At 41.6% G+C, this 72,089-nt stretch overlaps 2 protein-coding genes across 3 annotated transcripts in view; both read right to left on the bottom strand.

The window, feature by feature from the left end:
• The window catches only part of LOC147890231 (uncharacterized), a 2,956-nt gene extending 2,315 nt beyond the window's left edge, over nt 1-641 (bottom strand). The window contains exon 1 of the mRNA XM_087390514.1: nt 1-641. This exon is cut by the window's left edge and continues 114 nt beyond it. Coding sequence (XP_087246640.1) covers nt 1-508 — 508 coding nt within the window. The 5' untranslated portion in view covers nt 509-641.
• A 20,205-nt stretch (nt 642-20,846) lies between these two features.
• Nucleotides 20,847-45,944, bottom strand: LOC147890230 (protein TAB2 homolog, chloroplastic-like). 2 transcript variants are annotated; one of them, XM_087390909.1, is made up of 6 exons: nt 45,557-45,944; nt 44,811-45,413; nt 44,603-44,672; nt 44,266-44,437; nt 21,504-21,647; nt 20,847-21,251 (listed from the first exon to the last, which is right to left on the bottom strand). In XM_087390909.1, exons 2-6 carry the CDS (start codon nt 45,389-45,391, stop codon nt 20,992-20,994), a joined length of 1,227 nt encoding a protein of 408 aa, XP_087247035.1. In that variant the 5' UTR covers nt 45,392-45,413; nt 45,557-45,944; the 3' UTR covers nt 20,847-20,991. The 2 variants fall into 2 exon arrangements, with proteins under 2 accessions (XP_087247035.1, XP_087247034.1); XM_087390908.1 differs by having other exon boundaries at nt 44,811-45,944.
• Nucleotides 45,945-72,089: the final 26,145 nt, after the last annotated feature.

Here is a 72,089-nt window from a genome sequence, read left to right as displayed (position 1 = left end):
TTCCATGTGTCCTTTCCCCTTCATCATGTGTATGTCCTTCTTGCAAGTGTTCTCCTTGCAGCTTTGTATGCCCCTCCCCTTCTCTCTCCTTCTCCTTCTTATTTCGTTTCTCCTTCTTCTTCTGATTCTTTGTTTTAGTTGTTATTGCTTCCCTTGTCAACTCTTCTTGTAGTTTGGTTCTCCTCTCATTCTCTTCGTTGGCCCGCAATGCAAGTGTGCTCACCAAATCCTTGTATTCGTCGGAGGAGGAGCTGTCGATGTACACCACATCGTCCATAACAAACTTTGGACACGGCTCAGGATAAACTGAGGGACACCACAAGTTTCCTTCTTCCCCTTCTACAACACATACCCCTGTCATTGCACCGTAAGCAGTGAAATCAAGACAAATAAGTCCGTCTTCCTTCACCTTTGCCTCGAATCCCTCTTTCGATAAGGTTCCGGTTGCTATATCGGGTCCAGAGTCACCCTTCCTCATGTCAACGAACTGAACTCGCTTCTTCTTCATCCTGAGGAATCCAGATTGATCTAGTAAGGACAGATGCAAGGGTTCTCTCAGCAAGGAAAACTTTATTCTTCGAGACCCTACTTGAAAGATGAACTCGCGAACGACAGGGTTAAATCTATTGCGAAGACTTGGCTTAAAAATGCAGAATAGTGCCTCGAAGGCTTTCGGTTGGATGAGCGTGTGACCACAGCTCTAACATGTGGTTGGGTGAGGGTGTGACCACCACAACTCTGGACCCTGCGCCCACCAATCCAAGGTGGGTCCCCTCGATACGATCACGAGTTGGTGAGTGTGGGGTGGATGTGTTTTTTTTTTTTTAAAGCATGCAGATAGTTTCTACGGCCAATGGCAGGAGTTATTATTGGGACTGAATGTTGCACATGATTTGGCTCGCCCTAGGAAAGTCAAGGGATTTTTGAATTTTCAAATTTCAATTTATTATATTGGTGGACGACGGCGACCGCAGTCTTGTTTTGGGATCCTCCATCTGCAATTGTTGCATGTTTATGCATTGTAGCTGGAATCTGCCTTGCTCTGTGCGGAAATAAAGAATGAGGTGAGAGTGGATGCTACTCGGGGAGGTGAGACTATCGTGTTTTGAAGAGGCAGGCTCCTACAGTTGTGCATGCGACGCATTCTCTCGTTGTGCATGTGTGTTTCTATTTCTTGGTTCTTCTAGCTTGGCGTTCAACAAATATCTTGACTCTTTATGTGGGGTTTGCATGTTTAGCATATTCTCTACAGCAGTGGCTTCTATCGTTATTGGCTATATTTGCATAGATTTCATCTCTTTACGAATGATTAATCTCATGATGATCACATGGGCGTTGATGAGCTAACCTCATTTCAACAAATTTATGCAATTGAGATTTAGTGCGTGCCGAATTGTCACCTCATAAAGCTTACCTTCATGCAATACTTGCATCTTAGCTTTGCATTCTGCAAGTGTCTCTAACCATATCATTGGAGAGATGGCAGAGGAAGAGGTTTAGGTGTCAAATGAGAGTATCGGTACAAACTCCGGGAATTTCCACAGAGCTTTTGCTTGTTTTTCGTCTTCATTTTAATTCGCTCTTCTATTCAAACTTCCAATTGAAACTTCGCTTACTTTTGCTTCTGGATTCTCATACAGCTTGTGAAGATTAGAGAGAGGGGTCCAAAAATCAAGAGCAAAGCGGCGACCTCTCAAATGCGTGATGTTGGTAATGTTTTCGCTTTATAGTTTTGATTGAAATACTGTTATTTCGTATTTGGAAGGGTGAATGTTGATGTATTGCCTTTGTCACTTTGATAATTAGCTCAAAATTTGGATGCTCGTAACACGACTATCTCTACTTCATCTTCTATTCCTTTCTCTCGTAGAGAAACTCTTACTCCAGCCTTTTCATTTATACTTCTCTCACACTTGAAAGACAATCGAAGGCTGGCCCTGCCTGCATCCCAAGGTTTCCCCTACCTGGACAATGAAATAATGTAGCTATGTATTAAGTCCACCGCAATTTCTCAAGGTTTGATATTGTCCTTAAATAAGGACAATTTACGAAAGATGAATTCATGACCCACCTTGCATCTTCTAACAACGAGACACCTTACTTTGTCATAAGTGATTGCATGTTGCGATCAAGTTTTTGGGCAAGAAAATATTTACTGGACAGTTAAGGTCATAGGCATTCTGATCCAAAGAGGTCAGCCCACTTGAGTTTGCAAAAGGTAGAGATAAAGTTTCATTGACCTGATTATAGAAACATTGCAGGGCAGGTTTGGGTTGTCATTGTGCCTGTTCGTCTTTGTACATTTGGCATTCTCTTGCCGTTGCCTCTTGATCCCTGGCAATCTAGGAGACAATCGAATCATTACTCAGTTGAATGTGCGGTCAATGGCTGTGATCCATCTTTGCAATGTCATGACGGTGCTACAAAGTGTGAATTAGATTTGAAGTAGTTGTTTGCATCCATTTTCATAGCTAATTGCACTTTGAGACCTCGAACATCCTAACGCTTTGAATGGGTGATTTAAGTTTGTGACATGTAGATCCTAGATGATGCAGGTGAACATCTTGGCACTTTGAGTTGCTCTATGTTGAAATCCTCGTACAATTACATTTGTGGTTCTGCCCTCTGTAGTAGTAGGCTTTGAATTCGCAGACTTCCACCCTTTGTTGTTATGATTGGCTGACCTAGTTATTGTTTAGTTGTATAATACTAACTAATGAAAGGAGTATTTGTAGAGGAAGTTCATGAGGAGATTAGAAAAGCTACAAGCACTTCAAGTGGACAAAGGATCCCTAGCCCACCTCGTGCATCATCGACTCCCCTTTTGATCACAAGTGCAAGTAGGCCTATGAAGGAGAATTTGCTCCAGAACTCCCCTATCAAGAACACCTCAAAAAGGTCCTTGCGAAAGGTGCTCAAGGGCGTTGTTGCACCTGTGTATGATGAAGTTAATGTTTAACCCTTCCTTTGCTTCCTTCAATTGTTATGTAAGACAAGTTGTTTGAAATTCAGATAAGAAACGTATTTGAAAGTGCAGTTCATTGTATTGTCAATATTTGCATCATTGTTGTGATAAGTAGACTATGCATTCATAGGTGAACATTTGTTCATGGTTTTAGAGTTGAAGGCATTGCACAATAAGCTCGAGCATGTTAGGTTTCAAGCCAACATAGATATATTTGTTGAGCGTTCGAAACAAAACATAAACCATAGCACCAATGAAGCCAAAGCCGCTTATCCGCTTGAAAGCAGCTCAACCACTATTATTAGTTCCTAAATCTTGCAAGCTTTATAACTTTTGGACTTCATTTTGGTGATAGGTTTTACTTCTATAAACTAATGGTTTCTTCATGGAAAACTACTATGAAAATTTTTGGTTGATAGGTTTTGCTGGACTACTTCTAAGGTACTTGTGAGTTTATTTTGTTTTTGTGCTTTTGCATGAAGGTTCTTTCCAATGCATTGAAAATTGTTTTATAGACTTCTTGGGAGATTTTAACATGGTGTGAGAAGCTTTATGTTACCATTGGTGTATTTGGCTATTAAGTTAACTTGTGATCTCTTTATTCAAAACTCAAAACCACAGAGAATCATTTCTCTTTGTATGAATTGTGGGATTTGTCAATGCTGTTTTTCAAATGAGTAAATGCAAACCTTTCATTCAAATTTGCTAGTAATTGATTTAACACAAATGACTATCGAGAAACAATTGCAATAATATGAGTTTTGCAACAAAAGAAAATGAAATTGTAACTAAAGCATACATAAATTTGGCACTAAGCTATCATTTCATGTGATTTACTTGTGTGCAACAAGCGAAAATTCAAGTTGCAAAAAAGGAATTGGGGAAGAAGTGAATTCGTTTGGGAAAGGAAATGAGCCAAACACATTAGTTCCACCTCTCTCAAATTTTCACTACAACATGAAAGCCAGAGTGCCTGCAAACAACTTCATGCCTAGCGGCAACTCTTTGCCTTGTCTGCTCATCACTCAACTTTCTGAGTGCATGCAACATCGTTTCATGTAGAGGGAAAATTGCTTGCAATATATGGCACATTCAAAGCCCAGGGAGTACGCTACCCTAGCTACATGCATGCTTATGTCATGGATCATTGTTGCACTAACCAAGATCAAACCATGCAGGGACTTTCCACCCCAAAAAATGTGTTGCGTATTCACAACAAACAAGCACACTACATTCCATCAACATGAACTTGTACAACTCCTACATCGATGACATATTAAATGCTTTGAGAGTTTTGGCTACAACTATGCTCTTCTTGTAAGAAACACACATGGCCCATCAAACCAATTATTCCTCCTAGCAGTTTGGTGCTCAAACGGCATGCAATGCCTTGGCATTGCAATTTTTTGGAAGCACAACGTGCAGGCGGATAGAGAATGTTACATGCACAACAAAGGGTCCAAATGTTTGTTGACCATGTTCAACTACCCAAATAACTATTGATTGCGGCAATTATTAATGTCTATAAGTCCCCCAAAAGCCCAGCAAGAGTGGGAGGAACATCTTTCCAATCCTTTCTTGTGTCTTCAAAACCTTCATGCCCTTTCATGCCTAACCTTCATGAATAGAATTTTAAGAGATGGCCTCCACTAGTGATGGTGGAGGAGAGGGTTTCTGTTAGTTCAGCTGCTGTTAAAGGCAATTGAACTAGTCATGGAGATCGACTCATGAACGATCATGTGGTGGACACTAATAGTCATGTTGATGTTGACATGTAGGGAACTAAAGAAGGAAGGACTGATAGACCAAATCTCACCCCTCCCCTCCCTGGGTTCACCTTACACTTGGAGGAAAGTGACATTTAGGAACTATAGAGAAGTAATGTTGAGGCTGACACTCTCAAAAACTTTTGATAGAGTTCATGGCAGCACCAAAAAATGTTATCGGTTTTGGTCAAGGTGAGGCCTGGAATACAAAGTGCAATGAAGGTCCAATATTTTTCATTACCGAACCAAAGTGGCCTACCCAATGGAGCCCCCTCCATCATGCACCAAAATGTGTAGAAAGGAAAACCGATGCTGGAAGTGCCAGCAAAGGGGTCCTATGCTGGTGCTGTCCAAGGAGGAGCCCAGACCAAGAAGATGCGGGATGCCCCTAAAGGAACCATAATTCAAGTTTTCATTCGATCAAATTTTGAATATCGTCTCACTTTTATATCTTGATAATGTCCAGCAGTATGAATATGATCTAAACTCTACGAATGGGTTCCTGCTACATATACAACATCATCTGGACACACTAACTCGTCATAGCTTTTATGAAGCTACACATGGAAATTCTGTTTTATTATCCTATCTTTTTATAAGGATATACTCGTATGCCCTTACGCATTACAAAGATCTGAAATGGCTGGGAATGTCTCAACTTGAATCTAATATATACCCAAATCTAGGACTTCTCCTTTTTTTAGCGTCAATGCTGTTTTGATAGCCATGTTCAACTCATATGTAGCACTTCCAATCACTGGTTGCTAGGCCAAACCTTTAAGCTCTATATTCATACCTTATTTATGCTCTTGTACCTACCTCACTCAGGTATTGTAATTCACCAGGCTGCTATTCATATATATTTTGTATGTAGTCCAATGATAAGTTCCCTCATGCTGGATAAACTCTCAATTCTGGATGGGTGATGCTATATATAAGAACCACATCAACAAGATGTAGACTATTTGCTCTACAAAACCACTTATGCTGGTTGTTATAGTTCCTTACATATCTTCTTATTGGTTTTACTACATCTTGCTTTTCCCCTTTAATATAAATGCATGCTAGTTGTATGTATGAAGACATCTTGCTCTCATTCAGAGTTGATCACTATTTTGATAGTTTAGTGAACGTAAATCATAGTAAAATCGTCAATTTCTTTTGAAAAAGTTTGACATGATAAAATGAGGTTCTAGTTCTAGTTTTTTATCTAGTATAGGATGCTAACAACATAAATAATGAGTCTAGAAATCTTGAGGACTTTCAACAAGTGAACTATAAGCATTAAAGAATATAACATTTGAAGCATATGAACAAAATGTTCATTCTAGGTGTCAAATACTGATCAAAAAGCAACATCGTGTAAATCCAAGAAATCATATATTCAAATTTAAGAAGTAAACTGAACATTTACAAATCATTTTGAGAATTTCGGCACAATTTTCGCTACTTGGACAATACCTTGATCATCATGGATTTGAATTAGACGTCAAGTGGATATTTTTGGGATGAAAAATCTCAATTGGAACCTAATTATATTACCTTCTACATGTCAAGAACACCATGATCCCCATCATCAAGGAACAATCAATGCATGGAAAGCATTAGAAAAGAGTTTCAAAGCAAAGAAATCATAATGCTTGAGAATCAACTCAATAATGCAAGAAGTCATGTTTGACATTATGCAAGAGCACATGACAAGAAAATCTACACCAAAGAATCATGAACAAGCATTCTCTGATAGAAACAAAGGCTTCCAAAGAAAAAGAGGTAGAGGCCAAATTAGTGCGGGAAGACACAGTGCTAGAGGAAACTATTCACAGAACTCTAGAAGGCACTTCAACAATTACAAGGGTTGGCATCGTCATTAAATTAACACAATGGTCCTCCAATCAAAGGGAGCATGAAATCAGGCTAGAGGTAGAGGTAAATCTAGTAGAGGAGGTTGTCAATCTAACATTCCAAATTATGAACAATAAGTAATTGCAATTACTATGGCATTTGGGCCATTAGGTACCCAAATGTAAGAACAAACAAAGGGGTATTCCTAATGGACACTATAATGCAAACAAAATCCACAATACAATAAATCAATTAAGGTCAGTAACAGTCTGCCAATTTCTCAATGAGTAAAATCAACCCTAGAACAATAAATTTCGACTTGCAGTTCTTATCTCTCAATATTCAAATGCAGAAATTCAAAAGCACTTGGACAATAATGAATGTACTTGATGGTTTAACTTAGGTGCAAGCAATCATATGCCTCATGAAGAAGAATGTTTTTTTTAAATGGGTTGACCTTGTGTCAGCACAACTACCAGCCCAGTACCAGATGACCAAGCACTAGGGTTCTTCCTTCCAAGTATGCAAATGGGGAGTGCTCAAACGGCGAGTGCCCAAATGGCTTGGGCAACAAGAAATCCATGCAGGTGGTCCAACCAGTGCCAATGGCTCATATAGGATCTTCAGAAGGAATTAGGAAGTCAGTTTATGGAACCGCCACAAGTCCAAAGAGTGATAGATTTTATTTAAATGTGGAACCCAATGTTGAATGGGTTGGCTCAAGTTGTCTAGTCGTGAGCGTTTGTGAAGAGTCCTAGAACTTGACGAGCCGTGTTGCTATCGGGTGATAGTTGTAATATAAATCTTTAAGTAGCCTATATAAGTGAATGTGATGATATTTCTTTTTATGCAATTTTTGAGACTACTCCATGTCAATCATCCTGACATGGAATGGCAACTCAAAATTTGCATAAAAAGAAATATCATGAACAAGTTCAAGGCTCAAGAAAGCAATAAAAGTTCCATGGAAGATGTCACATTGGCCAAAAGAGACTCTGAAATACTAGTCATAAAAGAAGAAAAAAACGATAAAAGAGTGAGCGAACATTAAATACACATGTCTATTGCCAGATTTTCGATGTGCTCCAATTGTCTTGGTGGACAATATAGTTTTGAGAGATAGAAAACATCTATTTTAGAGTCCCTATTTTCATCCCCCTTCTAATGGCCATGAGTTGGAAAATAGGGACTCTCTGGTGCCTCGTTTTGATCTACACTAAAACAAGCTTCCAATAGCCCCTTTTTTCCAAACATTTCTTAATTGAACTTCTATTAGGAAGGGTGATGGGGAAGGCTAGTTATGTTGTCTTTTTTTCCCCCTAGAAATTAGGGTTTGTATTAATAGTTCAAAATTTGTAAAAGTTTGCCCCAGAACAACAAAATGGGGAGATAGAACTGAGGACTGAATGCATAATGTAGCTAGACCTCTTCTTTTGGTATCACCAAATTTGATCGAAGGACCATAGAAACTAGGAGGGTGACAAGAGGGGAAGGAGACATGAATTTGGAAAGTTCTTTCGTGGGGGTAATATCCCAAGTTTGGCCTATAGATGCTATTGCCATGCTTCCATGCTTCCATTCTTCCATATGTGAACTTTATAAGAGGCATTGTTTGGGTTTGTGGGCAACACCGATCTCTTGTAACAAACCTATGGAATACTCCCATCAAGGGTGATGGGGGAGGTAGAATGAAGGCTTGCCAGTTCTCACTATAGTACCACATGGCATGTGAAAGGGCCCAACTGCTTTATCATCCGTATTCGCTTTCCTTGGGGCCACAAGAAGATTCTAAGGCATACAATGGGCCTAAGGGATGCTTTCGTCAAGAGAACTAAGAGGATCAAGGGGTAGAGTTGCCACAACGTATCTATTTGGTGTGCCTCTTGGAATAGCAGAGGGACTTGCTACTTTTTTGGCCATCTTCTCCTTCTCCTATGCTAGTGCTTGCTCCCTTTCTTCAATATCTTCGAAGCAATCTACCAGAATTTTCCACATGATCATTGTGTATCCCGCATGTTGTTTCACCAATGCCATGCCTTCCTCAAAGCCAACTTGGATTTGTTTAACTAGCCTGTCGGATCTTCTCCCAATTTTTAATTTGAGCTTGAGTTCATCCACCATGTTCTTAAAAAAACAAACATCAACAAATTCGTCTCAAAAAAGAATAGAGCATCATTGAATCCATATGTGCCACAAGACTTGAGCTCGCACAACAGTCCAGTTCCCCAATTCAATGAAGATAGATTGGCTAGCTCTCATATAGCTGACATTATTCAAAGAAGAAGAGCAGCCTAGATCAATAGAAATACTAAATTCAAGCTTTTCAAAAAAGGAGACTTAGTGTTGATGTTCAACACTAAACTGCGCAAAATGCGAGGTAAATTCAAATTAAGGTATGATGGTCCATTCAGAGTGACTGATACCTATGAGTGAGGAACATTTTCGTTGGTAGACCTACATGGAAACTCCTTTGAAAAACCAGTCAATGGTTTTCGACCTACGAATTTGGAGGAAGCACTTGCAGACCGAGATTGGAAAAATGCTATGCAAGTAGAATATGACAGCATCATGAAGAATGAAACTTGGGAGCTAGTACCACCTAACAAAAAGGTTGTTGGCACCAAGTCGGTTTGGAAGGTAAAGTACAAGGCCGATGGGACTTTGAAAGTCCAGCCACCTCAGCCTAATTTGCCACCTCATCAGTGACAGTTTACCACTCTTAAGACATTTCCCCCAAATCCTAAGCATGTTTCTCATTAAATACAAGTGTTTGGCTTTCACACTTGGTTTTTGACTCTATAGTTCCACATGTTTCTGCCCAAAATGCATATTATATTTGCCTTTCATCCCTCATGCATCTAACAAATTCTTGTTATGAATCTATTCTTTCTTTCATTTTGCTACTCAAAATATTTGTATAAGTAAATTGTCTTTAGATGCCATAATGTCTACAAAGCTGATTGAACTCATTTGATTTATAACATTCTCCATTGTCCCAAACGAGGATCTTGATATGCTTTATGCTTTTCTTTTCCACCATAGCTTTAAAAGCACTAAAATATCTATAAGAACTACTGTGGTGGTTGTAAAAGAAAATACATCTTCCTTGGTTTAGGATCAACTATTGACCACTTGTGTTAAACTATTAATTACACTCTCATTACACTATAACAACATGCTATTAGGACCACTTGGCTGGTTTTAAACCTGCCCGACGGCGACAGTCTAAGAATATAAATAAAATAATTTAAAGTGCAATTCTTGATGCATTTCGTCAGGAACATCCCCAAAAGATTGTAAGCATAATGCAAAGGTACACACAAGATTTGACTATGAACCACATTCCACATTGAGTGACCAGCCGGCTGCAGTTCATGAACATATGAGGAATGTCCTCAATCCCCCTTTTGCATCTTGGACATTTGCCGTCCCCCTGGCCTTTTCTCCTCTGGAACCTTTTGGTTGTCCACACACCTTTATAAAATGATGAGCCACAACAAGTAAGATTGTTTTTCAAGAATCTTTTTGTCCCACATTTTTTCAAACCTAGCTTCCCATTTCTTTGTTAAGTCTCTTTTGAACCACTTTCACTTAAGGTGGTAATCAGTTCCTCTTGGCTTTCATCTATGATAGGTATAGGTAAGGGTTGGTTTCTATCCACCCATCTAAATTCTCTTATATTAGGACTTATCCTACCTCCCATCCAAGCCAAGGTTTCATTGTCCCATAAATTTTGACATTCTCTGATCAAGGTAAGGTCAAAGCGGTTGAGTTTGAACATTCTTCTCAACACCTCTTCGATCTTCGGCATCCTTTCTATTTTGTCCCATAGGTCCTACAAACATCTCAATCCTTGTTTGTTCAATCTAAGTGCACTCTTGATTACATCATTGTTGAGTGGGTATTGCCCCCAAGTAATTGAAAACCAAATTGAATCCTGGCTACAAAAAGTACCAGTGTTTCTAGTGAACCCCCTCCAAACTAGATAAGGTATGAGAGCTTCCCACGCTTTCCACATACTTTCTATAGCTCTAAGATTTTTACAGCATAGGGCTCCCTGCTAAAAATAGATGTCCCTTAATCAGTAGTGTCTTGGACAATGCTTGTGTCGTTTGGGCTTCACTCTACTAATGAAATATATGAACAAAGAGGCCCACATCCTGTTTGGTGATTGGCATGCTTTCAAGATCCATTGGCCTATGAATCTCATCGAAGACTTCTCAATATTCACTATTCCTAGCCCACCCTTTCCTTTATAGAACTTCCATTGGACCTTAGCCATTTTTCTCTCTATCCCACATCACGTCCCTTGCAGAAAGTCCTGAATAGAGTGTTAATTTGCAATAGTGCCTTTCTTGATGGAAGCCAGCAGGATATGAAATGAATGACAGAAGGGGTAGATGTAGTGTTTCAAGAAAAACTTTTGCCTAACAAAAGTGGGTTGTAATCCTATCCATCTAGTGATTTTCTCTTTGATCTTCTACATCACTTAGTCCCACGTGCTTTTACTAGAGCACCTGAAGCCCAGAGGGATTCCAAAAAGCCAGAACACCTCACCCTCCTTCAAAACTCTACATCCCTTTTCCATCACCACATTGGGGGTAGATTTTTTGTGCCAAAATTTCATGTCTTACTATGATTTATTCTAGAACCTGAAGCTTTGCATAATGTTTCCAAACAATGCATCACCGCTTCAACCAATTTTGGATTGTTAACTAGCATGAGAATCATGTCATCTGCAAACTATTTGTATGTTTTCTTGTATTTGAATGCCTCTTAAATTCCCATTGTCCACTTATTTTTGGATAAGCCACCCAAGGGCATGTATAGCAATGGAAAAAAGCAATGGTGAGAGTTTTAGCCTTGCTTGATAGATCTCCTCAGTGGAAAAGATCTAGATGTTTTGTCGTTGACTTCAATTTTGGCTCTTTCTTGCTTACAAAGTACGTCCACATATCTCCTAAAGTTAGGACCAATGCCCGTATCTTGCATTGATTGTTGAATAAACCCCATCTTGTCATACGCTTTTGTGAAGTCAACTTTGATGAAGTAGTCCTAACCATGTTTGGGGGTTCCATTTTGGACAACAAAAGTAGACATCTCTAGATTTTTAAGCAAAAAGATTATGAAACCGTTTCTAAGAAAATGGATGTTCATTACATTCATTCCTTTGCACGTCCATGCATTACACACCCACCTTCTAGGAAGGTAGTTGGTGGACGAGGACCATGGATGTAGCCAACGATCGACTACACAGTGCCAGTGTTCACATAGAACGTTTTTCTCCGCAAGTCATAAAACCTGCAACTGCATACTTTTATAGGTTTTTTTTAAAACTTTATAGATTTTTATAGGTTTTCATAACTAAAACTCCTTAATTTTTACAATTTTTAAAAATTGAAAAAATAAAATTTACAAGTAAAAATGAAAATCTTATAGGTCCATTGTATATAGTGAGAGTGCTCTCAACGGAAGCAAGAACGAAAGAAGGAGAGAGAGAGACAGAGAGCCACACAAGTTTTGGTGGGTGCAGAACCACCCTAATCTTCTTTTTCATTCATTTATATATGTGTTTGAGTATTGTACATAACTGGGGTAAAGGCACAATGACCTTTAACCCCCACAACCTCCCACTTAAAGGACAATGTGCCTTTAAGGGAGAAGAACCAGTGAGCATACTATCCAATGCCCATCAATACACGACAATACTCAAACCGCTGACTAGGTAGACTCTTCGTCAGCATATCTGTAGGGTTATCATCTGTATGAACCTTGACAAGCTCTATGCGCTTGTCCTCAAGTACCTCCCTGATGAAATGGTACCTGACCTCAATGTGTTTGGTCTTTGCATGAAAGACCGGATTCCGTGCTAGCTGAATCGCACTCATGGAATCACTATGCAATGTCGGTACACCTGTATGAATCCCCAAATCTCCCACTAGCCGATCAAGCCATATAGCCTCCTTGCAACCCTCTGTGGCTGCAACATACTCAGCCTCTGTGGTAGACAAAGCCACGCACTTCTGTGCACGAGACATCCACGACACTGCACCACCTGCAAAGGTGAACACATAACCAGAAGTGGATCTCCTACTATCCACATGCCCTGCATAGTCTGAATCTATGTACCCAAGTACACGCATGTCTCCTTTACCAAAGCAGATGCACATCTCCTTGGTACCCTTCATGTACCTCATAATGCACTTAACTGCCTCCCAATGCCTCTTTCCTGGATTAGCCATATATCGGCTAACAACTCCCACTGCAAATGCAATGTCTGGTCTAGTAGCTATCATAGCATACATAAGACTCCCAACTGCTGATGCATAAGGAACCTTGGCCATCATGGCCTTTTCCTCATCTGATTTGGGACTATCTGTATGACTCAGTTTCACATATGGAGGCAATGGAGTACTCACTGCCTTCCCCCCCTCCATATTGAAACGTTGCAATACTTTTGTAACATACTCTTTTTGTGAAAGCCAAAGGAGTTTCCTACTCCGATCACGCGTGATGCGCATACCAAGAATATGACCTGCAAATCCCAAATCCTTCATATCAAAGGCCTCATGCAACTTGGCCTTTAATGCATCTAGCTCATAAGTATTCTTGCTAGCCAATAGCATATCATCCACATATAGTGCCAGGATTATCAGGCTACTATCCTTAGCCCTTTTAGTGTAGAGGCAGTGATCAATTTCACTCCTTCTAAAACCCTGGGACCGAATGAAAGCATCAAACTTCTGATACCATTCTCTAGGTGCTTGCTTAAGACCATAGAGACTCTTCTTTAGCTTGCAAAATAAATGCTCTTTGCCCTTTTCTTCAAAGCCTTTCGGCTGCACCATGTAAATTTCCTCATGCAAATCCCCATGCAAGAAAGTTGTCTTGACATCCATTTGCATAAGCTCCATATCCTCTACTGCACTAGTCCAAGCATGCATCTAAGTGTGGTCATCTTCACAACCGGAGAGAATATCTCATCAAAGTCCACACCCTTCTCTTGCTTGAACCCTTTAGCAACCAAACGGGCCTTGTACCTAGGCACATCATCACCTGTGACCTTCATTTTGTAGACCCATTTACATGGCAATGCTTTCTTTCCATGTGGCAAAGAAACCAAGTCCCAAGTCTTATTCTTCATAAGTGAACTCATCTCTGATTGCATAGCATACTCCCATTTGCGTTGATCCTCACGCATCATAGCCTCTCTGTAGCAAGAAGGCTCCCCGCAATCAGTAAGCATCACATAGTCTACCCCTGGAACAAACCTATCAGGCGGTCTAGACACTCTAGATGATCTTCTCAAGGGCATTTCAGCTTGCTGTCCCACCTACATATCAGCCACATTTGGCTCATCATTTCCACCAATAGATGATCCATCATCTACCCTTGATTGTATACCTGTGGGAGTACTTGGTGGTACCATTTCTTGCACATTTGGTGCATGGACAGCTTGTTGTCTATCAACATATGCAGGTGGATTCACATCCTGGAAAGTGATTCTCCTCATTTCCACATCCCTCATGGGTGCCTTATGCATCTTCTTCTCATTGAAGACTACATCATGGCTGCGTATGATCTTCTTTGCTTCTGGATCCCAGAAACGATAGCCCCTCTCTCCACTTTCACCATAACCCAGAAAGATGCATTTCCTAGACTTAGGATCTAGCTTCTTTCGAAGCTCTTTTGGCACATGTGCATATGCCTCACACCCAAATATACGCAAATAAGAGTAAGAGGGCTTCTTGCCACTCCATGCCTCTTCAGGAATACCACCATCCAAACTCTTACTAGGTGATCTATTGATCACATGCACTGCAGTCTTCATTGCCTCAGCCCAAAAACCACCAGAAAGACTTGCATTGGAAAGCATGCATTGCAACCTTTCTTGAATGGTACGGTTCATCTTTTCTGCAACTGGATTTTGCTCTGAAGTACGAGGGGATATAAGCTCCCTCTTAATCCCACGAGTATCACAGAAATGCTGAAAGTCATGAGAGAGATACTCTCCACCATTGTCAGTCCGTGGGCATTTAAGCATTCTACCTGACTGATTCTCAACCAAGGCCAGCCATTTCTGAAATACCTGGAACACATCACTCTTCCGAGCTATAGCATAAGCCCACACTTTCCTAGTTGCATCATCAATGAATGTCACATAGTATTCAGCCCCGCCTAATGACCGTGTAGGCATGGGACCACATATGTCTGAATGCACCAAATCAAGCATTTCAAACTCTTTCTTTCCTCTTCTTTTATGGGCTGATTTAGTCTGCTTCCCATAGAGACAGTGCTCACAAAATTCAAAATCAGAGAAACTCAAATGCGGTACATAACCCAAACGGCATAAGAGTTTCATTCCATTCTGGCTCATGTGCCCCAACCTGCAATGCCACAAAGAAGTGCTTGGCTGCTCGGTTATTGCAACAACATGATCAAATACCCTTGATACATGTAAGGGATACAAAGTCCCACACTTGGCACCCCTGGCCAAAAGCATAGAGCCCTTCTGAATTTTCCAACTTTGAAAGCCAAAAGTGGTGTGAAAACCAACATCATCTAGCTGACCCACTGAAATAAGACTCTTGGTCAGCTTAGGCACATGTCTCACATGTTTCAAAACAAATGCAGACCTATTTGCAAAAGAAAACTTTATGTCACCTACTCCCACTATGTCACATGCATAGTCATTTCCAAGATGCACACAACCTGTCTTTCCACTATCATAAGTGGAGAACCATTCCCTATGGGGAGTAACATGGAATGAAGCACCAGAATCCAAAATCCAATCCTGGGAATATGCATCATCTGAAGTGGTAAGCAACTCTGCAGATAAACTAGACATGAAGAGAATGTCATTGTCACTATCATGTGTGACTGCATTAATCTCCTCGATCTTCACTTTTCCTTTGTCCTCCCTTGGACTCTCTTCCTTTTGATTTGCACCCCAATTTGCATTCTTTTTCTTATCCCTTTGCTCTCTTTTTAGCTTGTAGCAATCCTTTTTCATATGGCCCTTCTTGCCACAGTGGTAACACTCAATGTTCCGTGCCCTGGATTTGCTACGTGACTTCCCTCTTTCTTGGGACTTCCCCCTGGACTGTGATCTGCCCCTTTGCACATTTAAGGCTGCATCCTGCTTGTTGCCATCCATAGACTTCCGTCTAATCTCCTCGGCCAACAAGCTACCCACAACATCATCAAATTTCAGTACTCCACCAGGTGCAGAGTTACTGATAGTTGTACGGAAGGTATCCCATGAGGATGGCAATGAACATAAGAGAAATATTGCCTTAGTCTCCGCATCAAAATTCATTTTCTGAGCCTGACGCTGGCTGAAAATAATATTGAATTCATTCAAGTGAGAAGCAATGGAGACCCCTTCCTTCATCTGCAGCTCAAACAACCTCTTCATGAGGTAAACTTTATTAGAGGCAGTTTCCTTCTCATAAGTGGCACATAGTTTCTTCCACAAATCTTCAGTAGTCTGCTCATTTACTACTGTAAAATAAACTGACTCTGCAAGATGAAGTCTAATAGTAGACTTTGCTAATGCATCCAACTCATTCCAATCATCCTCAGACATATTTGCAGGCTTAGCTTCAATCCCTGCAAAGGGTTTAATCTGCTTCTTTTGAATAAGCACATCCCTTATCTGTTCTTTCCACAAAGAAAAGTTTGTCCCATCAAACTTTTTAATGCTAAAAAACTCCTCCTCAGACATGGAAGAGGATGCCATGATGCAAATGAAACAAAATCCCAAATGCTAGTGCCTGCAAGAGAGAATCACACCAAATACCAGGTGCACCCAAATGTGTATGCCACAATAAAGTGAGATATCACCAAAATTCAAAGCTCAAAGCATCAAAAGATGCATCTGACTCATGTGCATATACTATGCATCCATATGAGCAAATCTGGCCCAAAAGAAAATGCCAATAAGTGCCAAATGACTCAAGCATAAACACCGTCCACTGGCATATGCATCAATAATATATGCATCAATAATATCTCATCCAAGAGAGCATAGCACTATCAGTACATCACCAACAATGTGTCAAAGCTGTCCCTCAGCATAAAATAGCATCCATGTGCAAAGCGTCCATAAAAAATAGCATCCCACAAGGCAATTTGGGCCTATCAGCGCATCCAACAAGGACCGCAATGCATTGATAAGATGACCTTTTGGAAAAAATATTTTTGATGATTGCTATCATCCCACATGAATTAATAGGCTTTCAAGTTAAAATGTCACTCTTTTCATATTTGCTTATAGCCTAAATCAGTCTTATCATTAGTAGTATTGATATTTTAAAAGTGGGTACTTGTTTCCAACAAATTTCCATGAAAATCTTTGGAAAAGGCTTCAATAATGTTTTTTTTCAAGCAAATCTACAAATTATGCCTATACTAGTTAAAATTTTGATGCCTTCATAGAAAACATGAGGTTTATTGCAAAGGTTTCCATAACGGCTTTGATTTTGGAAGCATAGTAGGAAGATTTTAGTAGAAAAATTAGTTAAATCCTCGGAGTGCAATTTCCTAGGAGCCCAACTTGAGCTAATCATTAGTGATGTAAGGTACTCTATCCTCATAGATCAACAATATATTATCCAATCATGAAATTTTGGTATAGGTGCCCTCCTTCAATTTTGGTGTGATGTTTGGACCCATTGTGGGTGATATTGTGTACCAAAATAACTTTGCAACATAACTATAATATTTAGAGTCCCTATCACAAGTATTGCATTTAAATTACAAGGTTAAATGATTAACCATAATCACCCCTAGGATTGGCCCTGTGATACTTGCATAAGGTTTTCACTCTATTCTTCCATCTTTTATCCATGAGGCATTTTCACGTGGACCTTATTAGTTTGATTGCCTTCTAATGTGATTCCCTTCTAATGGGTTATTTATGGCTTATGTACTCTTGAAATTTATTATATCTATAAGGAGTATATTTTGTTTAAATTTGACTTGCAAATTGCTATTCATCAAGGCTACCTTGTACTAAAAAGTTCTTCATACGACATTGACACTTGATAATCTTTATATTGACAACCATTTGTCAATGTGGTGTTGGAATTGTAAATTATCTAGACATGTAAATTCCCCTTGTCGTTCATAAATGGGATACTCTCTCATCTAGAGCACTATAGCCCAACTAATGTGTCAATAAAAGTCACCCTTATTTTTGTTTCATGTATATTCTCTCTGTCTCTCATATCAAATTACCTCTGCATCATGTTGTTTTGTACACTATTCTTCTTGTTTTGTTAGCATTTGGTTGATGCTACTTCTTCTTTGAATCTCTTTATGCACTAATCCTTGTGATTTGCTGATCAGCATGGAATGTCTCTATGGATTTGTGATGATATATGTGATTGATTCTTTGCAATTGATTACAAAGAGTAGGTCTAGGTGTGTTTCTTAGTGCTTACCCTCGACAATCTAGAGGGCAAGTCGATGCTCAAAGATTTAAAAGTAGCTTAATATGAGAAGGCTTACAAAGAGCAAGTAGCTAGAGTATAATTACTCAAGGAGGAGCTACTTTATAGTGATGAATGCACTAATGCGTGCAAAAAATTTCAGAAGAGATACCAGGACGGGGATGGAGAGAGGTTGCATGGACAATCGATGAGCTAAATGCATGCATGGCATTACTGGTGGATTCAAAGCATCATAATTTGAGCACAAAGGAGTAGTTTGTCAACCTCCAAAGATCCCAAAGAGAGATGGAATCTATCTCAGCTATGCTTATCATTGAATGGAAGTAGATAGCAAGCAATCAACTCTAATGAAGAAGAATAAGCAATGTCACAAGGCCGACTTAACAAGACAAGGTTCTCACAGAGTGCAACCCACTATGACATCAAATTAAACTGCTAAAGATCTCTTAACTAGGTTATGAGTTCTCAATCAACTCAAGGTTGATACTCTAAGGAGACCAAATTTGGGTTAAATATTACATCATTTGCTATCTTTTAGAAATGAAGCTACATAAGTTGTAATACACCTCTTACGGCATTTGAGGAAAACCGCCTATGTGTCGAATTTTTTTTTTTCCGAAAAAAACAGTGCTGATTATATTACTTCGAAAAAACAAGATACATGAGGTCAGTTTTGCAGCTGACGGGGCTGCATTCACAAATCGGACACAGCCCTAAATGGAAAAAAAGCTCTCTCTCACGGAGGAATCAGGCGAGTGTGAATATAACAGCTAGAGAGGTGGTGAATAGCGCCACTGAAGGCCCTGAGAACGCCTATGTGTCGATGAGTTAAGGTAAGAATAGTCTATCCTTAGATAAGACACATTGTATAGGAGAGAAAGCAAATAATGAGGTCTTCAAATTCATGGAGGGATCATTTCGCATCTATTGTGTTTTGTAAGTGTCTAATTGATGTTTTATTTTTTACTATTGTTTAATTGATACTCTTTGCAAACCCAAAACTTAATGCTTTTATAAAAAATGTATACTTTGTTTTGTTATAGTTTATATGATGTTCTTTGTGTGCCCAAGACTTTATTTTCCATCAAAGTAATGTGATTATCCTAAACTAGGCCGATGATTTCCTATGTACTATGTTTTGTTATAGTTTAATGAATATTCTGAACTTGCTAAAATTGCTTTTCTAACTAGCTCAATGGTTGAAAAATAGACTTTCTAATAATTCATTTTATATTCTTAGCATGCCACTAGTCGAACGGGTAGACTAGCTTGTTAGCGGATTGTTTAATGCATAGTCAAATTTATGTTTGAAGGAGTGGTTGAAATACATGCGTTTCTTATTATTTTAATTTATGTTCTTAGCATGCGCCCATAGTTAACCAACCTGATCGTTGAAATAATGTGTTGTTATAGTTGTTCATGCCGATAGTTCTATTTCTTGCATGTTAGATGAGTAGATGGAATTGTACCTCAAATTTATACTTCAAAGTCCTTACCTTTCAATTGAGCAAAGGAGCTTTGGGCATTATAAGCCACGGTCCATCAAGAAACTCAATAGCCATGAATGTGTGTTATTGCAAAACATATATAGTCTTTGACTTGGTTCGACAGCCTTTGGAGGACTTGAGTTGCATTCAGTTGGAGCTTTGCTTCATGGAGATAAGATGCCCATACCGCACAAGTGAATGCTCTTTATAGACACCAATGAATATGCCCTTAAGAAAAGTTGCAAAATGCACATGATGCTATAACATGGCTTGTGGTTAACCTCTCCACGACGGCACAATTAGTAAACAAAGCCCCTGCAATAGTTTAGTACATAGAGTGTTCCATGAAGTTCAAGTGGATGTAATGCAAAAGAGACATAAACAATATTGTCAAACCATTTAAGGAACACACACTTTGTGCAGCATATGCGGCTTTTCAAACAACCACCTTTCACTCAAAACAAGAAAGCTTTCCTGTTTTTGCAACACGTGCACCACAGGGGATCATGACTATTATGAGAACATTGCAATTATGAAGCAATGGCAGCTATGCCATGTTTTCTCTCCATGTGGAGATGGCTACAAAGATACACATGATGATAAACCAGATTTTTTTGTTCTAAGGTGCATGCACACAAGAAGCAAATTATCAATTTAGATGAGTTTTTCCAAGGTTAAGAACTTCTCCATATTGCTCTTCTTGGTAGTGTGATGGCAATAAATCTCTTATTGGTATTGTAAAAGCAAGTAAATGGCATCCTCCATCACTTTCATAAGCTTTAAGCATCCATTTAGGTACATTCTCATAACATCTCTCAACGTCAGTAGTAAAGAAGGCATTTATCTTTTGGAGGTAGATTTAGGGCCACAACACAAATGAGTTGGTGGCAAGGACACACTCACAATTTGAATGACGCCTGCTTTCACAAGACCCCAACGACTGTGTTTGAACTTCTGTACTTGGACAAAGGGGCATAGGCTGGTTGTGGCAAATCACATACATGCTATGAACGTAGTTCAAGGCTATCGGCGTGTCCCTTGCTCACCTATTCCACAAAGCCTTGGTTATCAAATGAAACCCCAATACTTTGCAAGGCGCCTCTCACCCCCTTAAAGATGACATTTGGGTGACCATAGCCAACAACACTACCTAGCATATTAGGGTTGTCCACTGTAGACTAGGTGGTCAGTAGAGTTGGCATGCCGCCACCCTAGAAGCCATTTGGCTAGACATTATCTACATATTGCACCTATCTAGGAGAACGCTCGGGAGGATTCACGCATGGCATCACCACATGTTTGGATAGAAATGCAAGTAAAGAACATACCGTAAAGCAAAACTGGTGGCATATCCTTCCCAAGAGAGTAAAGAGAGAAGGAACCCTGCACCTTGTAGAAAAGACAAAGAGGGTCAGATGCTGCTTAGACATGTCACATGTATATTACGAGTACATGGGACTCAATACATGGACAAGTCACACACGAGACTGAGGCCCATCAAATAGAAGCCAAAATCCAGTACAAACATCCGAGTCTAAAGATTGCTGAACTGCAAGGAAATGGAGACCCCCACAGGCTCTCTTAGTGGCCTCCCAGGCCTCAGCTTCTTGGTCTGCCTCACGAGTTTTTCGGTAGTATGCATAAAGCCAACGATCAGTAACCCCGGTTGAGAGAACTATGCACGCCTTCTGCCTGTCCACCTCAAGTGATGCCAATTCCAAAGCATTTGTCCAAGCTGCTCCACAGTTTAGTTCAACTTTTAGAACACAGAAAACGCAACAAAATCTGTTGACATGTATAATATATTTGTCCAAAAGTATACTTAGACTTTTAGAAGACAAAACATAACAAAATCTTTTGGCATGTATCACATGAAAGCCGCAAACCAGAGAATGACAAAGGGTGTGGTATAACAATTACAGGCCACACTGTTGTTTAACATTTTCTGAAAGAAGCAAATGGAGTAAGACATTCACGGTAGGTTCACCTGCAAGGGGAGTCGCTCGAGCTGAAGCCACAGCAACTCCTGGAATGACCGCATTGGATGGCAAATCTAGACCCAATGTGTCCAGGGAAAATAGAGCCCCAAATGTGGAGCCTTTTTTAACAGCTGCAATCTCCTCAAAGACACCTGCAATATCCAGGATTATATCAGAACTGGCCAAATCATTACGACCTGTTATGACTATGATGGCAACAATCAAGGTGGAAAATGAGTCAGTTTTTTGCATTGACAATAATTATGATCATTCAAGAAGATGAACAGCATGATTAAAGGATTAGTGCCAAAGAGGCTTTTCAACCTTTTAGAGCAGCCTGGCTTGCCAGCACGTGAGGCCAAATCCTAAATTGCACAAAAAAGTTCTTGGAAAATTAACATAGTACTGAAATAGTTTGGCATCTGCTCTCCAGCACTCCAGCTCTCTCTCTCTCCCTAGCACGCGCACACGCCATTCAGTCGTCGCCATTGACATCTTAGCCCTCATTGAGCCCCTACCCTCTCCACACCCTTTCTCACATCTTCCCTCTTATCAGCCTTCTCTCACTCTGTTTGTCACCATTCAGTCATCGCCATTCCAATATCACCATTCCCCTACTGGCCGTTCTGTGTCTCTATTCCCAGCCTCCCCTCCGGCCATTTCGCCCCAAGAAATGGCCCGCTTTAGACATTTCAGTCCCAGAACTCCCCCATGCTGTAGCCGCTGCAGAAATGAAGGCCAATGAGCCCCTCCCCCCCCCCATCGTAGCTCAAGGGAAAAATAAAGAAATCCGCAAAAAACAGTAAAAGCGGCATGGCAAAAGGAGAGAATGGAGAAAAGAAGGAAGAGGAGCCAAAAGACCAGCAGCTCAACCACCACCAAAAGGAGAAATTGATGACATCAACAACCGCCACAATTGCAATGGTCTACAGACGGACCGTACGTCTATGCAGAAGCTTGCACCTGCAACAGCCTCAGCATCAGCACTAGCTTCAGCATCAACATCATTCTTGACATCAATATCCTCATCGGCACCAGCTTTGGCTTTGGCATCAGCATTAGTGCCGACGTCGAGAGGTCTAGTCCGACCTCCACCGTACCCTTACGGTACTGTCACCCCTCCCCTTAGCCAGCCACTACAGTCAGCCCGGCAAAGGAAGTACAGATAGTCACCATGCAATCGGCCATCAAGGAGACCTCTATATGGGTGCGAAATAGAAGTATGCGAAGGCCACCATTCGCAGAGAGCCAATAAGACTCTCAACATTTGTAACATGTGATTAATGATCATGTTAATTGCAGCAAGACCTTTAAACCTTTAGCGATAATCTTCAATATACACCATGAAGAGGGGAGTAGGGGAAGAGAGGGAAGAGTAGAGAGATCAAGGAGCCTACGACTGATTGAGTCCCTACACCCACTGAGGGCCCCCTCCTACAATGTGTAGGAGAATTACTTTAACTTGGAGGGCTGAAAATACAATGCTGGAAAAACACTCTTCAAGGGAGCAAGGAATAGCAAACCCGGAAGAGAGACCTACAATGTGTAGGAGAATTTGCTTGAACTTGGAGAACTGAAAATACAATGCTGAAAAACACTCTCCAAGGAATTGCAACCCGAAAGAGGGACCTTGGATTGCTAGACAATGCCCAAAAACTTGAGAAACCGCTTTAGCCAGAGATCAAGGCCTCAATGCTGTCCACACCATCGCTGTAGAACCATTTTGCGAGACTGAGAATAAGATGGGCTGGGAAGGGAGAAAAAGGGTAGAGTGGATGGAGATGGGAGAAAGGCTTGGGCAGGAGTGGATCGAATGGGGTAACAAGTGTGCACAAGCAAGCACCAAATCAGCCTGATTTAGAGTGGAGACTAGATTAGGTATGTCTTATACATGTATATATCTAAAGAGAGTTGATACATCCGGCACATTAAAAAATGAAACCAAAAGAAACCCATTGAAAAAGTCAGCAGAAGAGGGGGGGGGGGACCTTTCAGATAAGCCCACCATATGATATAGTGGACGAGGGCAAGGGACGATATACTAGTGACTATAGTCCATAGAATGCAATGATCAATCATGATTAACAATGCAGTAGATTCTACCATTGTAGACTATTGATGTACATACATCATACATGGAACTACACAATGCACACAAACATTAAACTTGCAAACTGAAAGCTGAAAGTTGAAACAAATTACTAGATCCAAATCATCGAACAATACTAGAGTAATGACTCTCTAGTCCACATTCTGTAGTCTATGGGATTTTGTATGAGAAACTACAACCTGGAAAATGAGAAGGAGAAACTAAGGGGCAATGGGCAGTAAGCAGGCATATCAAGAAAGTTAAAGAAGGGCACAAAAGTGAGAAGGGATATCATGGACTGCAACAGCCACAAAAAGGGGCTACAACTAGCTTTAAGATGGGCTGGGAAGGGAGGCCAAGGGCAGAGTGGATGCAGGTGGGAGAGAGGCTTGAGCAGGTGTGGATAGAACGAGGTAACAAGTGTGCGCAAACAAGCACCAAATCAGCCTGAATCAGGTACGTTTTATAGAAGTATATATTTAAAGAGAGAGGGACACATCCGGCCAACAATAAAAGGAAACCAAAAGAAACCCATTACCGTACTATTCCATACAATTCCGTACGGAAGGTAGTGTGAGAGCTCATAAGCAAAGCACAAAAGAGTCTAAAGAAATCAACACTCAGCTAATGAACAGATGTGTCAATATGAGTCTAATTTATGGGTCTCCTCTTTTAGCTCCTCGTCACTATAAGACTAGGGAATCAATGTTTCCAAAGCTGTAGCCATGATATTAGCTTCAGGACCGTCTTCAGGATTGGACACTTTCTTCTCCAGGGTCATCTTGTCGCCCTTAGAGGCTCTCACATATTACTGTCTTTTCTTTATATAAAGTGCTTTTGCCTCCACCATGGGTTTCTCACAAAGCAAATCAACTTTGGCGAATGAATCGCCCTGCCAAGTGGTGGCGGAAGAGATTGAGATAGATTTGGAATTCTAAAATTCCACTCCGACTACAGGTCTTCTTTATATAAAGTACTTTTGCCTCCACCATGGGTTTCTCACAAGGCGAATCAACTTTGGCGAATGAATCGCCCTACCAAGTGGTGGCGGAAGAGATTGAGATAGATTTGGAATTCTAAAATTCCAACAAGTCTTTTTGTGGAGAGTTTTGTTGGGAGTTCTTCCATTTGGGCAGCTTCTAGCACGCAGGAATATTGCTCTGGCTGTTTGTCGCATATGTTTCGCTCCACGGGAGTCTATGCCTTATCTCCTTTGGCATTGCTCTCATACTCGTAATTTTTTTAAAGTCTCCTTGGGCAGAGTTTTTCGAGCTCGCTTTCCAAATGCTACTTTTGGAATTCTCTCTTATGCTGAGATCTTCTCGTGATGTAATATTTTTCACATCTCGTTTTGGGATAGTGATTTTGTAATATAAAGCAACAAAATTTTCACTAAAAAAATGTGTGTGCGCGCGCGTGTGTGTGTGTGTTTTCCTAATTCCTTCGAAGGTACTAGATGACCATCAAGCAAGAAGCACGACAATGTGTTCATTGTAGAATTTTGGACTTTAGAACAACAAAAATCTAAATTTGCACGATTGGACATATTTTAGTCTTATAAAGGCAATTTTTCTATCATCTTAGTGAACATGCAAATTCTGTGAAATTTTGTCCAAGTGGTGATCAGCTCTTCAACTATATCGAAATACCTTATGCGGGTGTATGCCTTTTGTAGAAATTGGACTTTAGAACAACAAAAATCTGAATTTGTATGATTGGATATATTCTAGTCTTACACAGGTATATTTTTCTATCACCTTAGTAGACATGCAAATTCTTTGGATGTTTGTCCAAGTGGTGATCAACTATTCAACTACATCGAATTATCTTACGTGGGTGCACAAGCCCCAACAGCTAAAAATTCCTTTACATCAACAAAAAATTGAATTTGTACGATTGGATATATTCTAATCTTACAAATGTATATTTTTCTATAACCTTAGTAGACATGCAAATTCTTTTGATTTTCGTCCAAGTGGTGATCATCTGTTCAACTACATCGAATTATCCTACGCGGGTGCAGAAGCCCCAATAGGTCAAAATTCTTACATTGTAGAATTTTGGATTTTAGAGCAAAAATGTGAAATTATATGGTTGGATATATTCCAGTCTTACAAAGGTATATAATTTACCTTATGCAATGAGATGGGACCCTAAGAAGCATGCTACAAAGCAAATGGTCTCCTTTTTCCAAAGAGAAAATAATTTTCGTATAATGCTTTGAAACAAACCAACCATACAAGCTAGGAATCTTTGAAACGGGGGCCAACAACCGGGGTGGAGGACCATAAATCAGCAAATGCCTCACTCTGTGAATGCATAGAAGACACTTGCAAGCCTAGCCTGGCAAAAACACGCCCACTTGCTAGTGGTCGTCCAAAATTCTGACTTTGTGCACTCACATATGACGCACATGGTGTAGATAATGTTCTATGAAATGGCAACAAGGGTGGTTGCAAGCCTCCAATCATGAGGCTGCATCGGGTGACCCAAATGTTCCAAGCAGTGATGTTGGACACCACCTTCCTGAGGAAGAAACATACACTTCCAGGAAGGGGTAGTCTCATCCTATGCCTCGATCTGGAATATCCTTATTCCATGGATCATGTAAGCTGGTGTAATTGTGTAATGGAGAAGGCGTGACCACCCTCTGTTGGCCAACCAACCATCTTCCTGGCCACCATGATTCGGAGGGCCCCCTGCCAAATCCTATGTGCTATGGGCAGGTCTATCCATAGACAATATGTGATTGTCTCGAGGTCATAATCCCTATTGGCGCACCTTGTGGCTACTCCACAAGCATGACCGAAATCTAGGGATGACCTGCCCAGGCACTTGTTGCCCAATGCAATGCCGTCCTCTCGAAGGATGTTAGGCTGTTACAATTGAAAGTGATAACCAATGCATGTTGTGTACGAGAAGAAAGGCACCTTGACCACCCTCTCTAAGGACCTACTTTGGAAGGCCACACCATGCTCCAAGAGATGTGGTCGGTCCACTCCCATTTCGCCCAACCAATGTGTGTCCGCTACCCCATGCATGAAGCCTCCCTGATCCTAGACCTTGCGATGCTAGAGAATGGGTTGGCAAACTCCTCACTGCAGCGACCAGCTCGAGATAGAAGATATGATAGTCCTTCGAGAGGCTGGGAGAAATAAACATTATTGAAAAAATTGGGGCTTCTACACCGCATAAGATATTTCGATATAAGGTAAATTATATATACCTTTGTAAGACTAGAGTATATCAATCGTACAAATTAAATTTTTTATTGCTCTAAAGGAAATTTTAGCAGTGGAGGCCTCTGCACCTGCGTAAGGTAATTCGATGTAGTTGAACAGATGATCGCCACTTGGATGAAAATCCAAAGAATTTGCATGTCTGCTAAGGTGATAGAAAGATATGCCTTTGTAAGACTAGAATATATCCAATCGTACAAATTTAGATTTTTTGTTTTTCTAAAGGAATTATTAGCTGTTGGGGCTTTTGCACCCACATAAGATAATTCGGTGTAGGCCACTATACAATGGATTCTCAGTGAAATGTAAAATGGCTATAGGCCAAGCTCCAAGAAGAGTTGATGACGCTAAATGGTCGTTCTTGAGCCCTTGGTATGTTGCTCCCATATCTAGCGCAAGGTATAAATGATGTGCAATCATATATTGACAAGGGAGGCAATAGGTCGAATTGCATACTTACCATCACAAGGCTGCCATGTGCTATTTAGATGTGCCAAGCTGTGATGTTTGCTACTATCCTCCAAACTTTCCTTTGGGAAGTTGTAACCAGCATCAGGCTTACATCATTCTCTTGCTAGTTTTGCAAGTACTAACTACTGGGTGCAGAAGCATGAAAACTAACTGAGAAGACAGATATATACAGTTGGCATGCATCAAACTCATCATATCATAAATTTTAACACAATGGAAAAGTAAGAAAATAATCTTTAGATGATATTTGAAGCCATAGGACTATTTTTTAAATTATTTCTTCTAGTATAGGAGAGAGAGAGAGAGAGAGAGAGACTCTTAGGGTTTTTATTTGTTTTAAATACATTTTTTAAAATAAAATTATTTTAGGGCAAGTATGCTCATTCTCACTATGCACTGTTCACAACCTTCTCTCTCTTTGCACACCACTTTCCACAACCTTACTTTCCACAACGTTATCTCTTCTTTTCCCTAGCATCTTCCCACAATCAGGGATTTCCCTAGAGAAGCCTTTGACCAGAGGATTTCATCCAGTGAACCCTGTGCCTTAGCAGATGGCATTTACCCTACCTTCTTCAAGCTAATCCATCTCAAGTTGAGCTTGTCAATGAGATCTTTCCTTCCTACTAATGATCCCTCTCTTTAGTTTTTTGATAGACATATCCATGACCAGTCTGTCAATTTCTAGGTTTATCTTGTTTGCTCCATGACTTGTGAATGCAAACGAATCTGCTCCACCCCTTGAGCTACTATTCAGCAATTGGTACACTGTGAGTCTGGACAGAGGCACACTAACATATTATACATACAGACAAGGACTAGTAGGAACTTAGGATAGGTACTAAATCAAAACATCAAACAAAAGGCTAAGATATATCATATAAGAAAGGCTGCCAGCCTGCCACAGACCGGAAGTCAAAATGCATCACAATTAATGAGGCTCAAGCCTCAAGCTGCATCCCCATCCTCATCCTCATCCTCCTAACCATTGGATGGACAAAAGCAGTAGAGCCCAAACCGCCTTCACAGCCACCCTCATCCACATTTAAAGCAAGTGAACAACACTATCAGAAGGTAAAAGGCATACATTCAACATCCTTGTCTCTAGGCCACATTTCCTCCCAAGCCAAACAACCTAAAAAAACCCAGTGGATTACACAGCTCAACACAAGCTCTCCTACTGACTGATCTGAAGCTCAGGAACATACAAAAGAACCACAATTTATGATGCACAGAAGATGGATGATTTTCAGATCTGTTCAACTATCATTTGAAGTCCTCTATTCACTGACCAGCAATCATCCAGACAACCATGTATTGTCACAAAACATACAACCCACAGTGATAGCTTCATATTGTGCCTGCTCAGAACAGTCAGTCACAGCAGCTTCAGAACTGTCTTCTCATCAGGAAACATGCTGCTCAAGACAAGACATCTCCATCCATGTAGAATTGAAATCAGCAAATCAGTTCCAGCACTAAATCAGCAACAAAACATCATCTTGATAATTGCATATTCATACAGAGATAGCCCCGTCAACTTCATGCAATTCACATTGCAGCTCAGCAAACAAGCAACCTCAATCTCCCTTTGTGTCAGGCCCAGAAAACCAACATCATGAACACCTCTGATTTGCTAGCCACGTTCATCAGCATGTCAATAAGTAATATTCTTCCCCCACGTGCATTTCATGGCCTTTTGAGAATGCTTTGGCCCTTTGATAATCTCGACCCTTGGAGATCTTCTACAAAAGGTACTCCTTGTAGTAGTGCATGGGTTTTCAAGCGCATCAGATCTCACGACTCATTTGGATTGATGGCACCTATATATTCTTCACATGCTGGTCATAGCGTAGTGGCTACTCCCATCCGCACGGAGCACACATTTCCTTGGTCTCAGGAACTTTGGACCTGCATAGTAGAGACCCGCAGCCATTAAAGATGCCACAGCCAAGACCCACAGCTCCCATCGACAGCAACAGTTGATGCCTCCATGCAAAGCTCACGTACTTCCTCCCCTGAAGGACCCCCAACCGTTCAATGGACACGCCTAGCCGAAACTCCTTGCAACTACATTAACCGAACCTTTGAGCAAGACCCCCGACAGAACTCTTCCAACGCTCCCTGCCCAAACATTATCGACGCCACAGCCATGCTTCTCTGTCGCCAAGCCTCAGTACTCCATAGCCCGCTTCAAAACCACAGCCTACGCTTCAAAACCACAGCCTTCAAAACCATATTACCTACGCTGCCCCCGTGGCCCGTCTCTGCCTCCGCGCAATGATTCCCAGCACCGCAGCCTCTCCCTTGCTCACAGAGCACTCACAGACCTCTAGCCTTCATGTGATCTGCGCACTGCAGCTTCTCCAGGCTTGCTCTCGGAACACACACCGATTCTTCCAAGGCTCTCCAGCTTCCTTGTAGCGACGCTCCCCGCCAGCCAAGAATCCCTCCACAAGCTCCCCATCCTCTCCAAGCAGCTCACGGCCTCCTCTCATCCAAGGTCCTCCAAACACCCATATTAGTGATGCCCTAGCCCACAGAACAAACGACCCCCCCCTACTTCTGAGCTCGCGTGCTCTTTCTCAAATCCTCCTCAAAAACAGCAGCGTACCACGTAGCTTTGCCACCTTGCCCTCCAGACCCGCTTCCAGCCGTCACCTTCACGTAGCTCCAGCTCGCAGTCCAGAAGCTCCTCTCCATCCTCACATAGCCACAATTGCATGCATGCTTTTCTTAATTACAACAATGTCATCCTTCATTAGCCACCTCACCTTTGCCTTTTTGCCACTCCCAAAACTTCCCCACAAACTAGACCAAGGCAATTAATGCACCACACTTAGATTTTGTGCACACTAATGCATATCACAAGCGCTTAGTACCTAGTTGCCTACCAACTTATCCACATATAAGCCAATCCCGACACATTGGAAACAAGGCATCCTCAACGAAAGGAAAACTATTTCCCTCATACATATATGACTCGGGACATTCTAAAAGAGCACATGTCATCCCACAACAAAACACTATCACATTGGATACTACCATGCTGTACTCGAAAGCTGCTTACACAAGATTTGATTGAACGCCATCAAACACACACACAAGTTGAACATCACACATGTACATATGTACAAGACGAGTTTGGGGTTTTCAAAAATCTGCACACACCTTTAGCAACCCCACGCTTCTGCTGTGACATTCATGTCTAGCAGCTAAAAGGAAAAAACCAGCAAACCACCTGGATCAAAACAAAGCAAGCTTGTACTCTATGCCTCTGCTTTCCTTTTCCCGAATTAAAAGGATAACTTTGAACCCTCCACTGCCAGATATGCATAATCCACCATCCCCTTGGATCAAAAGGAATCAGCAACACACCAGATCGATGTAGCCACCAGCTCCTTCCATATACCCACATCCTCACTAAGCCTCCAGGATCCCATAGCTTATCCTGCCAAGACATCACACAAGTCCACTGACTATTAGCTATCACACTTGTACCATGAGTCTTGCTCATCTTCACATGAGCCACATCTTTTGAGGTCACTACCTCACACGTATATCTCTTCAGCACAACCAGCCCATAGTTTGTGATTAGGGACTTCTCAACAGACCCTATTGCCTGAACCTTATAAGCTGCAAAACTTAACCCATCACATGAATTATCAAGATCACCCAGGAGCAAACAAATATCCTTCCTACCTGAAGAATGCTCAAACATATCAGCACACTCTTTGCTATGCATTAGGTCTTCACTGACATCTTCATTCTCTGAACAATCATGAGAAGTACATTTTTTCTTGTCATTACCAACCACGCATGCAAAATCCATGAGGGTGTCAGCAAGTAAAGCCTCTACCTCGTCATCAGCCACACTATCACTACCATCCTGCTCAATGTGCATATTGGTGTTTACATTCTTTTTCGAAGAGATCAATGCTAACATATCATCCAGTGCATCATCAAGAATGCAATCCAGCTCATCATCTGAATCACCATCATCCTGTAAACACTGAATCTTAACCTCATCATACACATCAAAGTCCGCATGCACACAATCAACTCTTGCTGGTCCCTCCCAAACTAAGAGTTTTAACTGTAGGTCTTTTACTTTATTAGTAATAGCCACATCAGCCTCATCACTGTCTGACATGATTGAGCTCTCATCTTCACTACTAGTTTCATCTCTCTTCCTCACTTGTTGAATCTGAAATCTCAGCCCCTTCAGTATGCACAATCACAGTGTCAACCACGAACTGATTGCATTTAGCCATGTACTCCTTCCAAGTCTTGTCTTCAAGTGGTTGCATATCTGCTGCAACATAACCAGCCAGCATATGCACATCATCACATGGAACTGGAGCATGACCACCATATACTACTACACACACAGACTTATCCTTAGCTGCCTTTAATGGGCTCTCAATCTTTTTGCTAGCTATGGCAGCAACCCCTTCACTTGGGCTCTTCACTGTCCCCTCACACAAATCTGGTTTAGCAATACCCTCCTCCATAGCAACTGACAAGCCTTCATTCATAATAAGTGCAATGATTTCCAGCTCCCCTACATCATCAACACTATATGCATCCGGTTCCTTTAGCAGTGAAGACAACTGACTCTCTTCCTCTGATGAGATGCTCTCTTCCTCTATCTCACTCTCTGTCTCTTTGTCTGTGATTGTCTCCTCAGGTTCTTTTTCCAATTCCAGCCTACAGCGCATATTACACTGCATGGGTACAAACATAATCTCTGGTATGGTCTCCATTCTGATTAGGCTAATTGCCTTTCCTTTCCCCTTATCCTTCCATTTCACACCACTGGTAGAGGGCTGATTCAGATCTTTCACCTCCATACTGTAGTCACTTAATCTATCATTTGTTCTCCGGTGCACAAGATAGGCATCTCCCCCTACCCTTTCTAGCTTATCACAGTGAGGGCTGATATGTCCCCACTCCCCACAATTCCAACAGTGGACATTGCTCATGTAACCTCGTCCTCTCCCTGCACCAGCTGAACTTCCTTTTCCTCCATCCATAGCTTCTCTCATGTTATTCTGACCTCTGTCTCTTCCTACAGTCTCCATCCAATTTAGGCTGAGTGTTTTCATCAGCTCCACAACTTCGCCCAAATCCTTTTTCAGGTAATCATCTTGCACACAAACAAACACAAGAACAGACACCGGCTCTCTCTCTGCATAAGCCTTTATTGCTTCTGGACTTCTAATCAGATTCTTAGGCTCTTCTTGCATGCCAAGCTGCCTCTGTCTCTTGACTTTCCACTCCTCCCTGGCCACTCTGACTGCATCCTCGAAGCTATCAATATTCCTCAGCACCACCTTCAACCGGAGTGAAGGCTTCAGGCCTGAAATGAAGCGGTCTCTCTTAATCATCTAAGAAGGCACCTCCGGCACAAGAGCTTCACACCAGAGACTCCATAATCTCCCACACTGAATTGGGTACTGGTCAACCTCCTGCTCCTCCTCCTGTCTCACTTTACATAGCTCTTTTCAAACTTCATTAGGGCTCCTAGATTGTGCAAACCGTGCAAGAAAGGCTGCTCTTACCGCTGTATACTCCGGATTTTGCTGCTGAGAATGAGCAGTCCTGAAGGTAGCCACTTGAGTCTGTAGCCATGCTTTTGCATCTCCCTGCAAGCAATAATTCATGATCTGAAACAAAATCTCAGGGCTTGCCCTACTTTTCATAAGTGCTGTAAATTCCATCTTTTCCAAGAACCTCACTGCATTTTCATATGGCAGTCCCCAAAACTCTAGAAAGTCATGTGCCACCTCTCTAAGCTCTTCAACACTACAACTGACTGCACAACTTCACACTTGTAAACTGAAGTGCAGTCCTCCGTGGAGGCACCAAAACGTGGATGGACAAAAGCAGTAGAGCCCACACCGCCTTCGCAGCCACCCTCATCCACATTTAAAGCAAGTGAACAACACTATCAAAAGATAAAAGGCATTCATTCAACATCCTTGTCTCTACACCCCTTTACATTTCAATTCATACACTGGCCACATTTCCTCCCAATCCAAACAACCTAAAAAAACCCAGTGGATCACACAGCTCAACACAAGCTCTCCTACTGACTGATCTAAAGCTCAACGACATACAAAAGAACCACAATTAAGGATGCACAGAAGATAGATGATTTTCAGATCTGTTCAACTATCATTTGAAGTCCTCTATTCACTGACCAGCAATCATCCAGACAACCATGTATTGTCACAAAACATACAACCCACAGTGATAGCTTCATATTGTGCCTCAGTCACAGCAGCTTCAGAACTGTCTTCTCATCAGGAAACATGCTGCTCAAGACAAGACATCTCCATCCATGTAGAATTGAAATCAGCAAATCAGTTCCAGCACTAAATCAGCAACAAAACATCATCTTGATAATTGCATATTCACAGAGAGATAGCCCCGTCAACTCCATTCAATTCACATTGCAGCTCAGCAAACAAGCAACCTCAATCTCCCTTTGTGTCAGGCCAAGAAAACCACCATCATGATCACCTCTGATTTGCTAGCCACGTTCATCAGCATGTCAATAAGTAATATTCTTCTCCTACGTGCATTTCATGGCCTTTTGAGAATGCTTTGGCCCTTTGATAATCTTGACCCTTGGAGATCTTCTACAAAAGGTACTCCTTGTAGTAGTGCATGGGTTCTCAAGTGCATCAGATTTCACGACTCATTTGGATTGATGGCACCTATCTATTCTTCACATGCTGGTCATAGCGTAGTGGCTACTCCCATGCTCACGGAGCACACATTTCCTTCGTCTCAGGAATTTTGGACCTGCATAGTAGAGACCCGCAGCCATTAAAGATGCCACAACCAAGACCCACAGCTCCCATCAACAGGAACAGTTGATGCCTCCATGCAAAGCTCATGTACTTCCTCCCCTGAAGGACCCCCAACCGCTCAATGGACACACCTAGCCCAAACTCCTTGCAACTACATTCACCGAACGCTTGAGCAGGACCCCCGACAGAACTCTTCCAAGGCTCCCTGCCCACACATTATCGACGCCACAGCCATGCTTCTCCGTTACCAAGCCTCAATACTCCATAGCCCTCTTCAAAACCACAGCCTACGCTCATATATTACTTGCGCTGCCCCCGTGGCCCGTCTCTGCCTCTGCCCAGTGACTCCAAGCACTGCAGCTTCTCCAGGCTTGCTCTCGGAACACACACCGATTCTTCCAAGGCTCTCCAACTTCCTTGTAGCAACGCTCCCCGCCAGCCAAGAATCCCTCCACGAGCTCCCCATCCTCTCCAAGCAACTCACGGCCTCCTATCATCCAAGGTCCTCCAAACACCCGTATTAGCGATGCCCTAGCCCACGGAGCAAACGACCCCTCCCCCTACTTCTCAGCTCGCGTGCTCTTTCTCAAATCCTCCTCAAAAACAGCAGCGTACCACGTAGCTTCGCCACCTTGCCCTCCAGACCCGCTTCCAGCCGTCACCTTCGCATAGCTCCAACTCGCAGTCCAGAAGCTCCTCTCCATCCTCACGTAGCCACAATTGCAAGCATGCTTTTCTTAATTCCAACCATGTCATCCTTCATTAGCCACCTCACCTTTGCCTTTTTACCACTCCCAAAACTTCCCCACAAACTAGACCAAGGCAATTAATGCACCACACTTAGACTTTGTGCACACTAATGCATATCACAAGCGCTTAGTACCTAGTTGCCTACCGACTTATCCACATATAAGCCAATCCCGACACACTGGAAACAAGGCATCCTCAATGGAAGGAAAACTATTGCCCTCAACATATATGACTCGGGACATTCTCAAAGAGCACATGTCATCCCACAACAAAACATCGTCACACTGGATACTACCATGCTGTACTCGAAAGCTACTTACACAAGATCTGATTGAACGCCATCAAGCACACACACAAGTTGAACATCACAAATGTACATATGTACAAGACGAGTTTGGGGTTTTCAAAAATCTTCACACAGCGTCAGTACCATCCTCCTCATCATCATCCTCATCCTCATCATGATCATCCTCATCTGCCTCGCCATGGGACTCCAAAAGACTAGAGCTGCTTGAAGCTCCAGTAGCAGCACCCGCCCTTCCTGTAACAAGAGGGCCTGAAATTTCCTATTCTCCCTCTTGTAATCTCTTGCAAAGCAAACCGCCTATCTTCATTCTTCTCCTTGTTAATCATACGCTACTTCCAAGTTCTCAAATCCTCTTTCAGATGAGACACAAATTAGTATGGATGTAATGTTAGAATTATTATCATATTCTAGGCAGTGGCCAATGTAATGTAATAAGTGGGTTAGGGGCACTTTTTCCTCTTTGAGGTTTTACCCCTAACCACAGTCTAATCCCTAGCTACTACGGTTAGTGGATAAGATAGGGTTTTGTCATTTGGACAAAACCCCTCACTTCTCTTTTGTACTCACTTCATTTCAGCCCACTATTCAAAAGACTTACGTTCAGCTCACTCTCTTGCTCACTCTTGCTCTCATTTTGTTCACATTTGGTATCAGAGCAGGACAAGCTCTTGGACCTGCTCCTCCTTCCCAAGCTCCTACGCCTCACCTAGCTCTTTGCTCCCGGACCTGCTCCTTAACCGCAAGCTCAAGGTCCAGGCCACATTTTAGCATGACCATACAGTCCGTACAACTGAACGGCTTTTCGTACTCTGTCCTTACATCGCCCAAGAGCTGCATCTTCCGTACTTCGGACCTACGCTCCTACAATCTGTCAACCACCTCTCTCTTTTCACGAGTTGGTAGGACTTTTGTTGCAAGAAGAGCAGACACGAAGAATATGGCAACACCGGCTGGCGAGCATGCCAGGCTTTCTAAGTTTAAGCCCAAAGGAAAAGGGCAGCAAAAGCAACATGCCAATCACCCCGCACATCAACATAAAGCTGATTCACGACAGCCCTCTTATAAGGCTAAGGGTGATGCAGATAAGCCTAAAAAGAAGGGCATTTGTCACTACTACAAGAAGCCAGGTCATTATATGGTGAATGCAAGAAGCGCATGGCTAATACAGCCAACTTTATGGAAGAGCACTATGCCTTTTTGTCTTGCATTTCAGATTTTTCACTGGATAATTCAGATACTACAGCCACTATTGAGGATGATCCTTATGCTTTCTTGACTTGCAGTTATGATTCTTCAAAGGATGCATGCTCTCTCAATGTCAATGAGACACTGAATACTTGGTATTTAGATACTGGTGCTTCTAAGCACATCACTTCTAAGAAGAGCCTTTTTGCATCCTTGCATCCTCCACCTACTAAAAAGAAGGTGACTTGTGCAAATAATTCTTCTTATTCAGTGTGTGGAGTGGGGGACATTATCCTCACATCCACTCAAGGCACAAATTTCAGAATTTCAGATATTCTCTATGTGCCAGGTATAAAGAAGAATTTGCTTTCAGTGTCCTCTCTCAATAGAGGAGGATTTTAGGTTGTATTCAATGATGCTAAGTGTGCAGTCAGAGACAAAGAGAATGACTATGCTTTGATGTTGTCTGGCACTTTGTATCAGGGTCTTTTTCAGCTTGGTATATATGAGAAAAGATCCGATCTTGCACTTTCAGTGAGCACTCCCACTGCTGCGATGCAAAATGCAGAGTTATGGCGTGCCAGGTATGGGCACATGAGCTATGGCAGCTTAATGACACTTCAAAAGCATGCTATGGTTGCTGCATTGCCTCCTTTAGAGTCACCTCCTCCTCATGCATGTGAGGGTTGCATCCTTGGCAAGATGCATAGATTTCCTTTTGAGAAGGATGGTGCAGTGAGAGCTACACGTATGCATAGATCTCCAAAGCGCTCGCCTAGCTCCATATTGCTTGATTCTTCATCTCTCTTAGTACCTTCAACCATTAACTAAAGCGCAAAACCATGGCACCCATTAATGGTCAACGCTTTGCATGCAAATAATGATCCGTAGACTAATCCTAGTCACTGTGGGCATCCCCACTAAGCAAACATGTAAACATAACTCTTAGTCGACCGAGGTCAACCCTCTTGGTCGTAATTAAGGAGCTTGACCGTCAGTCAAAGCGCCTTAATTATGGCCAAGTCTCTCTAACCAAAATTGAGTTTGGTTAACAAAGTTAACCCTCTTTACGTAAGCCAAGTCTCGTTGACCGAAGTCAACACTCACTGACCGGAGTCAGAATCATCATGTATGGATTAGTGTATCGAATCATCATTATTCGAAGCCTATGTATGTTTGAATTGTGATAAGTTGCTCCAAAAGATGTTGCCTGCACCAAATACCATGCCCGCATCAAGAGATGAAGCGAAAAAGATGCTAACAATGGTGGGTATGGATTATGATACCATTCATGCTTGCTGTAATGATTGTATTATCTTTTGTTGTGAGCATGGAGATTTGGCTAGTTGTCCGAAGTGTAGGGAACAATGATATAGAGATGACTTGCAGGGTGAGCAGATACCGGTAAAGGTCTTGAGACACTTTCCCATCATGCAAGAATACAGCACATGTTCCGATGCAAATCCATAGCGGAGTTGATGACATGGCATGCATCTCATCGGTCCACTGATGACACATTGAGGATTCCCGCAGATTGTGCAGCTTGGAAGCACATAGACAATCAATGGCCGGACTTTGGGAGAGAGCCACACAACTTACATCTTGGGCTCACCATGGACGGCGTGAATCCTTTCGGATTACACTCGACATCTTGGTCGAAATGGCCCAGAGTCATGGTGAATTACAATATCCCACCATGGCTAACAATAAAAAAGGGACACCTCATGCTTGCACTACTTGTGCCAGGGAAGTGCAAGGCAAAAAATATGGACATGTACATGGCACCTTTGATAGAGGAGTTACAGATTTTATGGAGAGGAGTGCGGGTCTTTGATATTTCCAGAGCTCCTAAACATACCAATGATATTTTGGTCAGGGGTATCTTCTTTGGCTAACCATGGTTAACCATCTTGACCAAAGTCAAGTCTCCCTAAGCAAGGTTAGGCTTACTTAACCGAGGTTAAGTATCTTTGATCGTAGTCAGGACTTTGACCAAATGACACAATGGGTTTTCAAGACAGCCACGACAAAAAAATGCTCATGTCCTCATACAAAAAGGACAACCATGAAGAGTACATGTCATCCCACAACAAAACTCCATCACACTTTGGATGCCATGCTCTAGATTAGCCTGCTGCAACCACACTGCTTTCCATCAAAGCCTAAAGCTTGATTGCCACATATATCCACACATCCATGACGCCCACACTGAGTCAATGAGTGCTCCCATGACTTTACCACAATACGGAACATCACTCATGTACACATGTGGTTTTCAAAAATCTCCACACAATGTGTCTACGTCCTAGAGGCAATAGGAAGGAAAGGGTGCATTAAGGTGCATTGAATGGTAGATGCATGGGTCATAGATAAGGCTAGGTGTAAATGGGAAGATGGAACTTGATTGATCTCAAGGGATCATTGTGAATCCCACGTAGCATTCTCTATTCACCTTGCATTCATCGGCATCTCTCTCAAACCTTGCATATAGTTCAAAAAAGAGAAAGAAGTACTCTCACGAGGGTGCTCTTTTCCCATTGGAGGGCTAATTGGCATCCAAATTCTGCATGCATTGCTCACATTTGCACTCTCCAGGAATCCAGTTCTTCACAAGACTGACATGGGAGATCAGTATGGGGTGGGGCTTGAGGGTGATTCAAAGCTTGAGGGAATCATCTTCTACGTCCGTCAAATTAGTGCCTTTGGAGGATGACTCCACTTCAACAGGTGTATGACTCTCTCTCTCTCTCTCTCTCTCTCTCTCTCTCTCTCTCTCTCTTAATTCATTTTGAAGACGAAGGTCCAAAGCCATTTTTGGTGGTGAGACCGATATGGGAGATCAGTACGATGGAGCTAATGCCTCAGCCCACGCTGACTCCAACTACAGTAATGGTGTCACCAAGCTGTAAATATTCCAAGGCGCATATTCTTGAGCTAAATCAATATGAAGATGGTGTTTCCATCTCTTATTGGCTTGTTGTGTAGAGTTGGAGATGTGCATCAACATCTAAGATTTGGGAGATGAGCATTTAAGCTTGGTGTATGGATTTACAGGAAAATCTTTGAGAGTGGTAAAAAGGCAGCATGAGGTGGCTAATTAAGAATGATGTGGCTGGAATCAAGAAAGGCATGCATGCAAATGTGGCTACGTGAGGATGAAGGGAAGCTTCTAGTTGACGAGCTGGACGTAGATGGAGATGACAGCTTGCAGGAAGATTCAGGAAGGAGATCGTGGGCACCTGGAGGATAATCGCGCAAAAAGGAGCTTATGGAGGGGCTCTTCTGGGACCAGGGGGAGAGCTCGGTGGTTCGGTGAGCTCGCAAAGGAGCTACAGGAAGGGGGGTAGGAGGCTCCTGGGCAAGAGAAGGGTCGCCACTATACGAGCTGAAGGACCACAGGAAGGCGGAAGAGAGGAGCTCAGAAGCACGAGGGTGTAGAAAGAGCTTTGGGAGTTGGGCACCGCTACTACACAGGTCAGGGAGTGCCTTGGATAGAGGAGGCATGAGTCTATAAGTAGGGGAGAAGCTACGAGGTAGCTATCGACGTGTGAAGGCATAGACACACCACAGGGAGGCTGCTATGATCACGTGAAGGAGAGGCGACGGACTGTGGCAGGCAGGTAATCACGTAGACTAAAGGAAGTTGGAGCAGCTGGAAGCTCTTGGACAGCAGTAGAAGGGTCGTCACCACACGAGCGCTAAAGCTAGAGTGTGGAAGGACCTTCGCGATGACGAGGTAGGAGTGGCTGGAGGCTTGGAGAGCCTGGGATGTTGTGAGGCAGGATCTCGAGGACGCTGGACAGCAGTAGAAGGGTCGTCACCACACGAGCGCTAAAGCTAGAGTGTGGAAGGACCTTCGCGATGACGAGGTAGGAGTGGCTGGAGGCTTGGAGAGCCTGGGATGTTGTGAGGCAGGATCTCGAGGACGCACGTAACTACGGAAGGGGATCTCTACAAAGGATAGCAGACTGTTGCTCTGGAGAGTCTCTCAGGATCTGAGGTCGCTGCTGCACTGGGAGGGCTCCTGGAGGAGGCCGAAGGGCCTCTTGATTGAAGAGGAGAACCATGAGCTAGGGAGGTCAATTGTTGCTCGGTGGGGAAGCTTTTGTGGATGGACGACTTTGGTGGGGTGTGAATATTGATTGCACGTGGAGCACCTTGGAAGATAGAGGGCATATACGGAGAGAAAAGAGAAGCAAGGCGCTAGCTATGATCATACGAAGAATGACGAGGCTATTGCTTTTGGAGGAAGATTCTTGCTAAGGACGACGAGTTTCTGAAGAGGGTGGGCATTACTTATGCTATGGGAGTATGGGCAGCAGATGGTTTTAGACAATGGGTTTCATGCAGTCCAAAGGTGCAAATCCAAAGTGAAGATGACATACTCTTGGTCAAAAAAAGAGCTCTGTGATTGTCGCCATACATGATCGTGGATCTCACAAGAAGAAGACTAGCCGATTGTAGTCAGAATCATAGGAAGGACTTGTGAAATTCTTGGCTGCTTATGTTTCTCTCAGTGTGGGTTCTCTCACAGAGTTGTGGCAGGTTTTGATATAGCATGTTGTTCATGGCAGTTATGCAATTCTAAAGTTGTCATTCTCTGGAGTGTTATGTTTCATGGGTCATCTATGTGTTTCCTAATCAGTCAGTAGGAGCTTGTGCTGGGCTGTGTAGTCCATTGGGTTTCTTTTTGAGGTTGTTAGGCTTCCGGAGAAAATGTGGCCAGAGTATGAGTTTGTATATAGAGGTGTGTAGAGACACAGATGTTGAATGAATACCTTTTGCCTTCTGATGGTGTTGTTCTGTTGTCTTAAACGTGGATGAGGGTGGCTGTGAAGGTGGATTAGGCTCTACTGCTTTTGTCCATCCAACGTGCGCACATTTTTATTAATAGAATAAGTGTCACATGTCCAAATTTGATGCCGTCTGAAGCAGACGGCTCCAACTTGACTAGTTCTATCTACTGAGATGATCCAACGCCATAACAAATCGGTCGATGTCCATCATAAATACAAATACATGTTACACCATGGGTGTATAATATAAAATAATGTTCTAATGTCTACTAGTCACAGATTAGTGATTTCTCTTGTCATGACAAGTCTCACCACCAAATAATTCAGGACCTTCATCTTCCATAGAGGGTAATTCGTCCCATCCAATCTGACCGTTTTCCCAAAATTCAGAATTAAATATCTTGCGGCCATGGCAATGAACTAAAAGAGAGAGAATAGAAAGTCGTACACCTACCTGTACTTGAATCACCCTCCTCACAAGGGCTAAACATGGGAGATGATCCTTTAGACATAGAAGATGATTCCCTCAAGCTTTCAAATCAAGGTCGACCTTCCCAAAGTCCTTGCGTACAAGCTCCACAACTCTTGAACTAGCTCTGATACCATGGTAGAGCAAAACAATGCAACGGAAGCCTAACCCCAGAGTTAAGTTATGTAGCCCAAGACCTCACATAATGGTATACTTGGAATCCAAAACTTCTTTTACTTAAAGAGTGTGCTTAGATATATGTATAGCAAGTAAGAGGACAATGCACGAGAAAGATATAAAACCAACAATATATTTCTGTCCAAGATGGACACTAAAACAAAATGAATGTCCAGTGTCTCATCCTTTAGATGTGAACCCCCTATACATAAACAAAAGCTGTTCTCCAACCTGCGTGGCGCTCCCAAAACACTTGGCCTACATGTTCTACATGGTCCTTATGAGGTTATGTGGACCTCGTCATCGTGCCCTACAAACACACCCTCATGCTGCTCCTCCCAAACAGCCACATACAAGGCAGTGTTTGCCCCGAAACCTTGATTTCCTTGTTGCTCTGAACCACAGCCAATGGTGAGGCACAATCTTCCCTTTCATCTGTCTTTCTTGCTGCCCAAGTACAGCCTATGTATGAAGACCCTTGAGCTTTGTATGCTGCACTTAGCCTGTTGCTTTGCTGCTCCTAGTACTCCTGGATGAAGGCCAAATCCTAGCTGAGTTGCTGCTCCAAACTGCTCATAAACTGGATGATGAATGAGCCCAAAGGGCTCTCCTTTTATAGAGCCCAATGGCCCAGAAACTGACCGACCCAGACAGGCCAACTCACCCAGTCTGTGAGCCAACCTGCTGTTCTGCGGGTTCAGTCCCACATGCAGCCTTTTGGCTGCCTTGATGGTCCCGGCTGGCCGCATGGCAGTCTGCCAGTGGCCCAGGCTCCTTTGCCCTGTCCTAGGGCCATTCTCAAACCTAAATTGCTGTCCAGAATGTGTTTGCCAGTCTGCCCCATGCCCACCATGGCATTTTCTTTGTAAGTTTGCTGCCCACACGACAGCCAATGTGCTCTCCATGTGGCAGCCCCATCCTACCCTGGTCCACCTTTCCTACGCACAATGCAGTCCTCAAATGGGGGCTTACAAATGGGGAGGTGCCATCTAATCTCCAACAGTAGTGCTTATAGAGAGTTGGTTAAACCACCAAAGTTTAATGAACAACAGAAGAATAGAAATCAAGATACTCCTTATACCTCCTCTAAAGAAATTAAAGACTTTCATAAGCCTACTCCACCTGAGTTGCAAGTTACCAAAGCTAGTGCAACAACGCTTACAAAAGGTGGATGAACTTGGATGATAGAGGTCAATTCACTGCACCCGGTTGAACTTTGAGAAGATACAAGAAAAGTCCATGGACATGTAGACAAATTTCCATTCATTAATCAGTAAATTGCCAAGCATCATGAGGCTATTTTGAAGTTGGAATCCCTCACAACGTTTCATAATATTATGGATTCATGCTCAGTATAAAAGATGATTTACAGAGAAATTCTTCTGAGTCTTCCAAATAGCCTTTTAGGTTTACCCGAATCTATGATGGCTATACAGTAAAATCTAAAGCCTTTTTTGGAAACTTTTTAGCTTAAACCCTGGTAGGTTTTAAATGGGTTCTTCTAAAAGAAAGGGTAATTCTACCCCACAGGTCCTTAAAATATAGGAGGACATTGCGGATAAGAGGTTATTTTGCCTCATGACGAGGACAAAAATGCCATGAAAGAGCAATTATGTTTTACCTCTAGTTAGGACCAGGTTGCCCTACTCCACCTGAGAGTAGTAAAGCTCCTTGGGTAAAAAGGTAAGCTCCTTGTGTAAGTTCATACAATGCAAATATTGCCCATTTCATAGAATTCCAAGTATAACGACGTGGAAGTGTTCCACAAGGACGAGACACATACTCATCTAATAGATGATCTATGGTACTTAATGGGTAAAGGATCAAAATTATGCTATGTGATAGTGCTATCCATAACTTCCGGAATTAGGATGTGTAAATTACCAGAAATGCCTGGTACGCATCAGTGTGTAGTCTCTTTGGTTAAAGTCCAAGACAAAGAACTCTCAAATACTATGGCGAACGGTATGGATTTAGGCTTTTCATGGGTATAGAGACACAGATTGACTTACGGGAATGGAAAGTACCTTTACCTAGACTAAGCAAACTGTCTTCAGGTTATCAAACAGTTATAGCAAGTGCCCCGTGATCCTAAGTTTTATACTTAATTAAACATGATACAAAGTAATAGAGCTATGGCAGGCATATGTCAAGGGAGATGTGGATCTCTCCTCTAGCTCATGCTGGAGCAGAAGATAAGCATGATTACTCTCCCCATTTCCAAATCCTTAAATCTGCCCGTTCATGCAGTGAATACACGTAATCATGCTAGGAAGAGCTAACACGCTAGAGCAGATAATGTGTCGAAGTTTTAGCATCAAGAACTCTGACACTATTCAGCTGCAGCACAGTAAGGTGCCAAAGCATGAACAAAGCTTCTCACAAAAGTGTGCGCATAACAAGAACCAAAACTGATTCAGATTTCATGTGAAAACGATCAGAAGCTACACGGCAGGCGTTGCAAACCTGCAAGAGGAAGTTGAACGAATGCCCATTGCTCTCCTCTCAAATTGTCAGGAAGTTCAAGAGGAAAGGATTGCTCAAGCTGTAAAAGAGGTGCTGCACTTGCTTTAAAGCCAGGATGTTGCTGGTAAACAGTGTCATACCGTTCATCCAGCCATCGGATTAAAGCTACACACTGCAGAAGCCAGATTGTATCGCACACATGACTTGTCAGATATGGCAAATGATCAGCCTCCACTCGCTTGAATAAAACACAACTACCGTTTATATGAATTTTCACAATGGAAATCTAATTCAAGTACACAAAAACTGCCTGAAGAAGGATGGATCATGAACTTACCCTGCGACTGGGAACAGGCTGGATATCAAGTTCAGCACAAGCTTTTGAGACAATAGTCAGCATTTGAGACCTGGCAGAAGGAAGCGACAATGATTTCTCTCTCTCTCTCTCTCTCTCTCTCTCTCTCTCTCTCTCCCCCCGCCCCCCACACAAAAACACATTAAAGTGGAAAAACCAAGGGAGAAGATATCACAACGGACGGCATCACCTGAAAAAGCGAATCTTTTCGGGTTTAGGAAGCCCCAGCGTCTGCATAATGGAAACCATTGCTTCCTTGAGAGTGACGCTGTTAATCACGTTGTTGGGGTAAAACCTTGCAAACTGCAAGCTGCGTTTGCTGTCACAGACTACCAGCTCCCAAAGTCTCTTGCCTCGAGCATCTAAAATGGGGCGAGAGCAAAAATCTAGCTCCCATTCCCTTATAGAATTTGGATCTGTGCCCGGTGCAATTATGGGCCCAAAGACATCTTCTTGTAAGCCAGAGAAGGGCTGAGCCACACTAGCCGCAGAGACTCGCAGCTTCCTTCCTTCCCTTGCAGAGGTTCCAAAGTTTTGCTCTAAGCTATCTCTGGAAGGTTCCCCAGCTGCATCCACTGCACATGAAGGCCAACGGGACAGTTGGGTGGATCGATTAGAGGTTGCAAAGTGAGCAATACCGACACAGGAGGCACGTTGAAGCAAAGGGGTCGCGGGGGAGGAAGTAGTGGGAAGAGAAGCGCTTGCAGGACAGGCAGCAGCAGTGTTCCAAAGGGGACCCAATGCTCCTCTTGCACCAATGACGGTACTCATGGTGGTTCCTGAGACTCTCTCCCTCTCTCTCTCTCTCTCTCTCTCTCTCTCTCTCACACGCACACACACAGGGAGCTCAATCAGCAGCTTCCTCCCTCGTTCAACACGAGACACTCACAAAAACTCTTTCTCCCTCTCTATCTATCTATCTATCTATCTATCCACACACAAGCACTCGCTTCGGGAGCTCAATCAGCAGCTTCCTCCTGTTCACCACGAGACAAGCACAATCTCTCTCTCTCTCTCTCTCTCTCTCTCTCTCTCTCCACAAGCACCCGCTTAGGAAGCTCTCTCATTCACCACGACCGGCGTCTATTTCAACGGTCCAGACGCAAGACAATGCCCGCAAGTCACCCATTGATGAAGGCAATCAGCTCCGAACGTATACGTCAGGACTCAGGTCGCCCTAGAGGCGAGAGCACATGCAAGAAGTGCAATGGGCACGCGTCTTCGCAAAAGGCAAAGGCACCTGGACACTGGTAGTAGCCACAGTCAGCAACCAAGTTCCTGCAGATCTTTCTCTCCCATAAAACACTCCTCACCAAACGAAATTTTCATTATCCGTTCAAAATTGCTACAAAACATTAATTCTTTCCTCATAAAATAGAGTTCCTTCTCTTAATTCATCATAGGTTTTTGCCAATCCTGGGATTAGTTAATGGCCTTGCCCAAGGGGCAAGGGCTAAGCCAAGGTTAGAGTTGTTTGAAAGGCAAAGTTAGTGTCATTTTTGGCATGTCGCGGGGGGGATATCGTTAGCGACGGTCCACAATGAGGAAAGCTTAAAAAGCTGAATATCCAATTTTAAAAAGAATTTGTTTCTCATTCATCCACGTTTGGAGGGGAGGCATGAATGGTCATGAATGTTGTCCACGCGTCCGTTTGTCTTTGTTCGTTGGCGTGATGGCATCCACGTGATTAGTTTTGGCATGTTTTAATGCATGATTTTGTGGTTGGTCTGATTTTACATCCATGCAGGGCCAGGAGGAGAGGAAGGTAGTCGAGTCTCTGGAGGACAGGAGGAGGATTCATCATCAGAAGGGACGATGCAACATGCCCACGCAGATGATGAAGGAGAGCGATTGCTCTCGGAGTAGCGGCCCTTTTCCTTTGCAATTATCTGCACCCATAAAGATAATTGGATTCGTCGTCGCCAGCAAATCCGGTGCACCAGGTAAGTACTTGATTTCACAATTAATTTGATTCATCGTTCTCAGATGAGTGGCTTAGTTTGTCGTCAAATATTTGTAGGAGGAGCTGCAATTTCTGCATGTTCTTACATGCAAAATACATCTCCACCTAGTCCCAAACGAAGCGCATTTGTAGTTGCTTCACCAAGCAAGCCTCCTAAAGAGAATTTGCTAAAAAATTCTCCTATTAAGAAACCAACTCACCACACCTTGAAAATTTCTTTCAAGGAGGTCGCGGAGGAGGCTTATGCGCAAGGTGTGTTCTCACCATACATTATTTTATCACAAGTCAGTTTTTAATTTGATTTGTTTCATGTGAATTTTGTTTTTTTGTTTTGTATTCAACGAAGAAGCTCATACGGGAATATCCAGAGTATGTAAACTCTAAATCCACAATCACTACACACATTCAACGTTCAAGTAAATCAACCCATGCACGTCGTTCAAGTGCAAAAAAATCATCGCATAAGGGAGATGTTGTGGACATAATTAATATTGAATCAGACTAGGTCAATTATTGATTCAAAACTATTGTCTTATTGAAGATGGATTTAAACTTGGGAGTGTATTCCAAGCGTAAGTAAAACTTAAATTTCTAGTTTGGAAGATGATGTTCCTTATTTGAATATCAATTTACTTTAATTTTGTAATCAAAGAAAACAAGTACTTTCTTATTATGTGATTGAACTGTATTTCATAAGTTTTTGGTATAATGAATTCTATGTTTTTGTTTTCAATAACACAAATAAATATTACAACATTTACAATTACATTTTTGAAATAGAAGTACTTTCAAATAGATTTTTCAAAAACATAAGTACTTTCAAATAGATTTTTCCAAAACATATTTTAATTATTACAAATTGTGGAATCTTAGTGTGCTTGAAATTTGCATTTGCAACAAGCAAGCAACATGCACCGATTGAGGCCAATGATGAAGTAAACTCTTACAATGGCCCAAATGATGGCAAAAGTACCATCTCCCCATAATTATCCCTCCATTCCTGAAGCAATTATTCCTTCGAAAGAACATTTTGTAGGTGGGGGGAATTCATTAGTATTGTTAAGCATTACACAACTATCTGATTGCACTCCTCGTAGATTTGTTTTCGAGGGAAAATTGCTTTGTAATTATGGTACATACAAAGTTGCAAATCCCAAATACCCAACCTTTTTGAAAGATGACTTCACATACAAGTTTTGTTCCCACACTGTGACACTACTTGTTCCCTCATCGTATATTCATCAATTTGTGAATTTCTTGCAAATTGGTGAGTTTTATAGAATTGAGGGTGCAACTGTGGTGTCAAGAGAGATAACCAAGGGTGGAACTTCAAAGTTCTCTCTACTTATTGATGCAACAACATGCATCATTCGAGGAGAACCTTTCAAAGGAAACCTTTGCTTGTTGCCTGACCATCCAATTTGCAAATATGTTCCTTGGGGAGCAGAGATGATAAACTTTGGAAAATTAAATGTTCTGAATGGCATGGGGACAATTGCAATGGTAATAATCAAAGTGCCAAGCAATGAAGGTATGGTGGATCAGATAATTGTAGCTGATGGACCACACGATGAAAATAGAGCTACGGTAAATTAGAGTTCTTAAATCATACTTATTAATTTGGTTTTGCTTTCCAAGTTGAATCATTTCAAATTTTGTTATTAAATCTTGCAGCTCTCTTTTGTCACTGAAAGAAAACACACTCTCACTCAACTAGTGCAAGAATTCAACAAAGAAGGTGTTGTTATGTACATCTTGAAGAATGTATCATTCTTGAAGGCCAAGAATACTATTTGTGTTTTTAACTTCACTATTCTTGCGGAGGTGCCTGACGGTCCAACAAGAGATGAATTGAAACAAGCTTTCATGGCACAAGTCTCTCACCTAGGCTATGGAACAAAGGTAATTATTATGACACAAAATTTTTTATTGTTGATTTAAGAGATTACTAACCTTCTATCAAATGTGATTGCAGGTACTTGGCATTTTGCATTTTACACAAGTCAATGCTGACTTGCTAGAGCACATTTGCAAGACCTGCAGTGGGTTTCGGGTTAGCCGTGATCCATTGCGTCCATTTTGTTACTCTTGCAAAGGTCCTCAACCTATCGCACAAGTCCCTTGCTTGACTGGAGAGACATTGTGCAGTGTGGTGGAGAAGCTATTCCTATTCATGTTACAGGGCCTTATGTAGACATTGTACTTTCTTTTGAAGTTCCGTTCCTCCAACTATATGAGGAAGATCTTATGATAGCACGTAGTAGACTCAAAACTTGCAAACCTAGTGGAAGCTTCACTATTGATAGCTCTGGGTTTGTGATTGCATTTGAGCCAAATATGTAATCTTCTTCCTCAATTTGAATGCACTTACTTTTGCTCATATTGGTGCAAAATAATTGCTTTGTGTTCCACTTTGATTTATTGCAAGCCACTCATTCTATAAGTGGGAAGAAACATCTAACTACAATGAATATTGATGAACTTCTAAATAGTAGACATTTATCACTAAACGAAGGCTTCATTGCTGAAAGACCAACCAATAGAAATATTATTTTTTGTTTTCAAGAGTTCTTCCCAACCATGTCTTATCAACAACTTCTAAAAACCACATTTATGGATATTACAAGTACAAACGTAAATCAAAATAGTCCTTGGCACTTGTTAGCTTCAAAAACTACAAAAAAACCACTATCTATAGAAGATGTTCATAACCTAGCTGAAACATCCTCAACTTCTCGTGCAGTGATTGTAGATATTCTTCAATGTTTCTATTCAATCTTTGGATCTTCTTTTGACCAAGGCTTTAAACAAAATATACAAAATACAAAGAACTACTACACCAACAAATGACAACTTTCATACGTTATGTGAACATATAACAATGCCAACTTTAGAAAATAAAGTTTGCTCAAAAAAAGGAAAAAAATTAGTTCTTCATTGCAAGAAATATACCCAAAAAATTTATTGGATACTCCAAGTTTTCCTTGTATATGTTGTGGGTCATTGAAGTTCTTCTCAAAGCTTAGAAAATTAAAAGAGAACATGGCAATATTTTTGCATACAAATGGTGTTAACATTATGACCTCAAAGACAAACACAAGTTACTTGTATTCTATTTGCTATAAAGATGTTAAAATTAAGAAAGTACCAACAATATGCTCAAAAAATATGAGAATGGCAAGAAAAACAAATTACACAAGCCAACTCAATGACATTGAAGCATGCTTGATATCCATTAGAATTCGTTTCACATAAATTCAAGAATTGACATATAAAGGCCAATATGGAATTCACGGGAGCGTAGTTAACGTTCTTGCGGACGTCAGCAAAGCACAACAAGTGCTTCCTCACTTCTTGGGAGAAGACGACACTATGGCAGTAGCTTTGAAACACAAACTATCATACAAACATAGTTACATGAGTGGAGTCGTGCGTCCAACATTTACAATGATGGCTCTAGCATAATTAATGAAGTCACAACTGTACTTGCAACATGGCGTTAACATAAATCCACTTTGGGAAGCACACATCAAAATGTTGCAAAGAGAAGAAGATCTAGAACCCAACCTCGAAGACCATAACGAAGCCACCAACGACGACTGTTTCAATACAGACACTTTGGTGCATGGCATATATAGCAGTCAACAGGTAGTGGACTTCAAAGACAAAACAATTGCAATTGCTCCATTTGAAGGTTTCTCCCCATTAAGTATATTTAAAGAAAAACATTGTGAAGAACTTGCATTTCCCAAATTGTTATTTGGAGAGCAATGACAATACAACATTCCAAACACTGATCGTCGATTTTCTCTTTCGATCGATAATCTTTTCTTTAAGACAATAAAAATCTTAGTACGTCAGTTACTGTCATCTTCATGGGTAAGAATGCGGAAGGCTCAAACAATACTAGCTAAGCATGCGCTTGAAGATACAAACATGAAAAACTCCTTCAATCAAACATAGGTTACCGTGACTTCACGAATCTCAGAACGTCGTCCGATTACAAGTACCACCTCAAAAAAAACACCTTCGCAATGTTGCGACAATTAGGGCCTCCTACTTTCTTTGTCACATTTTCAGCAGTTGAAAAACTTTGGGAACCATTACTCCATCGCCTTCAGAATATTAATTCAAAAACACTGACACCAACACACTCAAACTACAAAAAAGATTTGAGGCAATTAATTCAATCGGACCCTGTTACAACAGCACAATACCACGTTCATAGATTCCAAGCACTAAAAAACTTATTGAGAAGAGATCCTACTATTTTGGGTAATGTGCTTGACTTTTTGTTCGTAACCGAATTCCAAAATAAAGGAAGTCAACACGATCATGACCTACTATGGGTGGAACATGCACCAACATATGGTGTATCCTCAAACGAAGACAGAGACTTTTGTAGAAAAGTACATTTGTGTTGATATTTCAATGTTTCCATTGCAACAAAAAGACATACAAACCCACAAGCATCGCAAAACTTGCTTTAAGAAAAAAACAACGTGCAATTTTGGATTTCCACGACCACCTATGGCATCCACAAAAGTGTTGTTACCCATACAAGAAGGTTGCAAAAATAGCAATCTTAGGAAAAACTACAAAAAAATAAAGAATTTCCTAAATGAAAACACATTGTCAATGGGCTACAAGACATTCTTACATTCCCTTAAAATGGATGAAGAAGAGTACATCTTAGCTCTCAGATCTTCCATCGCACAACCAATAATATTTCTTAGAAGACAACCAAAAGATGCATACACAAATAATTTCAATACTACACTGTCAAATCTTTGGGGAGCAAACACAGATATCCAATTCATACTGAACCCGCATGGAGCAGCTTCCTATTGTACATCATACATGACTAAAGTGGACAAAGAAACTACAGAAGCCATTAGAGCCGCTATGAATCAGAGCATTTGTAATAACATACCTGCGAACGAACGTATTCAAAAAATAGGTAACGCAATCTTAAATACCCAACATATAAGTTCTCAACAAGCAGTGTACCTAGCTCTATCTCTACCACTATCAACATCCACAAGACAATTTCAATACATCAACAAACACAAATCCTCCTGAGAAAAGAACATTGCTTCTAAAAAGATGCAACCAACGGGAGCAACTACATTCAGAAAGTATGAACATCTTCTTCGACAACATTATCACAAAGTACTTGAAACGCCACCGACACTTATAAGACATTTGCTTGGCAACATTCGCTAGTGAATACACATTCCATGCAACATGCTCAAAGCATAGAAAAAAACCACGTATCATTCGATTTAACAACTACAGTGAGATCATGGACCCTGAGAACTACTAGAGGGAATTGTGTACATTGTTCTTGCCCTATCAAAATGAAGAACCACAACTTGGTGACAATGCAAGTACATGGCATGACATGTATTTTTGTAACAAACACATCAACGACTGAAACATTTCCACTAAAACAAAGACATTTGGCAGTGAATTTTTACTTACATACAAACTACAACCGAACAATGAATACCACCATATATTTCGCAACTTAAATCAAGAACAATGACTAATAGTTGAAGACACAATGCTTTAAAAAAGGCTTCAATCTTCCACCTTTTCATAACTAGAAATGCAGGGACAGGAAAAACACACACCCTATTGACAATAGTATAAGCACTACTAAGACACTACTCACACAAAGACAACGATGATGCAACACTTCCTAGGGTATTATTACTAGCTTACATACGAAAGGTGGCATACAACATAGGTGGAACAACAATCCATTCCGATCTACATTTACCCCTTATGGCAGCACACTACACAAGTCTATTAGCCGGAAAAAATTACAAGAGCTATCACAACTATACAAAGACCTCGAACTAGTTGGTTTTGATGAAGTATCCCTTATTGGCCATAGCACATTTGTTGCTGATGACATGAGACTACGGGAAATAAAACATAACCACATGCAACCATTTGGAGGGGTGTATATCCTCTTGTGTGGAGATCCATGCCAAGCTATCCCAACCAAAGACCTTTGGCTATTCATGGAACAATCATAAAAAACAACCATGACATCGTCTTTTTGGAAGGACAATGTAATGATGTATGAGCTTAACATTCCAATGCGACAAAAAAACAATGACTTTATAGAACTCCTTAACAAAATAAGAATAGGCAACCAAACAATAGAAGACATCTCCAAATTAAACCAACAATATTGTTGAAAACCGTTCCAAAAACAAAAAATTCCACACCTCTTCTATAGCCAAAGACATCCACCACAAGGAAATTTTTGATTTGCTAGAAGATAATCCACATATTCTTCATGCAATAGACAAAAGGCACAAAACATGAACAAAACAATAATACCACCTAACAATGCAAAAAAAACTGCAGGTTTACACAAAACTCTACACCTAAAGCTAAGTATGATTGTTGAAATCTATTCAAACATCTTAGACATTCTTGATGGTTTGGTGAATGGCACAGATGGCATATTCAAAGATTCAGACCTTTCAAACGAGAAAAATGTAATTTGGATCTTGTTTAACGACAACAATACCAGAAAACAAGCACGAAACAAGCACAAAAACTTGTACAATTCCAATATTCCCACCATTTGGACACCTACTCACCAAATCGCAAGAGAATTTCAAATTGGGAAAAAACGCTTGAACACAATTACAAGGCGACAATTTCCCATACAACCCGTTGCATCACAAACAATTCATCGATCACAAGGACTATCCATGGATTCACTAGCATTTGACCCAACATCAATCAAATCTCATGGCCTAACATACATAACATTATCACGAGTCAAAAACCCAGAGAACTTGTATATTGTCAATCCAATACAACAAAAACATATCAAAGTGGACCAACATGTTGTCAAGGAGATCAAATGTTTGAGATTAGAGCATCAATGGATACTTCATCAAAAAAACTTGTCTACCATTAATAACATACATCCAACACTACAATCCCTCAAAACAAGAGCCCTTAACACACATTCTGATGACATACTACATGACAAAAGTTTGGTAAGCGCAACAATATTATGCCTTCAAGAATTGCATACAAAATCATCCAATAACCTCCATCTACCACACTTTACATGCCTTTAAAAAAACAAAGGAAGTGGAATTTCCACATGCTACAAGGACTCCTTGAGATTAGTACACAAGGAATATATATATCACAACCAATGCGAATGCTTGTTAACAATATTCTCCACCATCAATTCCTATGAATTTGCAATTATTAATGTATACAAATCACCCACAACACGTAATTCAATCCTCCAATCATCATTACAAAAAATGATAGACAATATTAAAAAAACAACACACACTACCATCATAGGTGATTTCAATATAAATTACAACATCTCCGATAACAACACAAATCCAAAATTAAAATTGCTCGAACAACAAAACTTCACGCAAATTATTCAACAACCAACTACAATACATGGATCAACAATTGACCAGATATGGACAAACTCTACTAATAAAAACATATTAACAGGAACAAACTTCATTTACTGGTTCGACCACTCTTTCCTTTACACAAACATTGTTGTCCCTCTAGGGCATGACTTTTGAATGTAATTCACCTTGTTATTTCACAAATTTGTGATTTCTTATTGGCTGATGAAGGGTGGACTTTATTGGTTGCATGGTCTGTTTACTAAAATAGAACATTCTCGTGGAAGCGCATGACTATTTTTGGCGTTGCTTGTTGAGGGCATGAATAAGTAGACTATCTTTAGAAGCATGGCGTGTGCATGAATGGGCACCTCTCTCCCTCCACAGCATCACTCGAGCTCTCTTGCATCTACTTCGTCTTGCAATGCCTCCCTCCGATAGCTCCCAGTCTCATCTGTTTAGAGTTGTAGCTCTCTCTCTCTCTCTCTCTCTTTCCCATGGAGCTTGCTTTAGCTCAACCCTCTTGAGGGCTTTCTCCTATCGCCAAATTCATTATTACTCATCCCTCTACTCATCACATGATGGTTCTCACAAAGTTGCACTAAATCTTAATTCACCATCATCCCCCCTAAGCGGCAGCTCTTTAAGAAGGAGTGTTTTTCCTCGAAGCACATTGTGCAAAGAGTTTCTTCCCAAGGCATCTGGAGAAGGGGACCTTTGTTCTACAGCTTCTTGCTCGCTTGTTGGAGAGTATTGGTCTTTGGGATGCTCATGCAGTGCTCCAAAGGAATTAAAATAGGCTTACAGCCTGTCATCCCATATTTGGACAGCATGTCTAATCTATACCGCCTCTGCAAGAGCCATATCCCACTTGTGGATCTAATCACCTCAATGCCCAAGAAATAAAGTAGCTCTCCCAAATCCTTCATCTCAAACTTCTGCTTCAATAGCATTTTCACATGAAGGATATCTTCATCACTATCACCTGTGATGATCAAATCATCAACATAAATGACAAGCAGCATAATACCTTTCTCTATTTTTCTCACATAAAGTGAGAAATCTGCCGTGGAAATCTGAAAGCCAATAGTGACAAGATACTGTCCTATCTTGTTAGACCATGCTCTAGGTGCTTGCTTCAAGCCATACAAGGCTTTCTTCAACCTACAAACAAACTGAGGATTGAACAGCATGCATGTAACCTGGTGGCTACTCCACATAGATCTCTTCTTGCAAATCACCATGCAAGAAGGCACTCTTTACATCCATCTCTTACATCCCTTTGATGCAGCCATAGCAATGACTACTCTTACAATTGCCATCCTTGCAACCGGACAGAATGTTTTTCATAATCAATGCCATATGTTTGTGCATACCCCTTGACAACTAATCTTGCCTTGTATCTACTCACAGAACCATCTGCATTGTGCTTCACCTTATAGACCCACTTGCAGCCAATTGCATTCTTGTCTTTAGGCAAAGGCACCAATTCCCATGTAGCATTTGCTTCCAAGCATCCATTTCTTCATCCATGGCTTTCTCCCATTTTTCTTTTCCCATGGCTTGCTCAAAAGAAGTGGGTTCTGGTTCATGTATCACTTTGACCATACTATGCATAGTGAATGGTTGTAAATCCATCATATTTCAGCCTATCCATAGGATACTTAACTCTGGTAGACCTGTGCAAAATAGGCTCACTATCAAGTGCTCTCAAAACATCCCTTGTCTTCCTTACTCCGGGTGTAACAATAGAAGGAATACCCAACTCATCATCAAGGCTCTGTTCTGAGCCACTGGATTCACCATCCTCGTAAGAGTGACCTGCATTCACATCAACCATGGGCTGATCTACTTTCTCTTTTCCCTTTCGTGATACTTGCATACCACTATCTGCATTGATTTTGGGAGATTCTCCTGATCTCAATTTGCTTATCCATGGTGAAGTATGTGAACCACTGCTAGAGGACACTACAGGTCCACTAATATTTTGTGATTGCTGCTGTGAATTTTGTGCAGCATTACCATTTTGTGCATCTACATCATCAATCACATTTACTGGTTTATACCAGCTGCTCATCTCATCAAAAAACAACATCTCTGCTCACTGTAAACTTACGAGTAGAAGGGTTATAGCATCTATACCCTTTCTCGTGTAGAGAATAACCAATGAAGATGCACTTCTCAGCTTTTGGATCCCACTTGGATCTCAACTCATCTGGCACATGAATATAGGCAATGCAACCAAAAACTTTCAAATGAGAAATATCTGGTTTCCTACCAGTATACCTCTCCTCTAGCATCATGCCATGTATTGTTGCAGTGGGAGTCCTGTTCATTATGTAGACTGCTATAGCAACTACTTCAGCCCAATAATAATCTGGCAGGTCTTTTTCGTTGATCATGGCACGAGATACCTCTCCAATATGCATGTTTTTCCTTTTTGCAAGTCCATTTTGCTGTGGGGTATGACTGCATGAATATTGCTACTTTATGCCATGCTTCTACAGGAACCTTGCAAACTCATTTGAGAGGTACTCTCCCTCTCCATCTGACCTTAGCCATTTTATTTGCAGGCCCATTTCTTTCTCAACCATAGCTTTAAAAGCTTTGAAATGCTCGAACACCACTTTTCTTTTTCATAAAATACACCCAAACTTTTCTGTTGTAGTCATCAATAAAAGTGACAAAATAATGACAGCCTCCAATAGATGCAGCTTTAGTAGTCCACACATCGAAGTGGATTAATTCCAATGGCCTCTTACTCTCTTGAATATGTCTAGGAAATGGTTTCCTTGCCTGTTTTCCAAATTGATAGGCTTCACATACCTTATGCATTTCTGCAACCTTGAACTTAGGCAATCCTGCAACAATATTTTGGGCATGCATTAATTTAAGTCGTTGTACATTAACATGACCAATGCGTTTATGCCAGATATCAATATCTGCAACTACAGTGGTCCCATGTGCAAACATTGCTGCACTCAATTCAGGCATGTCCGCATCCAACGTAAACATTCTACCCTTCTTATTCCCTTTTGCTATCAAGTGACCTTTATTTTTCATATCCTCAACAAAGCATCCATGAGGATTAAATCTGGCCTGCAAGCCCTGCTCAACCATTTGACCAACAGAAACTAGGTTCTTGGTGATATTCGGGACAAGAAATACATCAAACAGGTATTTCTTTTTCCCATCCTGCATGGACAAAGGAATTTTACCAATCTGCACAATAGGATGTGCAGTATCATCACCAGTCTCCACAAATCCTTGTCTTTCCATTTTCCTTCATCCTGCATCCATTCTGCATGACCTGTCATGTGGTTTGATGCATCTGAGTCAACATACCACACATCATTGCTTTCTTTTGCACTTGTCACAAAATTGGTCATGTACTCCACCATAAACAAATGCTCATTTCTGTCATCACGTTGTCTACTAGAGGATGCATAATTGCCTTGCTACAATTTTCCATTCATGATGTCATTCTACTTTTTGTAGCAGTCTTTAGCCATGTGACCCATTTTACCACAGTATTAGTATTCAACATTGCTGTTTGCATTTTGGCCTCTCTACCATCCACCACGAACTCTTTGGCTCCCCCTGCCTCTAAGGTTACCATGTCCTCCTCCATAGGATTGGTTTTATTGAATTTGCTGCATATTCTGATTTCTGCCACAGCCTCCAAATTCGGCCTGCTCGACCTCTACCTCTACCTCTTCGAGCATTTGAGTAGAAGATAGCTTCTTTTGAAGTTTTTCATGAAGAAGATGCACCACCATTTCTCTGCTCTTCAGAAATTAGAAGAGCAATCAACTCCTTAAAATTAGGAAAATTCTCACGGACAGCAATGGATGTGCAGAACTATGCATAATCCTTTCCTAGAACATTCAAGGTCACAAAAACTAAATCATCATCTTCCACTGGCGACCCAATGGAACCAAGTGCAGTTGCAATCTTCTTCACCTTCATGTGGTAGTCATTGATGCTCATATATTCTCTTTGCACATTATGCAACTCTTGCTTGAGCTGCATTTTCCTGGCTTACGTATTTGTGCTGAACATTTTTGTCAAAGTATACCATGCCTCTTTCGGCATGCTTGCATCCTGAATATGCACAATCATAGAATCTGAAATACTGATAGACAGCTAGTACATAACTTTCCTGGCTCTCTCATGCCAGCCTTTAAATGCCTGCAACTCCTGTTGATTGGGAACATTAGGAATAATTAGTTCTTGTTTAGCTCCAGTAATGAACTCCCAATAGCCTTTTCCCTTAAGGAAATTCGTCATTCTAAACTTCCATGCTGGGAAGTTGTTCTTGTCAAGCTTTTCACTGACTATTTGTGAAAGAGCATCAGGCACCATTACAAAACACTGCAAAAATATTCTGTCACTGCAAAAAACACAACTTCTGCCTCACAAGGGCAAATCTGCAAAACTGACGAGTGGTATTTGACCACATAGTCACTTCCTAGTGACAATTTTGCATCAACAGGCAATAAGAATGATTCTGTCACTCCCAATATCTCTGCGCATAGGCATACGATGCAATTTCTACGGTAACTTTTCACCGACCTACAGAACAGTGGTTGTATAGCAAAAATAGGGCACTTTCCTAAGTGCCTGTGGAAAACTTCCACCACCAAAACGGGCCCCAAAATGGCCTCAAATCTTGTAGCATATATTGGCCTCTCTCTGCACTGCGAAGGGCGTCCCAATCTGAGACAGTACACTCTTGCACTTCTCGGCTATGCTACCTGTAGAGATTTGCTCCCAAACTCTAAAAAGGAAAGTAAAACTGATCCTCTTACCAAGACACCGTGAACTTGGTTTGCTTCCTTGAGCTCCTTACCACGAACTGAGCTCTGATACCATGTGAAGAGAGTGGGAGAGAAGTAAGGAGTCTCACTTGCAACTTTCTCACATACACAATGGGGGAATACACACAAAGGTGGAGGCTAAAAACAGTTTTCCTCTTCTTAGTTGTGGAAGCCAAAAGGACTCTCTCTCTTCATACAAAAGGAATAGATGAACCCTATATGTGGGTCTCAAACCAAACTCAGCTAACCTAGGTGGCATACTAATTGAGCCACTAACTAGAATACATAAAGATAGCTATCATCCAGCTATTATTCATGGGCAGTGTACCAACCGCATCTGCAACTTATAAGTCGGTGACATAAATGCACAACAGTCACCCTGGCATATCACGAGTGGAGCTCAATATCTCAACACACCACCCTTGGCTACACCCATATTTCCAGCAAGGATCATCAATCCTTCGAGGAGTCGACCCATAGCCATCTCCAAGTTTATGACTAAATTCCTTAGGGAAGGAGATCCGGTCTCCCACATGGAGCGATTCGAGCAAATATGCATAGCCTTTGGTTCTCCTGGAGATCTAGAAATGATTAATGCATTTGGCCTCAGTCTGGATGGCAAGGCAGGCCAATGGTATAGAGCCCTCAAGTCAAAAGAAAAGGTCAACTGGGAGACGTTGCACAAAGCCTTCATTGTAGGGTTTGCCCCCAGTGGACATAAGTGGAGCCCGATCAACCAGTTATATGAGGTGAAGTAGAATGACAAGGAATACCTTCAGGATTACATCGCCAGGATCAAACACCTCAATTCTCATTGTGAACCATATGAGAGACAAATGATTGTTGCCCCGCTTCCTCATTGGATTGGAAGACCCAAAGCTGATTATGAATCCTACTTCCTTGGAACTTTGCAGCAAGGTGGCTATCCATATAAGTGATAATATGATGGACAAGGTTTCCCAGGACAAAGCCATGACCCCATCAGAGGTATCACCATCGGTAAGGTCTTCCACTATGGAGCCTACTAAGAAGGAGAACAACAAGCCCAAGGGCTTGGATATGAGCGAGTTGGACTCAAATCTGATGAATCAGTTGGGCCAGCACTGGAAGTCAGGGACCTCAAAGGAGGCATGGAGTAACCCCCATTTGTTTCCACAGAGAGCCAACATGTGCTGCGAGGTATGCAATGGCAACCATCCTCCAATGAGTGCCCCTACCTTAGGGCAAGACAAGCCCTCTACTATGCACATTGCTATAGATGGGGAAACCATGACACCTCCCAATGTAGATTCCCAAGGGTCCTACCCCAACTGATGTACCAAGTGAGACCCCCACTTTAAGTTCTAGAGGGCACATTTTTTAAAGGACTGCCCTTATAGGGATCTTACCCTAGCAGTTTTACCCACGACAGGCCCGATGCCCTTGTGTGCTAGTTGTCGAGTATAACATTTATTCAAGGATTTCCCCTTGAGAAGACCGCGACTCTGGCAACCCCGCCTAAGAGCACTAGCATTATCTTGCTAAGTATTAAACAGGGTCAAGTACCAATAGTACCCTTGAAGGTCATCATCACAAGGATGCAGGCTAGAGCCATAGGTAGGGAAATGAAGAAATAGGCAAGAAAGAATAAAGCGCCTCTATTGCAAAACCTCGAGGCATCCAAACCCCCACAAACCAGGACCAAGAAGGCCATCTTAGTAGGCAAAGGAGTAGACCAGGTGCTCATCCAGGATGGCTCCGATGAGGAGACAACCACCCTCACCACCTCCTCTGCCTTCAGACGAACTCTCTCCCAGGGTGACCTGGGTGTGCCTCCATACCCAGATGTAAACAAGCCAGTGCAGGCTCAAGGCCTCACATATCCACCTTATTATAAGGGAACCTATCTAGACCTAGCCTTGGAATAATAGTACATAATAGAGGCTCAAGACTTGGTATGGGATTTCAAGGAGAAGTTCGAGCATAGGCTCAAGGCTAGCAGATGTTCGGATACCATCCACCCAGACCACTTGACCACTCACACAGGAGCAAAGGCACTTAGGGTGCTAGAAAAAGTGGAAGAAGAGAAATGTTCTAGATTTGGTAAATCAAAGGCTCCACACTTGATGTAGCGGATGTTCCAAGATTACTCAGCATTATAGAACCTATGAGAAGAAGGATACATTTACAGTTTTGAGGATTTGCTATTAGTACATAGAGATACCTCTCAAGAACCATGCCATAGTGCCATGTTGGTGGCCTTCCTCTCTACCCAGGTGAAGATGTCAATCACCTCCTTGTTAAGAGGCAATCCTACCCTCTAGCAAGACCTCTCAAACTGGATGAATGAATGAAACCTGCCCTCAGGATCTACTGGCCCCAGGGTCGATCAACTGCCGCAAGAGGGAGGCCAGAACTTACCCAAGTTACCCATCAATAAGTTGGGCCAATATTTCGAAGGTGATGATACTAATGTAGCTATCCCCATAACCTATTAGAATCAAAAGGTGGATGCCATCCTGGATGGGGGAGCGAGTGTGAATGTATGTACCAAGGAATGTTGGGAGAGGTGGGGAGAACATACTCTTAAGCAAACCCACCTGGTAATGAAGTTAGCTAATGGTGGAACTGTTGAACCCTTGGGAGTCCTCATCGGTATTAACATTAAGGTATTCGGCTTCACATACCCCATTATATTTGTAGTCATGGACTATTAAATTTAACAATAGTGCATATGGAGAGCCTCAAATTGAACAAAAAGAGATTTTATAAATGCCTTAGAGACCAAAACATTACATCCAGTGAGCCAAAAGATCGTTGAGAGCCGAAAAGATTGCATCCAACCATTGCTGAGAGCCTCGTCTAAGCAAGAGGGAATTTGTACAACTCAGTTTTTCGTCAATGTAGCTTGTTGCATTAAAAAGGAGGATACAATGTGAAGGCCGAAGACCATGCACATTTCCTGGACTCAGATTACGACCCCCCCAACAAGTCGAGAGTACTTTGATATGAAAATATTGAGGCCTTTGTCGACATCTAGGTGGAACCCATATAGCACATCCATAAAGAGACCCTCTGTAAGCATGTCATCTAAGCTGATGACATTCAGATATGTGGGGAATCGCCTGTGGGAACGAAGGGTCTCCACTAGTGCTAGCATTTCTACTCTAGGTGAGTGCAACACAATCACCTTATATGAGAAGGAAGATATTATTGGGATCACAAAGGAACACAGATGAGCAAGGGAGAAGATGCAATGATGAGAGTTGGAGGAACGAGCATGGAGCAAAGTAGAGCAGGGGTGGAAAAGAGCTAGAGGAGGGCTGTGGAGAAAAGTAGCAGAGCGTGTGGAGCAAAGTAGCAGAGCATGGGCAGATTAGAGCAACAAAGTAAAATGCCTAATGCCATGGATCTTATATATATTATAAAGTTTGAGCCACCGCGGTGGATGGAGCCTGGGTTCCATCCATGTTAATTGCAGGCCACCATGGTAGAATCCCCTAGACGGGCTGGTAATCATGAAGAAGATGCCATGTGGTGCCACTCCGGTGGCTGGTATATAACTACCAGTTGGGTGGAATCTTAGCCACGACAGACATGGCTAATGAGAGCCACCACCACCAGGCAGTAATTCCACAAAGGTAAATCATGAAGCTCTAATCACTCATTACCATGCACTCTAGTTCTCTACTGAGCATGCAAGTCCGGTGACTGGTAATTTTTACTGCACTCATAGTGATCATGCATGCTAATGCACAGTGGTGGGTGAGCAGTGGAATGCTGGAATCATAGCCAAGATAGACGTGGCTAATGACAACCATTACCATTGGGCAATAATTGCCATAAAAGAAATCATGAAGCCTAATCACCTCTAATCCCTCATTATCATGAACTCTAGTACTCTCCTGAGCATGCAAACCTAGTGACTGGTAATTTACTGCACTCATAGTAATCATGCATGCATGCCTGGTGCTGGTAATTGGAAGCTGAGTAATTGCGGGCCACTGCGGTGGCTGGTAATTAACTACCAACCCGGTGGGTCTTAGCCACCACCATAGACGTGGCTGGGAATATTAGATGCCACCACCTCTAATCATTCACTACCATGCAAGTCAGTATTGCCGCCTTGAATTATTTAAAATTTGGGCCAAACACCGTGGTGGCTCTCACCTTGATAGTAGTCGGGCTACAACCACCGTGGTGGCTCTCACCTTGACAGTGTAGTCGGGCTACAAACCACTATTCCATTCCCTTAACCATTTCCTCTTCTATCCCTCTCGAACGTTTCATTCTCCCTTACAATCTCAAGCCTCCACTATTCCATTTTCTTCATTGCTTCATCTTCTATCTCTCTTGACCATTTCTTTCTCCCTTGCAATCGGATTGCAAACTCAAGCCTCCACTATTCCATTTCCTTCACTGTTTCATCTTCTATCCCTCTTGACCATTTCTATCTCCCTTTCACTCTTCCTTCAACTTCTATCCCCTCTCATAATGGACCCTGCATAGTCCGGGAGCTCCTCACACAATCTTTCCTCCCCCTCTGCAGCACAGTGCGAGAGCCCCTCCTCCCCTGATCTTGAAATTGTGACATATGGGAGCTCCTTTCTCGCTCTTCAAAAGCGCAATTTGGATGCTTTCCAAAACTTTACCAAGTTGGTACAGGAGGTGAACGTGGAGGGGCAACTAGTCTATCAAGGTCAGAAGATTACCATCAATGAAAGCGTGATTGAAAATGCTCTAGTAATTTCTGGAGGCAGTTTGCAAGCACACTTTTTTGAGAAGCAGTGGAAGAGACATGATATTCTGGATGTATACCCCAATGCTCAGATTAGTAATGATGGTGGAGTCAAGATTTCGAGCTTGCCAATAGACCTCCAAGATGTGCTGAAGAAGACCATTCACTATTTTCTTGATACGAGAGGAACCTACAAGTTCTGGCAGGTTCAAGCGATAGTAGAGCAACTAAAAGGACATGATGCAATGCATGCAAATGCCATCCACTAGTGTCACTCTGGTGACTCCCGACTTGTTGTGATCATGAATCCATAAGCAGAAGAAGAGGGAAGGAAGAGGGAGAGGGGAGGGGAGTGGAGAAGGGAGAGGATGAGGAGAAGAAGAAGAAGGGAAGAGGAGAAGAGAACATGACATTCACAAAAGGCACTATGAGGGAACAAGAGACAACTCCAAAAAGGAGGAGAAGAGCTTGTATGCCAATGTGTGCAACCAACAAGTGAAGACCAAATTCAACCATTTTGCCTTTAAGGCATTCCACCTTTTGAAGGGAGGGCCAACCCTAATCTCTTTAGACCACTCTCTTTTCTCATTCTTTATAATCATCTTAGGCCCATTTGGCTCCAAGGCACACTCCTAGCTCTATAGACCTACCATCATCCATCAAATGATATTGTTAACTAATGTAGTTAACAAAACTCCAAACATTTCATTACATTATTGCAAAATCTCCTTCTATATGTTCTAGTAGAATATAACATTATATTGATAGGTGACTTCAACTAGACATGTCATAAAACAAATGTTATCAATCTTGCAATAAGCCATGAAGAAGTTCAATTGTGCAACATACTATTCAAACAATGACAACAGTATATGGAACACATTGGCTACATGGCATTTAGAGAAACATACACAAAGAAAACATTGAATCTGGAATAACATATGCAAATTAGGTGGACCACTCCATAACTTAGATATATGCACAATAATATTCTAGAGTCCTTAACAAAAGGCCAAAAAATAATAGCCACAAAAAATTAGGAACCAAATAACACAAACAAGGAAACTAGCCTCCCAAAAAATGAGAACCTAACAACAAATCACAAAGAGAGACAACAATGATAAACAATACAACCAAGATTAACAATACTACATCATCTACACCAAAAAGTACACATTAAACAAGAACTACACAAATCATGAAGTGGCGAACAAATAAATAATCCAACTTTTCTTTAAGCGAACAATATTACGACTCCACTACAAAATTCTTGCAAGAACTCACCATTTGTACAACTATGGATCCAAAACCCCCCAAAGAAATATTAATGAAATGAATGGAAGGAAAAGATAGATATTATCGATCCTTATGTTTGGGCATCACACATAGGAAACCTAAGCTTCGTTTTGCACAAAACAAAAAAAACATGCCACGTGTCATAAAAACGTTTTCGCAATCCATTGGACAACTTCCTACTATTCTGCCTTATCAATTATAACAATTTTTTTCACCTCCATCTTGGTAACCCTCTTTAGTTTACTCCTCCTACCTATACATCAACCACTCTCACTCACATTTGAGGCCATAATGGTTATGCCAACTTGTCTATAATATCAATGCTCAATTGGTTACTCCACTACTATACACAGGCCTTATTCCGATGCTTAAGCGTCGACGTTTAGCATGTGCAGGGCGCTAATCATCAGTAAGCAAAGCGGGTTAAGAAAAGGCAAGTGCTGCTATATAGCGACATTTTATAAAGAGTCGCTATACATCGAGACTTGCCAGACTTGTAGAAGGTCATTTTATAGCGACTCTTAGATAGTTTCCTATATCGATGTTTTATAGAGAATTTTTTTTCCCATACTAACCTTTCAAGATAGTTTTTCCCAATGAGAATTTTTTTTTTTCTTTTCGTACATGTTTGATCCTTTGAAAGAAGAAAAGTACAAGACCATGTACATCAAGTTTAAAGCTCATATATTTATGTCCAATTTGAGATGAAAAAAATTCAATGAAGAGCATTTACATCAGTGGCTTCAGCCAAGTCTAGCACGCCAAACAAGTCTATCTCTAACTCTATATTGAGTTGATCTCCTATATCATCATCATACTTCATCATCATACTCTGGCATCGTACATTCACCTAAGTTTTGATCATCTTCAATAATAAATTTAGGTGATTCTTGATGATCGTCATCTTCTTCCTCAATATCATGATCTCCATCTTCCTCCCATACAATGTGTATTCTAGCAATGATCGAAAAGTGTCTCAAGACCTTGACCGAGATCTGCTCACCCTACAAGTCATCTCTATATCATTGTTCCCCACACTCCGGACAACTAGCCAAATCTCCATGCTCACGGCGAAAGAGAATACAATCATTATGGCAAGCATGGATGGTATCATAATCCATACCCACCATTGTTAAGTTTGCTTCATCTCTTGATGCAGGCATGGTATTTGGTGCAAGCAACATCTTCTGGAGCAACCTATCGCAATTCAAATATACATAGGCCTCGAATAATGATGATTCTTAAACATACATGGTGATTCTCAAAACAAACAATATCCAAATAATGAGATAAGTTAATGCGAGAGCTAACCTCATTAAGGTCAAGACACTTGTGTCCGACCACCCATACTTTGCTTGCTAATTCAAGATTGAGATACAAGCCCATAGTTTAGACATCCTAGCACCCTTGTACAACTGTGTTGATTGCAACTCTCGCATATTTCCCTCAGACTCGGACATCACGTATACATGTGATGTAGTGCCCCTAAAAATAGAATCCATCATGTCCACCATACCCTCGTCATCATCTGGCACATCTGAAAGACTATAGTCTTGGTCAAAATATGAAGGTATACGCGCACCCTCACCACTCTCCTCATCCCATCTCCAAGTTTCATGTAAATATAAGATCTTGTCTCAAGGTTTCGTGTTGTGTGCACATGCAATATTAATCAGGAACTCAAATAGCATTGACTTACCAATGATGCACCACCAACGGTGGGTACTAGTTCGGGCTCCTTCCCATACAACCACAAGTGGCGCATGACAATACAACATTGATGTCGCACTTCTCGCTTGCAATGAGTGCAATGACAACACAACTTCTCCGTAAGCCACTCTGTGCTCCCAAGCATTGGTGCATTATCTAACGAGCTTCCACTCGTCCCTTCCATCTGCAGACCTCCAAAATCACAACATGAGCTACAAGGAAATCGATTAAGATCCCAAAAATAGCCACCCATGAGCTCCTTTCCTCTCTCCTTAGATTAAGTGCCCTGAACCATCGCTATATAGTGACGCTTTGCCCTATTCCATCACTATATAGCGATGCTTTTAGCATATTAAGTTTTGCTATATAGCGATTGACCAATGTCGCTATATAGCAACACCTGGGGCTAACATAAGCATATGCTTTCTCTCTTTTTCTCTTTTTTCGTCTCTTTTCTTCTTTTCCCCTCTCTTTTTTCCTTCTCTTTTCCCCTCTTTCTTTCTCTTTCTTCTCTTCTTTTTCCCTCTCTTATTTGCTCTTGTGTATGCTTATGCTCATATGCTAAAGTAGATGCATGAGCATATGCTCATATGCTCATGCATAAGCATAAGCACATGCTCCCTCTTATTTTTCCCTCTCTTTTCCCCTCTCTTTCATCTCTTTTTCTCTCTTTTCATATGCATATGCATTTGCTCTTTTTCCTCCTCTTGCATTTATGTATGCTTATGCTTTTCTTGTTTTCCCCTCTCTTTTTTCTTCTCTTTCCATGCATGAGCATATGCTCATATGCCCATGAATAAGCACAAGCATATGCTTTCTCTCTTCCCCTCTTTTCCTTATACTCTTTCATCCTCTCTTCTCTCTTCCTTTCTTTCAATTGCTTCCTTCTCTTTTCCCCTCTCGTTCTCTTTTCCTTCTTTTCCCATTTCTTCTTTCCACTCTTTTCTTAATTTTCCCTCTTCTTATGCTTATGCTTATGCTTATTTCCTTCTCCTTAGTCGTATTCAGTTCTTTTTTCTTTTGCTCCTTAGCCGTATTTGGTTCTTTTTTTTTCAAACAGATTCTACATGGAGCAACCACGCCCTCACCCACAGGTGTCCTCCCTAAACCCCAATCCAGTTCCCCATGTCGCACGGATTATAGACATAGCTTCTCTGCTACCTCATGTAAAAGAGAAGATTGTGCAAGAGAGCGATTGGGTGAAGTACAACGTCTAGGTGCGTGCGCTTGGGTGGGGTCCAAGCCAAAGGGTAGTGGAGCAGGGTTGACTGAGGAATGCACAACACAACCTATGGGATCTCTGTAGGATTGGAGAGACTGCCACGACCACTGGAGCACCAAATATGATTGTATAAAGGACATAATGGATTGTGAGGAGGCCTTTGTGGATTGCAAGTACATAATTGTTGAAGAGCATGACTGCATATTAGAAGAAGTGGAGGATGAGGTCCCCAGTGACCTGCCTAGTGGCTCAGAGGAGGAAAGTACCTCGAACAATAATGCAGAGCAGTAGACCTCCTCCACTATTTGGGCATTTTTGGAGAATGTCTCTTTTGGAGACAGATTTTGCTTAAGCATACTTTTGTAGACATATTTTTTATGTACATACTTTTGGAGATATACATTTGGCGATATTTTTTATATATGAAAATCTTCTTGGATTCCACTTGTCTTTCATAAATATTTGTCATTTCAAAATTGGCTTTTCATAATTGTCTTAAGTAAATCATTGTCCTTTCATATTAATTATCCTTTATGCGTTGATGTCATTTCATAATTTTCACAAGTGATTAATTGTCTTTTCATAATTTCTTGAGTTTGAATTTCATAATTGTCTTAAGTAATTAATTGTCTTTTTGCTTCTTACCCATTGTTGTGTTTGTTTTTTGTCTTCGTGTTTGTGTCTATGTTTGTCCAATCCCCCCAAATTAGACATGGGATCACGTCGCACATCCGATGAGTATGGAAACCCTCAGACATCATGATCTCTACTCTCTAGAGGACTTTGATTCCACTCAGGCGACTCCTCAGGGGCCTACCCCTGTGACTACCCCTGGCCCGCTGACTCCTCTTGGACCTAGCACTGCGACTACCCCTCAAGGAACTCCTTTGCTAGCAGTCCATGGCTTCACCAAGAGTCCTAACGAGTTTGTCACACAAATGACCGATGCGGAAGCAGCGAGATTATTCTCTTTGCTATCCTAGAGGACCTCAACTCTTCCCTCTCCTACATCGATGGCTGGACCTACTTGACAGCTGTCCCCTCTAGCCCCTTTGATCGAGGGGTCATCACTTGGGCATACCCATTGTAAGGGAAGGAAGAGTAGGAAGGGTTGAGGCTGTTGTACTGACTCAAGAGATGTAGATGAGTTAGCACACTCACATCCCTGCAAGTCTCCACTTGGTGGTCATGAGACCTAGTACCAGTCAGGTTCCTTGCCCTCTCCCACTCCCTCTACTACTCCTCGCTCCGTAAGTGCTCACAGTAACACCCCTCACTCTAGCTCTACCACTCCCATGACTCCTCCTTTCCCACCCGAGGACTTGTCCTATGAAATCACTAGGGCTAGGGAGATAATAGAAAATAAAAAGGGCTTAGAAGTGCTGGCCACCGATGAGCCACCACTTCAAGAGCATCATAGCTACTGACTGGCAGTACGAGGATGACAAAAAGAAGAATGCAGTCATTAATGAATTGAAAAGGCACTACCCTAACCCCCTAAATCGGGAGTTTAGTAGCTCTTACATGAAAGAGTGCATGAGTGGGGTCTTGAAGCATTGTAGGTCAACCTTGCGTACTTCCATCACAAAGGGTAAGGCTAAACCCAACTAGGCAAACAAATCTGACTCGAAGTTTTTCAAGAAACAGTACAGGGACCATCTCAAAAAGTTTGAGAGTCAAAGGAGGGCTGCAAGGAGACAACTGGACTCCGTAGGTACTTCGCACTCTGGTGCAGGCAGACGCTTGGCAGGCATGGGTGGTAAGTCTACTTCTTCTCATTTAATTTATTGTTCTGTTTGTTTTATTACATATTGCATGCACTTTATCTAACTCTCATAAATTGGGCCCATAGTAATATGCGATGGGTCACCTTCCCATAGACAAAGAGGCGAGAAACGCGTTTCACATAAGAGCAAAGCCATGGTTTATTGAGCAAGAGGCGCTACGAGCGACAATCGATTGGACTGAGGTGGCTGTTTGCACAGTATAAGTCTAGTCCTACTTGTAATCTCACTTTTTAAATTGTTTTATTCTTTAAGTTCCAATCTAATTTCCAATTAATATGGTTTCATCTTAGGGTACAAGCTCGAACATCCCATCAGCGAAGGTGAGCGGTGATGACGAGGGATTTGGCTTACACAGCTTCGACAAGGGCCAGGGATCAGGCGTAGTTCACCAGGGCTAGGGATCAGGCCAGCACAACCACGACGATGATGACGATGATTCGGATGAGCAATAGTAGTAGTTTGTATATACTTCGGCATGTATGTGCTTTTGTATGTTGGCTCGTTTGAGCAATTTTGTATCACCCTTTTCGAAAGGGTAATTTTGTAACAAACAATGTTGTATATCTTCGGCATGTATATGCTTCTATCTCTCGGCTCGTTTGAGCGATTCTGTATCACCCCTTTCACAAGGGAGATTTTGTAACAAAGAATATTCTTTTGTAATTACTATTAAAAAAACATTAGTGGGGCAAAACAAGGCTTGTTGTGGCCCTGTTTAGCCCCACTAATGTTCTTTTTTAGTTTCTGTTAAGCTTTAGCAGTGTCGCTATATAGCAACATTTACCAGAGTCACTATATAGCGACATTTCTTTTTCGACGCTAATAGCAATGTAAATACTGACCTTTGCACCCATTAAAAAAAACCTTTTTAGTATCAAAAAGGTCGATATTTTCATCGAAAAATGGCCTGTGCCTTGTAGTGCTCGATAGTGAAGGGTGTGCATATATTAGAAATCTATTTTCTCTCTTAAGGAGAGGTTTGGGGGAGGACGATTGGAAGATCTTTGATCATTGCATTATCGACATTCTATACCCACCATTAGATCATCTAGTCTTTCAGAGGTCTATGCTAGTGATCTTGATGCCTGGCACTCTCTCCCCTTCCCTCCACCCCGTCTAGCTTATACTTTTTTTAATTTCTGTTTGCTATGTAGGAAGCCCCTACCACCATCTCTCTGCATCGATCGGCATCGACAATGGCACTCCTCGAGACAAGTTTACAAAGTGCCACAAGTTTTTGAGAGCATGATGTAGGTCTATTGCTCAATTCAAGTGTTCTATCTTATCAAATTTTTTGGTGATGGCAACTCCACGTTCCATTTGATAGTGATGGTTATATATAGGAAATCTACCTTTGCTCCAACATCGAGGCCTCGACTATCTTGGGAGTAAGCAGTGGTGGTTTCCTTTATATCCAATTAGTGAAGAGGATAAATCAAGGGGTAGGGTGCATTGTCTCCATTTCCCTTTGTAAGGAATCATTTGGGTGATGTGATATTGATCATGAGGATATCATCCATATATCTGAAAACATTTCTAAACATTTTCAATATTGCAAGCATTCTATTCTTCCATAATTTCTGGATAAAGGTATATTTTAACCAAAATAAGTACAAGTTGCACCATAATGGAGCACATGCAAATCCCATAGGAATACTTGAGACTTGCTTAAAGATCATATCTCCCAATCTTACATGCATATTGGTCAATAACCAGTTGTTAATTTCAATAAATTCTACCCTTGACCATGAAATTCCTGTCTTTTTCTTTTTATTGCTCCAAGAAGCTCTCTTCATGCCATCATTTATGCATATGAAAGTTGCTTTTTCTTCATCAAATGCTATATTAATAACATTTTCCAATATACATTTTAGCCCATCGTTTCCCTCCAAGGGTATGTTCTCATAGCACTTTCCAAAATCTATTGTATAAATCGAGTAGATATTCTGTGGTAAATTTATCTTGACATCACATGCAGAATTAACAATCCAAAAAGCATTAACCTCATAGCCCACTTCCTCAAATATTTGGCCTTGTAGGTTTTTAGCTACACGCATAATTGGCTCCATAGCCAATTGGAAAGCAAGCATGATTAGAGATGCTAATTCAACAAAGACATAAGAATGGGCATTGGTCATCCATCTGAAAGTATTCTTATGGGCTTTATAAGTCACCATCATGTATGGGAGTGATTCTCAATAATGTATTTAAGGTCAAATTGAGTAATCCCTCTAACCAGTTGGTCGAGGGTATTGATATCATGGATCCAAACAAAGTCCTTGCTGGATAGTCTATTGAATGCACACCCAAAGATAAATTTTCTACAAATGTAAGCCGGCATATTATTTGATTTATCAGTAGACGTGACAAGTAGAGAAGCTATAATTTTCAAGACTTCTTCTTGAATTATAGGATGCTGCATAAAAGGTATTTCATCATATTCTTCTTTTCCAGGATTTCTCTTAAGAAATTTCTCCCAAAAGTTTCAAACTCCTTGTGTAATGCGTGTATTTTATCCTTAGAAAAAGGGACAATC

This window comes from Dipteris shenzhenensis, chromosome 19 (assembly GCF_047967505.1).
Source record: "Dipteris shenzhenensis isolate YYH24624 ecotype China chromosome 19, Dip_SZ_1.0, whole genome shotgun sequence".
Lineage (NCBI taxonomy): Eukaryota > Viridiplantae > Streptophyta > Polypodiopsida > Gleicheniales > Dipteridaceae > Dipteris > Dipteris shenzhenensis.
The sequence above is the reverse complement of the archived record's forward strand: the minus strand, read 5'-3'. Positions and strand labels throughout refer to the sequence as shown.

Coding starts and splice junctions, on each gene's coding strand:
- LOC147890230 (XM_087390908.1), bottom strand. CDS start 45,391: ATGAGTACCGTCATTGGTGCAAGAGGAGCATTGGGTCCCCTTTGGAAC. Junction 44,673..44,810: donor GAAAAGATTCGCTTTTTCAG/GTGATGCCGTCC, acceptor TCCTTCTGCCAG/GTCTCAAATGCTGACTATTG. Junction 44,438..44,602: donor AGCCTGTTCCCAGTCGCAGG/GTAAGTTCATGA, acceptor TGGCTTCTGCAG/TGTGTAGCTTTAATCCGATG.